Here is a 64,774-nt window from a genome sequence, read left to right as displayed (position 1 = left end):
TGTTTTTAAAGTGTGTTGAATAGCCTATGTTTGCAGCACTGATAGTATGCAGACATAATTTCAGTCCTACACAAGTCCTAAACAACTGAAACCATTTCAAAAAATGATCAACATTTGGTATATAAAAGGAATATGATATGTAGGCACATAGGCCCTATTTCTAAAATATGATGAAGCATTATCAAATGCCTTCAGTGGTACAAATTAAAAAGGGCTCAGAAATTCACCATTTGTTATGGGTAAATAGTAGGCTAGTTAAGTTCAATGTACTGAGAGAGAGAGAGAGAGAGAGAGAGAGAGAGAGAGAGAGAGAGAGAGAGAGAGAACTCATTGGATTGGTTAACACCCCTGTTAAGAGTGAGGTTTTTTTCAGCTCTCTGGGACAGTAGCACAGCAAAGGCTTTCTATTGTGAGTTTGTTTGGCCAATCGTTTTTTCCACAACTGGAGCAAGAAACCGCACAAATTGAAGTGAATTCCATATGTCAACTACTAACATTTCCCTTACACGCGGCACGCGATGTAAACGCAGTTAGCTATGATGTGGTTAGCGATTTGGACGAAGATCCTCGCGTCTCGCCGCGTCATAACGCATCGTTGCGCACATGTTCTCACCCGATGTTACATGTTTGCACACATGAACCAACGGCAATACCCCCACAGTCACTGCCTTATGCTTTCCACTCATTCTGCGTTACCCTGGGACTTATCTAACCAATACATACAGTAACCAGCAGCTTGCTACATAGCTCGTTCTGTCATTGCCATAATTCGTCAAGTCAAACTTATTTATAAAGCACATTTAACGACTCATGTAAATTGATCTCTGTCAGTCTTACTTTGTACTTGAGGCCTTTTGCTGGCATCTGCGGAAGTGGAAGCACTGGATGGTCTCTTCAAATATCTCCTAATATCCATGATGATTAACTTTGAACAGGTAGGCAGGCAGGCAACTACATAACGTGTATGTGTTTACATATTCCCTGGATCCTGATTGGTGTCGCCGCCGCAGCCGAAAGGCACTGATTGGAAGGTCACATACCCGAATACAGAGCAGATGAAAATGATTCCTACTAAAGCGTTAAGTATGTTCAACAATATTTTTTAAATGACACCAAATTTATTTTGGATTATTCCAACGGCAGATCACAAGGCGCAGGGAACTTTGACTGCGTAATTGCCATTAAGACCTGCGTAAACGCTATTTAGAGGTGGGTAAACGCTATTAGAGGTGGGTAAACGCTATTTCCTAAATTCCAGAGGTGCGTAAACGGCGTTTACGTGCGTTTACCCTCCACTACAGCCCTGGTAGCAATATTGGTGGTGGTAGTAGTAGTAGCAGCAGCAGTAGTAATAGTAATAGTAGCAGTAGTAGTAGCACTGTTAGTACTAGTAGTAGTAGTAGTATTGGAAGTGTTAGTAGTCATACTAGTTGGAGCGGTAGAAGTAGAAGTATGAGTTATAGTAATAACAGTGGTTCGTCATAGTAATGATATAGTAGTAGGCCTACGCGTAGTTGTAGAAGTTGAAGTAGCATTAGCAGGAGCATCATAAATAGCAATACATTAGCAGAAGCAGCTGCAGTAGTAGTAATAGTAATATATCAGCAACACAAAATATTCCTCTGGGTTAAGAATGGAAGGTTTCCAGCAGTATTTACATGTACTATTTTCATGTAAATATGCATATGCCCACATACATCTTCAACAGCATCTGTGACCTTGTGATTGTTTCAGAATACCAACTACAGCAGCAGCAGCTGTAACCTTGTGATTATTCTGCTACAGCAAAATAGAGGTGCGTTTTTTTGTTCTTTGGTTTTGTTTTCACATCAGCCTTTTGTGTAGGGGAGGAAGTACTGTCCGTGTGTGTGTGTGTGTGTGCGTGTGTGTGTGTGCATGCATGCGTGCGCATGTGTGTGTGTCTGTGTGTGTCTGCACATCTATGTACGTATCTGTGTGTCTGTGTGCCGATACAAACAGAGACACAAGCCCTGACGCGTCTTTCGGGGAAAAATCACCAGATGCGGATCACCCAAATCCACTGTTGCGTTTGTTGTTGTTCTTGTGGCTCTGGTTGCAGTTTGTTGCGTTTGTTTGTCCACTTTTGATTTTATTGTTGTTCTTGTGGCTCTGGTTGCAGTTTGTTATGTGTGAGGTGCTGCCAAGCCTTTCATCCATGGAGGGGACTCTGGGTGGAAACAAGAAAATTAATTTGTTTCTCAATGGTGACATTTCTCTCCTGCCCAATTGTTTTCCCTTTCACTCCTTTCGTTGGAATTTAACACATTACTGTAAATTGCCATACTTTTTATTTCTTTAGCTGCCAAGTCTGATGGCTGCGCAATTTAATTTCAGTTGATGGTCATATTGTCAATGCCGGCTGAAGCGCTCATAATTTTAGCCGCGTAACAAACATATATTGCACTTCCTGCATAGACGTCAAATAAATCCATTAAAGACTATGAATCTTAGATATATGGTCCTTCGCAATACAGCGGAAAAAAAATCTCAGCTGGCTAAAAACTGACAGATATTAAATGGCATTTTAACAATGCCTTTAGATTGGAAGCATGTGATTCTTCACAAAAGTGTTTTGTGAAAAGGAGAGCTTTTGAATGTTTGGGGGGGAAAGGAGGTTTGTACATTTTCCTGTGGCTCTTAATGACGTGTAAAAGAGGGTTTAGACTGGTTGTTTACTGCTGGGTTTCCATCCATGTAAGCCTGCGTGTTTGCCAGTGAATTTCTTTGTGTGAGTGAACACAAAGTGTGTGCGTGTGTGCGTACATGCATGTGTGCGTGCATGCGTGCGTGCGTGTGTGGTGTGGGTATGTACATGTGCGTGTGTGTGTGTGTGGTGTGGGTATGTGCATGTGCGTGTGTGTGTGCGTGTGTGCGTGTGTGTGTGTGTGTGTGTGTGTGTGTGTGTGTGTGTGTGTGTGTGTGTGCGTGCGTGCGTGCGTGCGTGTGTGTGTGTGTGTGTGTGTGTGTGTGTGTGTGTGTTGGCCTGCTGCCTTGCTGGGATGAGAGCATGTCGGGGGTCTGGTTTGCTCAGGTGGGACAAACACTTGCCTCATTGCCTCTCTGTCATTCACTGCACAGGAGGGAGCTCACACACACACACACAAACACACACACACAGATACACCCACACACACACACACTCACACACACACGTGTACATGCGTGTGTGTGCATGCACATGCATGTGTGTGCACGTACATGAGAAAGTGTATTATATTATATTTTCCAAGGCCTCGGGTGGATAGTTGGTGTGCTCCCACACACACACTAAAAGCCATTTGAAAGTTCTCTTCTCCCTGTATTCTGAGTATGCCTTTCTAAGGTAGTGACCTTGCACATACATCAGACAACAGAGGTGAGCTGAGGTTGTGTCAGGTCTGGTCTGGTACATTGGACATTGCCTGCGTCTCGCCCATTTGGACTGAATGCCTCCATGCAGGAAACTCATCCTTGTACATGGACAAGGTCCAGTATTACTTGCAGCATTTCACTCTCTTTAAAAAGAAATTTGCAGTGATCACACACACAAACACACGCACACACGCACACACACACACACGCACACACACATGCGCGCGCACGCACACATGTGGTGTTTGCACAATATTTGTAATGGGTGTTTGACAGTATGTGGGCATGGCAGATGGCAAATGGGTATTGAGTATCCATATTCACCCTTACCAAAACAGCGATGGAGTTGGAAAGCTGCACCCTTGTTTCTCTTTTCCCTTTAGTACCATTTCCACACAAATATGAGCCATTTGTTCAACCTTAATCTAATACACTGCTATGGAGAGAGTCTACACTGCAGCATTTTTTGTCAACACTTTATTTTAGCATGACATCTATTAATTTAGCACTAATACATACAATGGTAATGCTGAATTAGTAACTTGTGAGGCATGTACTAAGCAAAATCAAACATTTGTTAGGCATGTATTCACAAATGTCTTGTCCATGCACAATTAGGGATTTATTATCAATATAACCTTAGTAAGCACCTAACAAATGTTTGATTTTTCTTAGTACATGCTTTACAAGTTATACAGGCATTAAAGGACCAGTTCAGTCAATTTCAACATGCAGTTGTAATGCTCACACTACCCTGGACTTGTCAGTACCTGAGGGTTTTTTTCTTCTTCTTCAGCCTTTACAGAGATCTTGGTCATTGTAATGGGGGCAGCGCTTTGTTTACATTTCAAAAAAACATTTTTATTTATTCCCAAAAACATCCGAAAGGTTATACAACATCAGCAGACAACTAGCCAACAGCGGTACCTTTTGGGAAAATATTTGGAGTAGGCCTATGTTCATTTAAAAAAAAATGTAAACAAACGCTGCCCCCATTAGAATAGCTCATATCTCGGAAAGGGCTTAGCCGAAAAATGTGGCATCACCGGGTACTGACAAGTCAAGGGTAGCGTGAGCAATACAACAGCATATTGAAATTGACCAAACTGGTCCTTTAACATTTTATGTATTAGTGCTAATAGATGTAATGCTAAAATAAAGTGTCACACATTTTTTTTTTTTTTTGCTTTTCCTCTTCCCCACCCCCTAGCAGGCTACAAAAGTGAAGGACATTAAAAGTTAGGTGTCATGTTCTAATTTTAGGTAATGAGAATGTCCCGTCCCTCCTCCTCCTCCTCCTCCTCCTCCTCCTCCTCCTCCTCTCCGCTGCTGCTCGTTACCTGTCTTGTCAGGTTGGCCCAGAGCAGAGCTTTCATTAGAACTCGCTGAAGATGAGACACCAGATTAGTCAGGATAAGTCTACCTGAGGACACCGAGTTCTTAGCGAGACAGAACACCCTAGAATCAGAATTAGAAATACTAACTGTATATTCCTGTTTTTTGGGGGGGGGGGGGATACAACTTCAGTAGATGTCAACTCTTTTCGTACACAACACATACAACCTGTGCACTATATGCAGTTTACAGTACAGTCAATATAAAGATTGGCAGACAGGCATAGATGGATGCTTGGATGGATTTGTGGCTAAAACAATATAGGCTATATTGAGACAGATGAACAGGCAGACAATTGGGAAGACAGACGAACAGACAGACAGACAGATAGAAGCACATACAGTCTGTTGATTCATATGTAGGTGGCATAGCACAGAGTAGAGAAGTGTAAAGGAGATTACATAGAGCAAGAGATGAACTCAGCAAGAGAAAGATTTGGAAAGAGAAATGAAAGGATTTGCTGAAAAGAGACTTTTGAGCGGGAAAGGGAGCAATGGATGGCTTAGAGAGAGAGGTAGAGAGAGAGGGAGAGAGAGAGATAAAGAACGAGAGAGAGAGAGTGTGTGTGAGAGAGAAAGATAGTTTGTGTGTGTGTGTGTGTGTGAGAGAGAGAAAGCGACCGAGAGAGAGAGAGAGAGATAGAGATAGAGAGGGAGGAAGTGAGCGAGAAAAGAGAGAGAGAGAGAGAGAGAGATGAATAGAGCGATACACATGGGAAGCGGAGGAAAGATTAGAGAAACTCTGCTGATGGGAAGGGGAACGCGAGAGGAAAGTGCGCAGAAATCTAGTGATGGGGAAAGGTTGGAGGAGGAGAAAAAAAATCAATAAAGTCATCAAACATGAATTGCGTGCTGAAATGACTTCTCACCTCCACTCACTGCTCCAGGCAGCAGTAGCAGCAGTAGCAGCAGTGTGGCGGAAGAGGACTGAACTGTGTGTGTGTGTGTGTGTGTGTGTGTGTGTGTGTGTGTGTGTGTGTGTGTGTGTGTGTGTGTGTGTGTGTGTGTGTGTGTTTACAGTAGGTGCAGTAGGGCAGACGAGAGAGCACAGTGGGTGTGTCTGTTTTGTGTGTAGGAAGTAACAGTGGGGCGTGTGTGTGTGTGTGTGTGTGTGTGTGTGTGTGTGTGTGTGTGTGTGTGTGTGTGTGTGTGTGTGTGTGTGCGTGCGTGCGTGCGTGTGTGTGTGTGTGTGTGTGTACAGAAGTACCAGGGCAGTCGAGAGCACAGTGTGCTAACTTCAAATGCCCTTCAATGGCTGTGGCACTCAATCAGCCTGATCTAGCCTCCATTCACACACACACGCACACACACACACACACACACACACACACACACACACTCAATCAGACGCATCTAACCTCCATTCAGTCCCCAGAGCATGGGGCCAGACACTGGAAATGCCTGTGTCCCCTTTGAACTGACCTATGCACGCACGCACGCACACACACACACACAATCACAAACACACACACACAAATTTTATGCTGAGGTGGGCCGGATTAATGCACAGGCTAGATATGGCCAGGGGGCCCCTGATATGCCAAAAGTGAAAAATTGTGGAATTATGACAAGATGCAGTGATTGAAAAATGAATCTGTTGTGTTGAGTACAGTTGGTAGGTATGTTGTCTTAAATTCCTAGCTTGTAATCATGCCACTGTGTATTTGCATTTGTTACGAAATTTGCCTTTGGGGGGCCCCACAGCAACCTGTAGCCTAGGGGTCCCAGGCCATCTTAATCCGGCCCTGGGTCTACTGAAGGACTATCATGAGGACAAAGGTCTTCTAAACTCTTGAGTCTGGCAAAACTCATACAAATAGTTTCCTCAAGTTGAGCAGAGTCTATCAAGTGGGCAACACTTCAGAACTCAGTCTCTTAAAGGGGTATGCCACTATTTTGGGGCTCAATACAGTTAAAATCGTTGGCCGGGGTTTATAAAGGTGGTAAAGAGTCTTATTTTTCATGTTAAGACAAGTTAAAAGAGGGAGTATGTAGCTAAGCTAGTGAAAGTCAATGGATCACTGTAGCATGTAGCATGCTACACGGATGAAACGCTGAAAAGTCGCTAGATGACGTCATGACGTTACGCATGATGTCACAGCGTCACGCACGACACGCTGATCCCTAGACCACATGCCTTAGTTCACAGTATACATTGGCAGTTTTAGCTACTGTTTGATGATGTCTGATCTCACTTCCAAGAACTGCTTGCACTATGAGACTTGCACTTCCAACTATGCTGCTAAATGCTGCTACTTGACCACTGGACTAAAAAGGACCATGTTGGAAGATACAGTGTAGTACAGCACTGCTTGACTTTTTGTATTCCACTATTGGACTAGACCTGCACTACCCCACAAGAACACACACACACAGCCTTTCTGAAGAGGTCAGCGCATCTTCCACAAGAGGTCTATTTGTGACTGAACCGTTTAACCTATTAACTTCATTCAAAGACTGTTAAGAAAGATCACATGTATGACTCCAATCTGTGAACAGGACATGTGCCAATTCTTTTTAGTTTTTTAACAACAACAAGCTAAATACTTAGACCTAGAAACTAGAACCTAGAAACTGTTTTTGTTCTATCCTCTGCCTACCATACTAACTGCCATACAGTCAATCAGAACAGGTGCAGCCAATATAGGGTTCCATCTCAACTGTCACTTTCTCTCAACATTCTATTCTTAACGAGCACCTGCAACTACTGTTCTAGAAGTTGAAGCAGTGTACTCTCTACAGCTCTTACACACATACGAACATGGCTAGAGAAATCATGCCTTATTCTGAATGCAAAGAAAACGGTTTGTTTGTATTTTTCTAAGCAACCTTCCCCTGGACTGTCTCAGCCTGGGGTTACTCTTGGTAGTGAACAGCTAGAAGTGGTCACAGATTTTAAATATCTAGGAGTCATTCTAGACTCCAATCTTTCTTTTAAAAAACATATAAAAATGATTAAAAAAAATAAAAAAAAATTTAATCTCTACAACTTCAGGCACATAAGAGGTGCTATGTCAAATAGTGCTGCTCTGACATACTTGCATGCAATGATATTTTCTCACCTAAGCTATTGCATTACTAGCTGGACCATGGTGGGATCCACTACTCTCAAACCATTGGAGAGTTTATTTAAAAAAGCACTTAAAATTTTAGATAAAAAACCTCTTTCATACCACCATTGTAACATTTTAGATAAGTACAACCTATTGAGTTTTGACAATTTCTGTAAATTCTCCTATAGCTGTCTTCTTTATAAAACTTTGCATGGCCTGGCGCCACCTTGTTTACAGGATTTTATAAAATATCGTCAAACACGAGTAACTCGAGCAGTGGTCAATAAAGATGTAGAGATTCCTTTCAGGAAAACCTCTTTCAGTCAAAATGCATTATCTACTAAAGGCGGCATATTATGGAACTCTATTCCTCTGCATATAAGGGAATGTCCCTCTTTAGCCACCTTTAAGATGGAGTATAAAAAGTGGCTTCGAGCCCAACAAACATGTTCACACTGATGTTCTGAGCCTCTACACAGTGTACACGCACACACGCACACACACACTCACATAACACATGGCCCTATTTTGGGACCTTTTTCTTTTCTCTTTTCCTTTTATTTACATGCATGCCTTTTGCTTCTGTAGTGGGTTTTATTTCTTTTGTTACTAACAGTCTGTTGTATTTTAAAGTCTATTGCTTGTAAATATCTAGCCTGCCTATTGGACACCAGATGGAAATTAGCCCTTGGGCTACAATCTGGCATGTTTACATATATGTACATGTATGTATATGTTCATTAATGTGCAATGTCCTGAACAAATAAAGTAAAGTAAAGTGAAGTAAAGTAAAGAAGTCTATTGTTCAGCTCTTCAATGCAATCTGAACTGTTTATGACAGCTGAATGTGCTGGATTAGAGATATGGAGGTTGGGAGTTCGAATCCCACTAGGATCCATGTTGATTTTCAACATTGGCAAAAACATACTCCTCCTCAACTGTCACAGCTGATGCATAACACAATTGACAGTGACACAGCTTGACATTTCAGACAGTTTTAGGGATTTTTGCTAACTACAGACCTCAGAAGTTCCACCACAACACCTTAATCAATTCATGTATTTGTATGTTTTATCTGTGTTTTTCTACATGTGATTTCTAATTCAGGTTCTTATGAATAGTTGATAACACAGTTGACCGGCAATTTTCCCGCTATGAGAACATGAAAAAGAAGGGATTAAATTATGGAAGAATGGAGCTCAAAATTTACCAAAAAGTCTTCCCATTTCCTGCCAAAGAGGATATGACATCACGTGATGTTATTCATTTGGCCTAAGACCAAACCATTACTGATTTATGGAGGGGGTTTCAGACTGTGACACGGTTAACAGTTTTCGTGGACACACGCAAAATGGCAAATTTCATGTATAATGGAAAGCACAACTGTCTTTCTGACAGTTTTGTCATATTGTAATGATTACTGGGAATCAACATTTGCAATCGTCTTTGGCAAAACAAGTCTCTTTACATGCTAACTTGAAGACTGAATCTGACATTTGGAAAACAGGACGGCATGAAAACGCCCAAAACCAGTATTAAATATTAATTCTTGCTGAGGTAAATAATGTTACTTCTTGACTGTTTGTATTACAAGACAGATAAATGTGTGTAGATGTTCTAAACATCATTGGTTGCAGTTAATAGTTAGTGGAATTGGCAAATAAAGTCCATGGACCTAAAAGCACACTCGAAACGTAGAATCAGTCATATGTCTTGTCCTGGCATGGTATACTGTAGAGAGAAAATGTAATTTCATTTCCCTTGTATGTCTTGTGCATATGAAGAAAGTGACAATAAAAGCTGACTTGACTTGACTTGATGATCAGAGCTAATCTGCAGCCCTGCTTAACACTTCTGATGGCGCCGCAGAGTTACAAATATGTTGAAAAACAATGATTTTGACATTGTCATGCGCATTTTTAAAAAGTCGCCAGATGCACCAAAAAGTCGCTTAAGTCGCTAGATGAGGTTTTTAGTTGTCAGGAACATCAAAAAGTCGCTAAATTGGCAACACTGCTGGACACTTCTACAGTATATGCAATGCTTTCTTTTGCTCTTTGGAGGACACACTTTCAGGACTGCTGTCTCTGTGCTGTGTTAACCCTTTATAGGGCAAGAACACGAACCACAGGGACCTGGTTGAAAAGACTGATAGTATTTGACTGTTTATTTCTACTTGTGTGTGACATGTGGGGGGGTGGAGAGAGTCAATAAAAAGACTTTGTTGCACTGAATGAGACACTTTTTTAATATAAATCTGTGTGTGTGTGTGTGTGTGTGTGTGTGCAGGGGCGGTTTTAGGAAATCTGAGGCCCTGGGCAAGAAACAATTTTGAGGCCCCCTTTAAATGATTAATTAATAATCGATGATGTATGCAGGCAGTGGCGTAACAACGGAACCCATAAGCAAGATTATCTAGGTGGGCCCCACATTCAATCAATATTTATATAGCACATTATCATACACAGCTGTCATTCAGTGTGAGAAAGAGAAAAGAGAAAAATATATTGCTATAGATAGTAGATAACTATCACCAAAGGCAGATGAAAACAAAGCTGTTTTTGATTTCTTTTGAAATCATACTGTTGGGGCAGGTCTTATTTGGACATCTAGCTGGCCCCAGCAGGCAGCATATGACTATGCCATTTCACTTGATTTGACCCTAGACACTACCAGAGAAGACCTAAGGCATCTAAGGATGATATTGCTCAAGCACATCCACAATAGCCTATATTTAGGGTCCAAGGCATTTAGTGACTTTCAGACTATCAGGACTACTTTAAACTAAATTCTCAAAACAAAACAAAAAACCCTCACTGGTAGCCAGTGAAATGACCAAATACTGGAGTGTTGTGATCTCTTTTAGAATTCTAGCAGCAACATGTGGATAAGTTGCACCTGCCTGAGTGACTTTTACAATAGCCAACTCTGCATGTAATAAAAGCAGAGATTAATTTCTCCTTAAGGTGACAAATGATTTAGTTATGCTGTTGATGTGAGCATTCAGCCTGCAACACGTGAGAAATAGCCAGGATAGACCCACACTCGTTCCATAAATGGGAAAATAAGATAGAATGAGACAATTCGCGGTAGAGGGTTGATTACAAAAGAAAACTTAAAAAAAAATGGTGATACGCCCCTTCAACTAAAACATAGCCCATAGCACAACACACCGATGAAAACACAGTCACGAGTCGACACACCACGGTGCACCATAACGCACACTGCACTCTTGAGCCAGTGAACACCCAATACAGAGGAAACGGTGACTGAAGTAGACACTATTGTGTTTCAGAAACCGAAATTAGGCAACAAACGAGAATCAACAGGCACCTTGTGCCAACTGCGCATGCACACATCTGTTGAATAGTTAACAAGTCCCCTCTCTAGTTCTAACTAATAACTATATCGCTCACAACTCTGAAGTGACCCAGCTTGCTTCGTGACGTGATATAACAGCTAGACTACAATAGCAAAACTTCCGTCATGCTAACCAGAAATAAATGCAGCGAACCGACATTAGAGCTATCAACTTTTGACTATAGTTACACCGAATGACAACAATGCGTGAAGTATGTCATGATACGGTATCAAAATTGTGCTGCGGCGGACATCATGATTGAAAGGAATAAACCCCTACCGTGCCTTCTTTGTAGCTTCTGTACAACATATCTTCTGAATATCCATTATGTTCATGCTAGCACTGGCGATTGAAGGGACTTGGTCATTTTACAATTCTGTCTCTGAAGTAAAGGAGCGCGGAGCACAAGGTAACGCAGGGCAATTTGTAACACGGACTTTTTATCAAGATGCACAAATCATGTTCTGCCTACATCCATAAACAAGGTCAAGAAGGCATGCTACAACATAGGCAAACGACTGAGTTTTCACTGACAACCATGACTTAATGTGGCTTATTATCATGAAAGGACAAGCTCCCCGAATCAGCTCTCTAGGGCAGGCTGACATTAGAAATAACGGTAGAACATTGCCGATGCAACTGGCGCTCTCTCCAAACAGCCAGACAGGCTACTACCGGTAGGCTATAATGTATCCCACAATGCAAGGCCGCAATGTACAAAAATAAATAAAAGAAAATTCACATAAATATCGTTCTTTTATGGTCTTCATTTATATTTGAAACATTTATTTGTATAATTCTACCACCCATGTGACCTACAGTTGCTAAAAGTAGGTCTAGCCTACTATTCATTTTCTTGTGGCATAATGTTGAGTTCAAATTTAAGTCCCACCGTCGTGCTGAAGTGTGGTACTGGCTATAAATACACAACATGCCAATAGTAGAGTTTGACAGAACGTAGAAACGGCGCGATAGTCTTTAATTTGGACAGAGTCTTGTATTCAAATTCGCGCAGGAACCGTTACATTGATTAAAGGGGCCCCGTGCTAAAATGTAAGGCCCCGAGAGCCCGAATGCTCATTCCAGGTGGAATTGATGTGGGGGACGACGGGGCCCCTGAAAGTCTGGGGCCCCGGGCAATTGCCCGACCTTGCCCAATGGTAGAACCGCCCCTGTGTGTGTGTGTGTGTGTGTGTGTGTGTGTGTGTGTGTGTGTGTGTGTGTGTGTGTGTGTGTGTGTGTGTGTGTGTACATCCTCCTGCTTGTGTATGGGCCCAAGTAACTGGAAGCCATCAATTACTTTCCACACATCATGATCTCACATAGTGATAAACTGCAAGAAAAAAACCCCTGAAATTTGCTCTTTTACTTCACTGTCAGAAACAACACAGCCCACATCAAACATGTTGCACTGAGCGTTTGATTAGGAAAACATAGAGAGAGGGCGTAAATGCATAAAATACGAGCTACACTGTAAAAAATCACAGTGAATTTGACAGGAAAATGATGTTAAATGCATACAGAAAAGCCCAGTAAACCTATTAACATATACTACTTGTTCAAACTACAGTGACATTTTGTAAACTACAATTTGTAATGTTTATGTTATATTTACAACACCAATATGTCATTTTAATCAAATATATTTGTTAAAACCACAGAATACTGATAGAACAACAGGGTAATATTGTAACAACAGTAACACAGAACTTGTGTTACTTTAACATGCCTTTGGTGCAGAAATTAGAGTTTTTGTTTGTCTGATTATGCCATTTCACTTCCTGATGAAAGTTGTGATTTCTGTGGTAGGCCAGGCAGAGTCATGTTCCGTGACTGTCACTGTTATTGAGCATAAGCAGAAACTAGGCCCTATTAGATGAGGACATTTTACAGAAGAAAATGTAATTTAAAAAGGTAATACATTAAGGTAACATCCATCTATCCATTTTATCCATACAGCTTTAAACTCGTTCCTTTTTTTTTTCTTTGTTGCCAACTACCCACACTTGAGGAGATCCACCATACACACACAAACAGAGCATTACACATCCTTAAAGACCACACACACCCTGGCAGGTGCTTTAGGACTCTGTGTGCCCACACTACGAGAATGAAGGACATTTCTATCCTACCGCCATTAGACTTCTGAACACAATACGTCACCTGCCCGTGGATGACAGTGTTGGGGAGGGTTGTAACAAGTTCTTTCACACACTAACCAGCTCAGCCCTGCTGAAGTCTTCGTTTAAAATGTCTTTCACTCATTTAAATGTATTTATTTGTTTTATTGTAGCCCCTTAATGCACGCCGTACCTCCTGTGGCACGCTGTAATAGACATTGAAAGTTAACTACTATAGTACTACACTACTATGACGGTGCACGGGGCCTTTAGTAATACATTACGACTTGGTCATTGCCATTCTGGTAACAGCTAATTTATAATGCCGTGCCTTAAGGGATTAAAACAATTATTATCATAGTCTTTGTGTCAAGTGCCACTACTCGGTGTGGGTCTAAAGGTATTTGGGTTGCTCTGTCCTAGTGAGGCAGGGCAAGCCCCCCGCTGCCCTGGGCCTCATATGCTGGTTCCTGGGAAGGTGTGGGGCGTCTTCTCTGGCCTAGTCTGACAGGGCCAGTGGCCCTTGTGGCCGCCACGGAGGTGGCCAGCTCAGTCCTGCTGGAGCCTTAATTTAACATGTGTTTCACTAATTTATTAATTTAAATGTATTTATTTGTTTGTTTGTTTGTTTGTTTGTTTATTAATTATTATCATAATCCCTGTGTCAAGTGCCACTACTCCGTGTGGGTCTAACGGCATGTTGGGTGTATTTTTCTGGCCTAGTGAGGCAGGGCAAACCCCCCCACTGCCCTGGGCCTCATGTGCTGGTGCCTGGGGCAGTGTGGGGTCACTTCTCTGCCCTGGTCAGCCATAGCCAGTTGCCCTCGAGGCCGCCACATATATATATATATATATATATATATATAATATGCTATAATATATAATATATATATAATATATATTATATATATATATATAATATATATATAATATATATATAATTATTATCATAATCCTAGTCTTTGGAGGCTGCCATATATATATATATATATATATATATATAATATGCTATAATATATAATATATATATAATTATTATCATAATCCTAGTCTTTGTGTCAAGTGCCACTACTCTGTGTGGGTCTAACGGTGGGGTGTCTCTGGCCTAGTCAGCCGGGGCATGTGCCTCTTGATGCCGCCATGGAGGGTGCTCTGCATTAGCATTGCATATCCATACGGTTAAAGAAGTACAAATGTTGTGATTTTTGTAGTGTTGTGTTTCAAATCTTGTATGATATGCTGTTAATTGTCATTGTGAGGAATGGGTGAGATGCATAATGGTGAGTCTATTTTTAAAACTGTTAATATATCTTTTATTTTGTGGGTTGCTTCCAAACAGAATCTCACTTTATATAGTGACAATGAAAAGCACTCTACTCTATTTTATAATCATTTTGACCGTTTTCTTTTTTGGAGCCAGACTACTCATTATGATGCATTTGCAACTGTTGCGCGGATGTGCTGGTTGTCCAGCAGATGGCGGTATAATATCTACAATAGATGTCAACAGCCAAAATATCCAGCACAAAGAAGAAGAATGTTCGTCACTTCCTGTATTTGACTTTGCCTGGAAGAAGGTGAACTTGAGCAGGACACCATTTTCTTCAAACGAATTTGCCGACAACGTGATTGTACTTCAACTTGACACGACCATTTTCTTCAAACGATTTACCTGGAGAAAGTTACTGTACTGACAGATGGTAAATATGTGGTGTCTTTGATTCAGATTATGAGAACATGCGAGAAAGTTAGAAGTTGTTAGAAAATGATTACATGTGTGTTTTGCAAAACGAATTTGCATACATTGAAAGGTTATGTCCTGCATTGCAAAATACATAGAAATGAGCCGCGGTGCTTTTTCAAATGCCCTGGAAGCAACTGTAAGCGAACATTCACAACTTATGCCTCTTTTAAGGTGCATTTTTACCGAGAGCACAATGTGCAGCCAGCCCCTAAATCAGTTGTTGCAGATTTCAAATGTGCCATTTCGTTGTGTTCGCGCCAATTTCACTCGGTGAAAGATTTAGTGGCTCACTTGAAAGTTCATATAGGAGAAGGCAGGCATGTGCCCTGTCCAGGGAAAGGATGTAAGCACGTGTTTGCAAATAAATCGTCGCTTACTTCTCATATGTCTAGAAAGCACAAAAACTTTGCACCCGAAGGCATCAATGACCTGTACAAGGAACATTGTCCTCAGCCACCAAATGTCAGTAACGACACATTTGATGCAGAAAACACAGTCGAAGCCATGCCGGCCGCGGATGCAGCTACTGATGGCTCAGAGATCGATAGTCAGTCATACTTCAGAAACTTGTGTCTATTTTACCTTAAACTGCAAGGCCAGTTGCTTATCCCTGCCTCTACTATACAAACCATTGTGGAGGAAATGCAAACAGTGCACGAGTTGGGTCAAGTCTACACATTAAATAAATTGAGATCTGTTCTGCAAAGTATGACCCTATCAGATGAAGTAGTTACTAAAATCTGTGACTGCATCAAAGAGTCAGATTTGTTCTCAGCCTGCCACCGGGGTCCATTAAGAACCACTTACTCAAGAAATCAAACATTCTCGAAGAATTTTAAATACACATCAGCCAAAAAAGTGGCATTGGGGATGGATGCTAATATGACGCACAAATTTGCTTACTACATTCCATTGGCTGAAAGTCTTAAGAACTATTTACAGTCAGATATGTCGAAGACTGCACAGCCAGAACAGTGTGGCGATCCAGATCCAGAGATTTTCACTGATCTCTTTGATGGACAAAATTTCAAATGCCACCAATTCTTTAAGGAAAACCCGGAAAGCCTAAAATTTATTCTGTACCAGGACTCATTCGAAATTGTGAACCCTCTAGCATCTGCAAAAAGGACTCACAAAGTTCTGGCGGTGTATCTTTCTCTAGCAAATTTGCCAATTCATCTGCGTTCCAACACTGACAACATGTTTTTAGTCTTATTGTGCGCTGAGAATGATATGAAACATTTTGGACCAGCCAAAGTGTTTTCTGATTTATTGACTGATCTGAAGTCCTTGGAGACAGAGGGAATAGATCTTGATGGAAAAACTGTGAAGGGTAGTCTTTACTGCATTGCTGGGGATAACTTGGGTTCTCATTGCATTGGAGGTTTTACTGAGAATTTCAGCCGTTCTCAGTATTTCTGTAGATTCTGTGAACTCCCAAGGCATGAGTTTGAGGCTGATCCTCTTGCATGTGGTCCTCCACGCACTCCTGAAAAGTATGACAAAGCAGTTGGCGATCTTGCTGAAGGCATCCAAGACATCAAAGGAATAAAGCAGAACTCTGTCTTTAATTCTCTTGAGTCTTTTCATGTCGCACAGCCTGGCCTGCCACCTTGCTTAGGTCATGACCTATTTGAAGGAGTTGTGTCATATGATCTAGCACTGTGCCTGAAGAACATGATCAAAAAGAAAAAGTGGTTCACATACTCCCTCTTAAACCGTCGCATCAAACAATTTAAGTATAAAGGGTCAGAAGCACTTACAAAGCCTTCGACTGTTAATCCTAATGGTGCAAAATTATCTGGGCAAGCCATTCAGAATTGGAACCTTTTGAGGTTGCTTCCTGTTTTGATTGGGGACAAAGTTCAAAATCACGAAGATGAGGTTTGGCAATTGGCTCTTCACTTGAAAGACATTGTAGATCTTGTGTGTGCCCAGAAAATTTCCTTGTCCCAGGTTGCTTATCTGGATGTGTTGATCCAAGAATATCTGGAGTCAAGAAAACAGCTGTTTCCTGAAATTCAATTGAAACCAAAACATCACTTTCTGCGTCACTATTCTGCGCTGTTGCTGAAATTTGGCCCTCTGGTGAGGTTATGGACGCTTAGATTCGAAAGTAAACACAGCTATTTCAAGAGATGTGCCAGGCACTTAAAAAACTTTAAAAACATTTGCCAAACATTGTCAGAGCGTCATCAAATGTATCAGGCATATCTCTTAGCTGGGCAGGAATACAGCAAACTACTAGAAATAAATGACGGCTGTGCATTTTATTTGAACCTATACAGTGACTCCATCAAGGATGCAGTCCGAGAGTTGGGCTTTTCAGAAAGCAACACAACAGTTGCTACCGGCATTCAGTACAAGGGTACTGCATATAAAAAGGGGCAGTTCCTTGTGTGCAGAGATGATGAGTGCATGAAGTTTGGTGAACTCTTACTCATCTTAATTCAAAACGACATGTCCGTGTATCTTTTAATGGATATCCACAAAGGGACTTTGCTCTCAGAGTACCATCTGTATTCTTTGTCAAAAGACAGCCTCGGCTTAAAGTGCATAAGAATCGATGACCTGCCTGATTTTTATCCTTTGGTATCCTATATTCTGAACGGATACCAAGTAATTCCACTGAAACACAGTATTGTTGAGAAATGAGCTCGCCACTGTAAATAGCATAGTTTTATGTATGTATATATCTGTAAATAGCATTGTTTTATGTATGTATATCTGTGTATATATATATTACTGCATGTTAAATATGGCATTTCTTATTCATTTCAGATATGGGTGACCAGGAGCAAGTGTATCTAGACGGTGCCATCAGGGAAGTCCTGCCAGAGCTTTCCAGAGGAAACCAAGATATTCTTGAAGAGCATTTGCAGAGCATTGGAGTGGGGACTTGTAGTGATCTTCAATATGTCACAGCAGACGACCTCCTAACAGTTCTCAGACCTGTACAGGCCAGGAAGTTCATTTTGGTATGCAAGCAAAAATGTGAGTGCCAAACTTGTATTCATACACACAATACTGCATTTAATTACTTGAACACTATATGGTATTGTAGACTTCTGAATCATTGTTTCCTTATTTTTTATTGTTTCATAGACCAATCTTCTGAGGGCAGCGCGCTTCACCAGGCCAGTCACCACGCTTCACCGGACACTTCATCCCCGTCACCATCCCCTTCACCATTCCCTTCACCATCCCAAGGCGATTTCGAGTGGGATGGATTTCAAATTCCTTGGAGGAAATGCTCCGAAGAACTACTACAATGCTTGGAGCGAGGGAGAAGACCTAGTCCAACTCTGAGGAGGCAGTTGGTGAGGATTGTGGTGTCTGACATGATGGCAAAAAATAATAGAGTTGGGAAAAAGGGGGGCAACAACAGTTGCCCAAAAAATGGTGGCCAAGTATCCGGATTCCTTGCAAGACGTCATCGAGGGTGATGTGGTGGGCGCCGGCTACCATTCCCTAGTAAAGCAAATTCTGTATAGAATTGAAAATGCCAGACGTAGTGACACACCGAAGTTAAGAAAAAGATCCCTAACTGCTGACTCGGACACTACAGACGAATCCATGGAGGCAAGGGCAACCATCCAAGACACTTATGGATGCGTCAAATGGAGTGTTAAATTCCTACCCCTTGAGGAGACGGAGGAGAGTCAGGAGCAGAAGTGGGAGAGGTTGAAGCTGCTGTATGAAGAATCTGGTACCAACATGGATGAGGTGAAGGACCTGATGAAGTGCACCTACTACACGCAGCGCAAGCACATCAATGAGGGGAAAAGTGTGAAGTGGCTTAGGGAGGAGTGGCCATTTTTGTTCGAGATTCTCGGGATGGCTGTCCACTATAAGGAACTGACGGCAAATGACCTCCAAGGAAGTTTCCTAAGAAATTTGGATCTGAAGGGACAGAGGCTTCTGAACTTCATCACCACAATCTCCGTCAGGAGGAACAAGAAGTTGTTGGAGGCGTATGGAAGACTTCAGAGGGCCCGGGGACCGGACAGCGGCTGCTCCGACGACGTCAAGGAGATGATTCTGCTCCTACTCACTTACTTCGATGAGAGAGAGGAGACCTTGTTCTGCTACGTGGAGGACACCTGCCCGCCAGAGGAGGTCGAGCTGGAGAATTTGCCTCTAACACCAGCAGTTATTGTCTGTGGTAAGTAGCCTTCTGATTTCTTTTTTTAATCTCATTGTGTTTAATCTCATTGTGGTCATTCCGTCTGAAATCAAACCTAAAGGTGTACAGGGTAAGATGGTGACGCAGGGTGGCCAGAGTAGGTATTGCAACTATGCAGCTCATTGGAACTATGCTGCCTACTGCCAAATTTGATCCTTTCATTAATATTTTCTGAATAATAAACCAATAATAATTAGTTTGCAGCTTAAGTTTTTGCAGCTAATAATGTCCATGTCTGGAAATTCAAAATGGCGGACCATGGAGAAGATCCCCCTTTTCATGTACAGTATGTCACGTAAGTGAATACACTCCTCACATTTTTGCAGATTTGTGAGTATATCTTTTCATAGGTGAGCATTTAAGATAGTTCACTTTGACACAATGATTAGTGACCTTTTAACAACATATATGACCGGTTACATGTCTTGTTCACTCAGAAAAAAAGTACAGACATTCATGTTTGAACATTTCCCACAAAAGTGAGTACACTCCAGATAAAAATCCAGTGGAGAAGGGGCCGTGTTGGCTCAAATCGTCTCTAAATGAAAAGGTATTAAAAGGGAGGTTATCGGTGTGCCTTTCAACCTTTCTTACCATTTAACTTTTTACATTTTGAGTCTGCACCTGGCTTAAATAGATTGGTGTGGGATTTGAATCCAATCATATGGAGAGTATCATGATCTGCTTCAGTAGTCACAGTGCATGTTGACATGCATGTTTCTTTCAGGTGTAATTCAGATTTCCAATGTTGACAACATTTATGTATCCCCAAACCATGTCAGCCCCACTGACATGCTTGACTATTGAGAAGATGAACTTTTTTTGTAAAACTCACTTGTTTACCACCACACATGCTTGACACCATCTGCTCTATTCATTTCTCTCGAAACCAACAAAGATAAACACATTTGCTTTGGATGATGTCAAGCATGTGTGATGGTAAACAAGTGAGTTTTACAAAAAAAAAGTGTATCCTCTTAATAGTCAAGCATGGTAGTGGGACTGACGTGGTTTGGGGATGCATGATTGCTGTCAACATTGGAAATTTGAATTACACCTAAACGAAACATGCATGTCAACATGACATGCACTGTGACTACTGATGCAGATCATGATACTCTACATAGGATTGCATTCAAATCCCACACCAATCTATTTAAGCCAGATGCAGACTCAAAATGTAAAAGTCCAATGTTAAGAGGTTGAAACGCACACCGATGACCTCCCTTTTAATCCTGTTTAATTTCGAGACGATTTGAGCCAACAAGGCACCTTCTCTACCGGATTTTAATCTGGGGTGTACTCACTTTTGTTGGCAATGTCCAAACATTAATGGCTGTATTTTTTTCTGAATGAACAAGAAAATTAAGGGGTTATATATGTTAAAGGTCACTAATCATTGTGTCAAAGTGAAATTTCTTTAATTCTCTCCTATGAAAAGATATACTCACATCTGCAAAAAAAATGTGAGGGGTATACTCACTGACGTGACATACCGGTACTGTATGAAAAGTGCACTTTTCTCAGTCATATTGAATGCTAAGTATTTGTTAAAAAGGTAGAATTTATGAATGGGCAGCATGGATTCTGGAAATGAACTACTACGGGCCCCAAAGATTTCACATGGACTGCCAAGTGTCTTTTGTCATGTGACTTCACTTCAGTGATCACTTACTTTCATATTTATTTGTTCACAGGACAATCCTGCTTTACTGCTAAGAGGTACATGCTGGCCCTGGATCGCAGCGTCGTCAACGGGAACATCTCCTCCTTCATTTCCGCCGTGTGCCTCATGTTTGGGAGTTACTTCTGCCTGAACATCCACTACCCCTCCGAGCTGGCGTCCACATTGGAATTTCTTCAACGGTAAGTGCTATCACTTCAGTCCGACAGTTTTTACAACCCTCTATAGGTGTATCAGTGCACAGGTGGGATGGTTGGGGAACAGTGATGCACTGTACAGTATATCACGAAAGTGAATACACCCCTCACAGTTTTGCAGATGTTTGAGTATATCTTTTCATAGGAAAGCATTACAGAAATGTATCTTTGACACAATGATTAGTGACCTTTTAACAACATATTTAACCGCTTAAATTTCTTGTTCACTCAGAAAAAAACAAAATACAGCCATTAATGTTTGAACATGTACTCACAAAAGTGAGTACACCCCAGATTAAAATCCGGTAGAGAAGGGGCTATGTTGGCTCGAATCGTCTCGAAATGAAACGAAATGAAAAGGGATGACAAGGGAGGTCATCAGTGTGCATTTCAACCTTTCTTTGCATTGAACTTTTACATTTTGAGTCTGCATTTGGCTTAAATGGATTGGTGTGAGATTTGAATGCAATCCTATGGAGAATATCATGATCTGCTTCAGTAGTCACAGTGCATGTTGACATGTATGTTTCTTTTAGGTGTATTTCAGATTGCCAATGTTGACAGCATTCATGCATCCCCAAACCATGTCAGTCCCACTACCATGCTTGGCTTATGAGAGGATACAACTTTTTCGTACAACTCACTTGTTTACCACCACACATGCTTGACACCATCTAAAGCAAATTTGTTTATCTTGGTCTCAAGAGAGATGAACAGACCAAGGATATGGATCACTGGAACCATGTTGTGTGATCTGAAGAGACCAAGATAAACAAATTTGCTTTAGATGGTGTCAAGCATGTGTGGTGGTAAACAAGTGAGTTGTACAAAAAAGGTGTATCCTCTCATAAGCCAAGCATGGTAGTGGGACTGACATGGTTTGGGGATGCATGAATGCTGTCAACATTGGCAATCTGAAATACACCTAAAAGAAACATGCATGTCAACATGCACTGTGACTACTGAAGCAGATCATGATATTCTCCATAGGATTGCATTCAAATCTCACACCAATCTATTTAAGCCAGATGCAGACTCAAAATTTAAAAGTTCAATGCAAAGAAAGGTTGAAACCCACACTGATGGTCTCCCTTTTCATCCCTTTTCATTTCGTTTCATTTCGAGACGATTCGAGCAAACACAGCCCCTTCTCTACTGGATTTTCATCTGGGGTGTACTCACTTTTGTGAGTACATGTTCAAACATTAATGGCTGTATTTTGTTTTTTTCTGAGTGAACAGGAAATGTAAGCGGTTAAATATGTTGTTAAAAGGTCACTAATCATTGTGTCAAAGTGAAATTTCTGTAAGGCTTTCCTATGAAAAGATATACTCACAAATCTGCAAAAACTGAGGGGTGTATTCACTTTCGTGATATACTGTATGTCAGTGGTTCTTAACCTTTTTTACTTAACGCACCCCCTTTCCTGTGCCGAAGACAAGCCGTGCACCCCCAACACAAACATCCACACGTGTATATGCACTAAAAAATGTTTCAAGTGATTAATTACAATGATTCTTGCTTGAGACATTAATCAATACCTTAATGAATTCAAATGGGGACCACAACATGTTATAATTTGGTCTTACTTTGGCCTAACTATAAAGTTTGTAAGCATAATTTTGGTCACATCCTCAACACAAACAAAATTCTGCGCACCCCCTTGAATCTCTGGCGCACCCCCAGGGGGTGCCCGCACCCCAGGTTAAGAACCACTGCTGTATGTTGTGCGCAGGTTACTATTCATTGTGCCAAAGTGAAATTTATTTAATGTGGCACATTGTATAAGTAAGTATTCCTTAATTAAATAGGTCGGTAGCCGTGTTACTTGTGTTAACAAATGTATTTTATGTGAATTAGACATACTTAAGCAATATTTGTGTGTGTGCGTGCGAGCAGGGTGGGAAGGGGTCGGGTGTTGCAATAAACATTTTCTCTGTGAAAGGGGATCACAATCAGTGCTTTAGGTTAGATGATGCACTTTGTATTCATTCAGCTGGCGGCATTGACTGTACATGTCAAGTGCATGAACGTGAAGAACTGGGCAAATTGAAGAATGTCATCCAGGGAGATTCTGCGGAAACATGTGAATTGACCAGGAGTGACCTTTACACAAAAAAGACTGATCTAGAAGCTTGGCGTGTGTTCATTTTTCCTTTTTTGTTTTGTTTTACAGGTGCTTCTTCTCTATAAATCCAGAGAAAGGGACCAAAGTGGCAAAATCCAAGAGCAATCACAGTGTCAACCCTCGCGTCCTAACCCTGATTCAGGACATATCTGATCATGAGTGGCGTGCAGAGTAAACATAGACTGGTTTGTCTTTTCACATTCGTCGATATTTCAAGTTTGTTTTAAAGATGTTGAAGATGTTTTTTCAAGAAGTTGTATATTGTTTGATGTTCTGTCAGCTGTCAGCTGTCAAATCATTTTGTTCGTACTGTGTCGTACTGTGACACGGAAGTGACTCAAACGGACAGAAACTGTCACCCCCACTGTCAAACGTTTTTACATTTGCTAATGTAGCTCCACAGTATACAGTCAATCCATCACAGAAGTGAGTGCAAACCTCAGCTTTCTCCAGATTTGTGAGAATGTTGCCCCATGAAAAGATAAAGACATTTCACTTTGACGCACAATAAAAAGTAGCCTATTCACAGCTTATATCGCTGTTTTAAACCATTGTTCTCTCAAAACCGTTGTAAAATACCGCAATTAATGTCTCAAGAAAAGTGAATACACCTTCATGGCCTTGGTTCAGTCATCACAGTACATGTTGATGTTTTTCTTTTGGTGATACTCAGCTTTCCAAAGTTGGCGGCATTCATGAAGCTCCAAATCATGTCAGTCACAGTGCTAAACTTTTTCGTTTTACTATTCACTTGATCACCCATACACATGCTTGACACCATCTAAAGTACATTTTTTTCATCTGGCTCTATCGAGAGACAGACTAGCTATATGGATTTCTGAAAGCGTGTCCTATTTTCTGATGACACCAAGGTGAACAAATTTAGTTTAAATTATGTCAAGCATGTGTGGTGGTAATAAAGAGAATAGTATAGGAAAGTGTATAATGCTTACCCTCATGCATGGTATTGGGAGTGACGTGGTTTGGGGCTGCATGAATGCTGTCATTACTTCAACAAAAGAAACATGCATGTCAGCATGCACTGTGACCAGTGAATCCGTATGGAATTTTAACATGGGGTTGTACTGACATTTCTTTGAGTGAAATTACAATGGTTACACAAATTGTACAAAGGCTTCTTCTTATTCTAGCGAAGTGAAATTTCCTTAATGTTGTCCCATGAAAAGATATGCCTACTAGTTTACAGAAACGTGACACTGTAGGTAGAACTGACATGGAAACGTTTTAATTTTAGGCCTTTGTAGGGCTGAGTGCCTGATTGCAGGCTTGGTTTGTTTACAATAAGTATTAAAAGTGTTAAAGGTTCAGGCTACATGTTTTATTCTACGTACAGGCCTGCCTTTGTTATATGGTGGAAAATAAGGTTTTCAAAAACTAAGTTCAAACAATGCAAATGTACAGATATGAGCAAAATACATTGATGCCTTAACGCCTTAATGTTTTTTTAAAAGAGATTTCTTCATGTGTGTAAAAATAATGAAGACTTTTTTTCTTTGTATATGTTGGAAGAAGTTGCCTTGTGGGCATCATGTTTGTGGACAATAAAAAAACAAGTTTTGCAAATTACCATTTTCATCTTTCATTTTTTGTTAAGGTGTAAGAGAATTGTACGTAACATTGAAACAAAAATCAAGTATATCATAAAATATCATGTATATAATACAAAGAAAAACTGTTCTGTTAACAGTTTTAATATGGTTTTTGCGAAGACTTTTCCCTGTGTATTTTACTATTTGTCAGCGCAAAGAATACTGTTATTACCCGTAAGAAACACAGAAAATTATATACTAATACACAACGCCTTCATGCAAAATCAACTATTTCCTTTTGTACAATTAACAGGGTTTCAAGGTAAATTTAGCTGTGATTATCTTCACTGTATGTTCATCTACAGCTTTCATCAGTAAAGTGGAATACTGTGCAGCTGTATTTTTAACAGGGATCCCCTGGTACCCACAGCTGCCAGCGATTCCCTGTAAAAACAACAGTTTTTTTTTTACAGTGTACCACATAGCATAACAAGCAGGCTGTCTAGGAATAACTGATGATATCTTCATTATTCTGGAGGAGTCTTAATTTAGCATTCAGAGCATCACAACCCCCGAGGAAATGAACCTCCAACATCGCTGTGAATTTTTCCTTCAAAGATCATCAAACCAACCATATGACGTGGTGTGTGTGTGCGTGCGTGCGTGCATGCGTGCTCCTGGCTAACAACTACTAATAGAGGCTACATGACAGAACCCATTCATGGACCAGGGCCTCCAACTTCCAACCCTACAAGACACACACACACAAACACAAACACACACGCGCGCGCATACACATACACTCATGCACACACACTGGGGTTGCACACCAGTGTGCAACTTCACACATACACACACACACACACACACACACACACACACACACACACACACACACACACACACACACACACACACGCACTCGTGCACACACACACACCTCCAACAACCTGAAAGACTNTTTTGCAAGGGCGTAACTTTATGCTGACAATTGGGGGGGTCAAGATTTCCATCTAAATGAATTAAATGCAGTGCAATGCAGTCCACCAACGATTCTGCTTCTCAGTTTTTCTGTGCCGTTTTGCCATACATTGCATTTCCCAGCAAAAACCAATGGTGACGTGATTAAACTATCTATTTATTTATTGAATTTATTTATTTATTTTGTAAAAAGTGGAGTTTTGAATTTAAAGTATATTTCACACTTTTGCTGTGATTTTCTCATACAGTAGTTGCAGCTTTCTACTACACCATAAATGTAATGTCAGTTAATGTTATGCATCTCCTCTACACTGTGGGAGACCAAGAAACATACTTCACAAACATACAATTTCTCTGAAGCCTATGTCTTGTGTATGTGGACAAATAGACAATAAATCTGCCTTTGACTTCTGACCTTTTATTCCAATTTCAATGGAAAACACATGACATATTGGTAGGCATGCCACTTCAAATTAGTAAATCCAAACAAAAGCAGAAAAACAGGCCTATCTGTACAGTATATCAAAACAAAAAAGAATGTCCTTTACCTTGCCATGTGCACACCTCATGAATTTACTATCTGTATACCACATATTAAGACATGTTATCAGGGTAGACATGTCATATTAGGCTGCACTTAACCCTAGGTCTAAGGCCTTTCAGAGGCTTTTAGGCTGCTTGCACCACCCTGACATTTTCAAGTATTTTCAACTAACAGTAAGCATCTATGCAAAAGTGGAATATATGGTTGTATTCTGAAAAGCCTGACAAGAAATAATCTGAAAGAAAATTGGGTGTCATACAAACATGTTTTATTTAAATTGAGGATAAACACCACTGTACAAAAAACAGGTTTCAGTTACAGATTTGTTTTTGGAGACTCTGAAGGGCCTCTGAAGGGCATTCAGTCCTCTGTGTGTTAACATGTGTCATACCATGCTACATATTTGAGAAACACACACACACACACACACACACACACACACACACACACACACACACACACACACTGCCCAATTCAGTTGAAAGCACCAAATACCTGTTTGCGTCTCTGTGTAAAAGAAACAAACTGTGTGCACACTGACTTCTTGGTTAAGAGGTCCAATTTTTCCTGATGAACGTGACATATGGCAACATGATTCAGGCGCTGTTGTGACATGGTTGAGCGCAACCAAGACTTCAATCGTCTGAGAGCACTAAAGCTCCTCTCTGCCTCAGAGGAAGACACTGGCACCACAAGTTGCAACCTCACCAGAGTTTCAACTTCAGTGAATAGGCCCCGCACCTCTAATGGCAAATCTCTTAGAATGTTTGTAGCCTCACCACAGCAACTGTACATGTAATTGTGCTTGAACATAGGCAGCTGGATTTCCAGCAGTTGGGCATTAATTTCAGGATAGTCAAGAATGACTGGATCAATGATTCCAGACAGCAAGGTGTTCTCCAACTTTTGCAAGGTAAGAAGACCACTCTGCTGGAAACGCTCTGTGAACTGTGTATCAATTGCATCAAGCACTTTATAAAACTCAATCCTAAAGTGTTCCACAGGAGTTTGAGGAGTGAAACCACTTGCTACTCCACTATAGCGCTTGGGTGGCTGTCTGACTCTTGGCATTGTAATGGGCTCTAGGTGTAAAGATTTCACAACTGTAGACGCCTTCTCAAAAAGGCTTAAGAAAGCCTCATCACTTCTCTTGTCATTTAAAGTAGACTGTACTGTACGAACAGCAGCCTGCATTCCAGAAATGGTCTGTGTCCTTCTCTGAAGAGAACAGTTGAGACACTCTAGCTCTCCAATAACAGCTTGTGCAATCACAAGACCAAGTACAGTACTGCCTCGCAGAAACTGTTGAAGGAGACCATTCGCAGTGGCCGCAGTGGGTGAGTCAGTCCCTGCCATTTCCTCTAAGGCAGCGAGGATGGAGTCGTACTGTGTCAAAACAGAATGTATGGCACCGTGTCTAACGGTCCACCTTGTTGCGCACAGTGGTTTTAGGGCACTTGAGGTTCCATGCTCAGCTTTGGCAATCTGATGAAACATCTGCTTGAATTTGCCTGACTGTCCACACAAAACACCCAATTGGTAAACCCAGTCAAGCGCATCTCGCACAACTATTGATGCTACGCATGCCTTCTGGGTTATCAAATTTACACAGTGTGCTCCACAATGCACATATAACGCCAGTGGCTGTTTCTCTCGAATAAGTGCCTGTGTGCCACAATATTTCCCAGACATATTTCCTGCACCATCGTAGGTTTGCCCACGCAGTGCTGACACAGGTAAATTTAGTCGGCAAAGAACGTCTAATGCTACCTTTGATAGACATTCCCCAGTTGTCTCAGTCACAGAGTACATTCCAACAAATTCCTCGTGAGGATTCAAATCCTCATCCACATAGCGAAGACAAATGGATTCTTGCTCTTTTCCAGATATGTCTTGTGTCCCATCCACAATCAGTGCAAATTGTGTGATTGGGAGGCATCTAATAGCGTTAGCTATTCCCCTTACAATGTCGTTGCTCATTATGCTAAGTATTTCGTTTTGAATCAGAGGACTTGTGTAATCCTGCTTCTGCGTGTCTAGCCACTTTCGAAAAACAGGGTCATCATCTGCCTTTTCCTTAAGATGCTGTGATAGGTTCCCTCTATCTTCCACATGACCACGCAGAGCTAAACCCTGCCGAGCTAAGTATTTGATCGAACCTACAATCTTTGTCAATCCATTCCTCGCTTCCTCCTGTTGTCTGGCAACAGCGGAAGAAAGCTGTGAGCCTATAGTGTTCCCTTTCTGAGCATATACATTCATGGCATGGATGTGCATCTGACTTTTTGCATGTGCTGAGAACCTGTCAATAGCCTTTTTCCAATTACGGAATCCAGCTGTCACAAAAGCAGAGTCACACTTGCCTGCAAATGTTGGCTGATTCATGTAAACTTTTGCACAATGAAAGCATAGGACGCCTTGCAAAGTGGCACTATAGTGCAACCATGGAAAAGTTGTGAACCATTTTTGTTGGAAAGACAACACACATTTAGCTCGCTTCTGCACTACTATAAACTTAGGATCAGGTTGTACAGGGTTTGTGCAGGTGACAATGTCGGAAAGATCAAATCCTTGTCTATCCCTATCATCTGTGTTTGACTGGTTGCTGGCATGCTGCTCAAGTCCCTGTGGTAAACATGAAAAGAAAATGTGTCACTCCCTGAAATAAAAATCTATTGAATGACTGTACTCTATTTTAATAACATTATTTATATTGTTCAAATTAAAAAGTGATCAATCAATATTTCCTTTCATTCTCACCTCTTCACTTGCCTGACTGCTGCCCTCACCATGTGTTCCTCTATAAGGTTAAAAAAAAAAAAAATACAAGAAATCAGTTCAAGTGTTCTGATAGTATTTTTTTCTCTCTCAGTTTCCTTCAGTATTTGCATGTACAGTTATGCATGTTACCTGGTCATTTGTGCCTCCTCCTGCGCTGTCTCTCTCTGTACTCTCTCTCCCTGACCTGCACAATCAAGTTTTTGAACCTGATATAAAAAAACCTCAGTTAATGTTCAAATGGCTTGGCAGCAAACTCACATCAGAGTTTTAGAGAATGCATTTTCCCAATCAGGCTAAAGTCAAGCTGTCAGAAAATCTCCATTTGTAATGTGGCATATAGCAATAAAGCAAAGAGGAGTTAATTAATTAATTAATTAAAAAAAATCATTCCTACCCAATCTATTGAATGACTGTTGGATTTTAGCCATTTTGTTCCAAACGTTGTAAACCCATTTCCAAATCATTTTCCAAACTTACTATGTGTTGGCTAGAATCCAGCGTGTTCTTTTAAAGAGTCAGAGAGCATGGTGTCCAATTCTTGATTTCAGCGGGTTTATTTATCCAAAGCATCTGGCATGAAGTTACAAATAATTAAAGCATTTTTGAATTCTGTTCTTCTGTGACCTCACCCTAACAGCAACAGCCTAGGAGAATTCTGTCTTTCCCTAGTGTATCTGTCTTTTTGTAGTAGAGTGACCATCCCCCGTCTGTCTCCAAGCTGTTGGGGCTCCCATTGTGTCCAGGTAAACCTAGGCCCCTTGGCCAGACCTCCTGAGGTGTGTCTTGATCACACAGAGAAAGTGGGTTGGATGTGGCTGGTAACCCTTCGCAAAATATACAGCATATGATCATGACCCTTATTAAACATTCTCAATGTCAATTTTCAAAAATGTATGCCAATATATTTTCAATTCCCTCTCTTGATTCGATTCAACATCGAATCACAAAAAAAATATCTTAGCATGTCCATCTGCCATGTCTTTATCTGAAATGCAATCGAACGGCTATCACTTGGGTTATGGTTGGAGATTCATAGGCCTACCCATAGTAGCCTATAGGTATTGAAATGCAAAAAATCTGTTCAACCCAAAACAACAGTTCAAAAATAAACAACCAAACCTAAAAGGAGAATACAAAACAAGAACTAAAAATGCAGTCAATATATTGTCACCCCTTTTCTCTGGAGTCCCTCTCTTCAACTGAAAAAATATCGTGGCAACATCATAAAAATAGAAATGTTCTTTTTTGCCCCCGAGAGTGTCAGCTATGGTGAAGTGCTTCTCAATAGTTTGTTAAACTCTTTAATAGGAATGATAAGCCCAAAGAAAGAAAGAAAGAAAGAAAGAAAGAAGAATAAAAGAAAAATTCAAAATTGTTCCAAAATTGCATTTTCATCGCATCACCCAGAGAGCTATAAAGACAATCCACAACAAAAACCTGGAATAAAAGAAAATGTTTGCGCACCATTTATCATGTCAGACCCTGCCCAACTTTTATGTCACACTTTCCATGGGTTGAGAAACCATAAAAACGTAAAAACCATAAACCATAAATAAATAAAAATANAAAAAAACATGTGCATTTCTGGAACGACAGCAAAAAAAAAAATCAATTTCAGCCCTTTGCCTCTTTACTAATCTAAATTCATAAATCAACTTTCAACTTCCAAAATTATAGTAAGGAAAAAATCTGAATTCTTAGAAGGGGGAATATTACTTCTCTTTGAAAGAAGAAGGGGGGGGAATACTTCTCTTAGAAAGCTAAAGATACAGTCAATGACATGTCCCTTATTCATCCACCATTGACAATGAAAATAAACTCTCCCTCTCTTTAATCTGTATGGCACAGCCAAACAGATTAATCTTTAAAATAGTGGAGGTGTGTGCCAAAGTTTATGTAAGTTATCCCTTCAACAAGCAGAGTGCACCCCCTTGTTTCCAACTCTAGGACTTTGTCGTCCCATATCATAGATCGAACCAGCGTAGTTCTTTGTGTCCCGTCATGGACACCCTACAGTACTTTGCTCAATGCCCTGGCAGAGAACCACAGTTCTCCCATCTGACTCCGTATAAATCTCCTTGGATTTCTCAACGTTTGCAACTGCCAGACAATAGAGAGCACGTACTTTACTTCATGACACCTGGTTTCCTCCAAGTTGACCGCTGATTGATCACATGGTTGCACTCTGTTGTGATTCTGTATCAATTTAAACTATGGCACCTCACCGCCTCTGGGTTTTGAGCCCAAATTTTGGAAATAAAATTAGAACTGGGGGATGAACTTGGAAGACGGCAAAGTCTGTACAATAGCTGTTTAATTAAAGTTTCATGTTAAAATGACATTGTTTATGACTTATCGCTGAATATTACTTTTTATAACTTTTTAGTTTTCTTAAAAACCCATATCAATTACCCATATCATAACATACCTAACCAAAGTGAGTTTTCTTGTTTAATAAAAACAAAATGTATAAAGGGAAAATTGGTGAAGTCAACTAAAGAAATAAAGCACTGTTTAAAGTAACCCAAAACGATGAAAATATAGTCATGGAAACTATAAACTAGAAATCCTATGAAGCTTATTTTAATATAGTATCTCTAACTCCTGCATTTTGATGGAACATAACCAAATAAAGTCATATTTTCCTGAAAGAAGAACACGTTGTAACAAGAAAGCCACCTCTCTAAAAAGCTGAAAATGATTCTTTTGTAACCCAAATAGTAAATAAAATGTTGAAAAATATCCATTTGAAACCCAAATAGTAAATAAAAATGTTTCTTACTTCAAAACCAAACTCTTTGTTGACCAAAAAGAGAAAGAAAGACCCATCTGTTTTTTTTAAATAAAGGAAAACACCGCTTATTAAAAGAAAAATGCTCACAAAGAGGTTCAAATTGATTCATTTGAAAACCAAATCAAGACGTAAAATGAAAGCATTATCAAAACCAACTTGAAGAAACCGAATGAATAAACTCAAATCAATAAATGAAACAACCCAAAAAATGTGTAAAATAAATGTCATGACGTCACTGTAAGTAGGCCTCTGTTAAATTGCCATATTAACCATGTTCTTCTCATTTTTTTTTTAAATTCAACCTTTGCACGTGCACTCTCAATTTTTTACATGAACACACATAACACAGAGACAGACATAGGGCCCATTGACATACAATGACAGACACACAAGGAATACATATATGTTAGTCTCCTGTTCTTGGGGAAAAAAGGGAATGAAACCTGAAGTTAATCAACCATGGTTACTTCTTGATGATAACCTGTTATGACACACTGGTTCCTTCTTATCGTTAACCTGTAGATTAAATCAAATTCACATATAGCATACAAAACAAGAGATATGTTCACATTCCCCAATGTGTATCGGTCCCCTGGTTTCACTCCATGGTCATGTTCCTGAAAGGACTAAATGATTAAGGCAATTCAGAGTATATTCCTCTCTAGGTGTCGACTCCCAATCTCATTGTCTCCAGACATCCTGAAGGGATTAGGTCAACAACGAGCTTTGCACAACAGGCAACCGTATCCTGTTATCGTCTCCTAAGAAGAAAAAAAAATGGACAATTAGTTAATCTTCACTTAATTAAATCACACGAAACCAGGTCGATTAAATGCAACTTAATCCTTTTTCAAAACAAATTGTATGATTTTTCCAAACCTGAATGAATTAAAATTATTGCTAATTGATATCCAAAATTTGAAAACCTTGCCCATTTCATACAATTCTTTTATCACCCCAGTGTCAGTCAGGTTTCTGCTCCACCTCTAATGAATACGGCCAATTCCCCAGGGTGTCAAAGGACCCCAGGGTGTCGACGCCCCCCAAGGCATGCCCACACCCAAATTCTGAAACCCTGATCCATGGTGTGGCGAGGGTTGTGGTAATAGGTACGCTTGCTGTGGGGTATACCCATAACCCCTTCTATATTGATTTGGGATGTTTGGGAACCCTCTCCACTGCACTTTGGGGCACATTCTCTTCCAATGACCCAACTCACCACAGCCATGGCATTTGTCCCATGACCTACGCCAACCAGTCCTATGCCTCCTGCCCAATTCCCCTGGACCTCTTTTCGCTTGGTGGAGGGTCTGTTGAACCATTTGATACTCAGATTTATTTTTTGTGTCACCCACTCTGTTGCGAGCCTCCTCTAACTGCAGTTTCAATAGTTCCAGTCGTGCTGCGTCTGTCTCCTCTTTTGCCTCCTGCTCCTTAGCTCTTTGTATCTTCATGTGATGTTTCAAGTGCCTTTCCCATTGTTCAGTGGTACACCCTGCCAGGTCCGGATTGTCCTCCATGGCCTTTCGAATTGTTTTGGGTACGCTTCCCATGATGGCTTTTCTGAATTGCAATGTCTGCCACTGTCCAGAGCCAGGGTGACACCCTGCTCTATCAGTCCAAATGTCCTTGCACCTGATCAGAAATTCTGATATGTCTTCATTTTCTTTCATGGTGAATGAGTGTGTGTGTGTGGTCCCTGTAGGAACAGGAAACTTTGCTCGCATAGCTCCTCCTAACTGTGTAGCATGAGAAGTGAATGATTCTGAATCCGCCAAATTGGTTGTACCTGCAATGGTCTCTATCTGCATAACATCAAAGCTGGTCACTTGTCTCTCCAATATTGCTCTCCAATCTCCAATAGCAAGCTTGTGACCCAAAGTGAGTTGAAAAAACTTGCTCATCCATGCCCCTCCCCCTTCTGACGGAGGGGGCATTTTTTCAACGATGCAGTTCATGTCAGTGAAGGAGAATGGTTTGTACTTCTCTCCCCCCTGGGGGTCTTTGCATATCAATGGCAACATGTTCTGAGGCACAGGTAGTGGTGACTCCACTGTGTCTCTGCTTTCGTTTGTCTTTCTCGTTTCACAACATGCCCCTGTCTCCACTTTTGAGTGCAACTTGCTCCTTCCATTTCCTGTCTCTCTTTCCACTGTCTTTAGACACTGCTGTGATAATTTAGTAGGAGTTTGTTTCACTTCTTCCAAGACATTTGCAAAGTATGATGCTGGTGCGGGTGGCAGAGATACTGAGGTGGGTCTGTTTTGTATCAACAAAAGTTGATTCTCTGGGCATGTCTCCGATTTTGTCTGTGCAAATTTCAAAGCTGCGCTGGCTAATGACATATTATGGAGGCAACTCCTTTTGTACTCTAATTGTTCCTTCCCCCTTTTCCAGTTATCTCTGAAAGAGAACCTGGACTGCTTCCTGTTTTTTTCATGTTCCTCCAACTGAATTTGGGCATACTGTACTGCTTTGATGAGATGTGGCAACAGGTCACGCTTTTCAGTATCTCTTGGCACATGCTTTTGCCTCCTCAACTCTTCCCAAATTTTGTCATACTTTTCTCCCGTTCCTTTCCTTTCCTTTTCAATCGATGCAGCCATAAGCTGTTGTTTTATGGCTTCCCATTGACCCTTCACAGTGGATGTTAGCACTGGAGGTAATCCTCTGAAGTCACCCTTTCCTCCAAGGTCCATTATGTTTATGTCTTAACTCCTCCTTTACTGCTAAACTCCTTGAGCTTAGTTAGTTAAAATTAATTCTTTCAATGATTAACATACAAAGGAGACTGCTATTCAATTCACATAGAAATAGGCAACATTCACACTGTAACTACCAAATTCCACTCTTAACTAAACATCCGATTAAATCTCTCATGGTCAACCTACACCGATTCCCACAATGCAGTTGTAACAATCATACCAACACATTCAACGAGGCCCACACTTCAAGCACCATTTTCCCCAGCTATAAACACTCCAATAAATAACCAGCAATGCAATATTCCCAACAAATGCTACCACAATACTTCCCCAGCAACGTAACTCAGAGCAATGTAATCTCAACACAGTCCAGTATCCACACAACAATCAGCCAATAATACATGTGCCATCCATTATATCAACAAAATATGGGCCCCTCTGCCCAGCCATAATGATTGTTCGTATTTTTTTTTTTTTTTTTTTGCATGACCTTTGCCTTAAGCCAGTGTTCCATATGTATTTCTTGTGCACTTTAACCTTAATGCTTTAACCATTTGTTTAGACATGCCTACAGTAGGGTGACAACAATAAAACCTTGATCTGCCCAATAACAGTACTTAGATAAATCATTGGTCTGCTTACCATTTGATTACACATTGTAGCGGCTGTTAGTTGTTGTCACCCAACTGCCCCTTCGTCCATTTCTTGTCTTTTTGTCCACCAGCTCTCCTTCTTTATCACAAGTCGGGGTCACCAATTGTTGGATTTTAGCCATTTTGTTCCAAACGTTGTAAACCCATTTCCAAATCATTTTCCAAACTTACTATGTGTTGGCTAGAATCCAGCGTGTTCTTTTAAAGAGTCAGAGAGCATGGTGTCCAATTCTTGATTTCAGCGGGTTTATTTATCCAAAGCATCTGGCATGAAGTTACAAATACTTAACCCTATCCAGACCGGGCTTTTTTGGCATTCCTGGGACCGGGGGGGGGCTCTTTTGACCCCCCCCTCATAACTTAGGAACCGAATGACGTATGACCACCAAACTTGGAGGGGATGATCTTCAGCCAAAGATCTATGAATGACATCAGTTTGGTGTCATTATTGGATATTATGATGTCATTATGACGTCATTTCCTGATTTTATTGCCCAAAATGTCACCTTAATGTATTTTCCATTTAACTTGGGTAATGCACATCAATTTTGGTTATTATGTGCATCAGACCACTTCAAATGTTCACAAGGGTGTCTGATGCTAATGAAAATGTAAAAAAAATATGAAAAGTGATGATGATGAGGCTTAGATTAGTGATTTTTGGTCAGGCGTACCTGTCAGAAAACCGTTGCCATGGCAACAACACAAATGATAAACCTAATCTTTTGGTATCACACTGTAGCCAACTTCATTCTAGGAAAAGTCACAAAGTTTCGTAGTCATAGCTTTAGTCATTCAGGAGTTATACGACATCAAAGTTGGTGCGGGCACTTTTAGCCCCCCCCCGGTCTGGATAGGGTTAAAGGTACACTCTTTAAGAAAGTACCACTGTACACCCCAGGCTAAATGATATTTTTCTTATACACACATACACACCACTGTAGTAACAGATCACTGGTTTGATGCTCCTACGTTCCCCCTCCGGGACTACAAGAATTAAAAACAGAAGTTTAAGTTCCCCATAAGGGGGGTGGTGGTTGGGTTTATGTATTTATTTAAAAAAAAAACATATTGATGGTTTGGCCTCGAATGAAAACAGTGATCTATTGCACATTTATGCTGGTTTCATTACTAACACTCTTGGCTTCTAGACCAGTGTTTCCCAACCAGGGGTAAGTGTACCACTAGGGGTACGGGAGCATACTGCAGGGGGTACTTGGGAAAATTTAATTTGAACAAATGCATGGAGCAAAGTCACACTGGAATAGAAAAAGCAATGTAAAATATGAGTTAGGGGGTACTCATGGTACAATGAAATGGTTTGGGGGGTACATGAGACACAAAAGGTTGGGAATCACTGTTCTAGGCAGTTATAACGTTTGCTTAAGTTGTTGTCTCATATCTCGTGTCATCTTCCCAGATGTATGTGTGTAGAAGAACAATGACATTTTGGGTTGACACTCAAGTTTTCCCCTCCACACAGGAAGGGACTAAAATAATAAATCCAGAAGTTATAGTTCCCCATAAGGGGGGTGGTGGTTGGGTTTATATTAAATATATTTAAAAAAAAAATATATATATATATATATATATATATATATATATATATATATATATATATATATATATATATATTTTTTTTTAAATCCTTCCTGTGTCAGTTGGGCTTTGAATGAAAACTATTTTTTGTAGGTTTTTGTGAGTAATGGCTGTGATACACAGTATGCCTTCATTTAGCATGATAATTGGCCTTCATCTGGTAGGTGACTATTAACACATGATAAATTATGGTAACTTATTCTTTAGAGTTTCTATATTTTCAGTGGTACTTATCTCATGTAGGTTTGCATGCATGGTAATAATGCTAATTAAAAAATCGTAGTGTTATAAGTATATAAGTATTACAGCATTCTTTCTTAAACTATATAGCCACAAATACACTAACGCAAGTCTGCTTAGCTTTCCTCTGCAGTGTTCTGTAACCAGATGGCCAGTCCCCCATATGGTGATGTGAAGTCCACAGTTCTGAGACAACACCCATCAGCTCAACACTGCTCTACGCTTGAAATGAGACCAGAGAAGACTGCCCCCTCCTGTATCTCTGAAAAGCTAAGTGTTAAACATTCTCTCTTAAACAACACCCACTTCTCCAACTACAAATAAGCCAACATATAACGCTGCTTAACCTGCCTTCTTCTTCCTGCCCAGTTGATTACGACCAGTTTGCCAACCTGAACACCCAGACGGTGACAGAGTCCACAGTTCTGAGATGGCACTCACCAGTGAAACGCTGCTCGACTCTTCAACCAAGACCAGAGAAGACTGACCACTCATCGACCTCTTAAAAGCTAAGTGTTTCAACAGTCTTTAAGGTCCAGTATGACATTTTAGTAATTTATTTTCGCAATCTAAGCTGTATCTTTCTATGAATATTTACTAATTAATAAGGTTTGAAAGTATGGTAAGCTTTGCTGACAAAGATGTCTATGACGGTTTGCTCAAAATAGCATGAAGAAGCTGTGAGGTGTACATTTCCAAGTATTTATGAATAGTTGATGGTTGTGGTAAATGTTTAGTAAAACATGGACATTACTGATTGGACTGCATAAGTTCTGCTAACAAACCCAAGTAAACTAGATACTATACTTTTAAACAATACACACTTATCCAACAACATTTAAACCAACTCTGCTTAACCTGCCTTCTCCTTCCTGCCCTGTCGATTACAGCCAGTTTGCCAGCCAGCCCTCACCTGAACTCACACGGATGAAGAGCTCCTTCACTTTCCCAGATGCTAATGAAGTCCCAAGAAAGCACTCACTACTGAAATGCTGCTCCACGCTTCAACCAAGACCAGAGGAGACTGCCCACTCATGGATCTCTGAAAAGATAAGTCTTACAACATTATTCCGTAATAGTCCAGTATGTGGTTTTAGTTGTTTTTTCACGAAATGTATGCTGCTCAGTCACATATTTGATGTTTCACTAAAGTGACCTTTAGTTGATGAAAACATTAATTGCAATAATTATGGTTATTTAAAAAATTGTGGATAATTAGCAACATTTACAGTGTTAGTATTACGATTGTCAATATGCTTGCTAACTGAAGTACCTCATCTAACTGTGAACATTCTATTTCAGACAATATATGTCCTCAACCACAATAAGCTAATATTGCTCTTCTTATCCTTTGTAGTCAACTGCAAACAGCCCAGACCTCACACTACATGTGTTGGTGCAGATGTGGAGGGAAGGCCAATTCTGAGATGGCACTGAACACTTCAATGCTGCTCCAAGTCTCGTCTGACACCAGATAAGCCCCTTAACCCTATCCAGACCGGGCTTTTTTGGCATTCCTGGGACCGCCCCCTCATAACTTAGGAAACGAATGGCGTATGACCACCAAACTTGGAGGGGATGATCTTCAGCCAAAGATCTATGGATGACATAAGTTTGGTGTCATTATTGGATATTATGACATCATTATGACGTCATTTCCTGTTTTTATTGTCCAAAATGTCACCTTCATGTATTTTCCATCTAACTTGGGAAATGCACATCAATTTTGGTTATTATTTGCTTCAGACCACTTCAAATGTTCACAAGGGTGTCTGGTGCTGATGAAAATGTAAAAAAAATATGAAAAGTGATGATGATGAGACTTAGATCAGTAATTTTTGGTCAGGCATACCTGTCAGAAAACCGTTGCCATGGCAACAACAAAAATTATAAACCTAATCTTTTGGTATCACACTGTAGCCAACTTAATTTTGGGAAAAGTCACAAAGTTTCGTAGTCATAGCTTTAGTCATTCAGGAGTTATACGACATCAAAGTTGGTGCGGGCACTTTTAGCCCCCCCCCGGTCTGGATAGGGTTAAAGCATTTTTGAATTCTGTTCTTCTGTGACCTCACCCTAACAGCAACAGCCTAGGAGAATTCTGTCTTTCCCTAGTGTATCTGTCTTTTTGTAGTAGAGTGACCATCCCCCGTCTGTCTCCAAGCTGTGGGGGCTCCCATTGTGTCCAGGTAAACCTAGGCCCCTTGGCCAGACCTCCTGAGGTGTGTCTTGATCACACAGAGAAAGTGGGTTGGATGTGGCTGGTAACCCTTCGCAAAATATACAGCATATGATCATGACCCTTATTAAACATTCTCAATGTCAATTTTCAAAAATGTATGCCAATATATTTTCAATGACTGTACTCTATTTTAATAACATTATTTATATTGTTCAAATTAAAAAGTGATTAATCAATATTTCCTTTCATTCTCACCTGTTCACTTACCTGACTGCTGCCCTCTCCATGTGTTCCTCTATAAGGTTAAAAAAAAATACAAGAAATCAGTTCAAGTGTTCTGATAGTGTTTTTTTTTCTCTCAGTTTTCTTCAGTATTTGCATGTACAGTTATGCATGTTACCTGGTCATTTGTGCCTCCTCCTGCGCTGTCTCTCTCTGTACTCTCTCTCCCTGTACTCTCTCTCCCTGACCTGCACAATCAAGTTTTTGAACCTGATATAAAAAAAAAAGCCTCAGTTAATGTTCAAATGGCTTGGCAGCAAACTCACATCAGAGTTTTAGAGAATGCATTTTCCCAATCAGGCTAAAGTCAAGCTGTCAGAAAATCTCCATTTGTAATGTGGCATATAGCAATAAAGCAAAGATGAGTTAATTAATTAATTAAAAAAAAAAAACATTCCTACCCTTTGCTTAGTAATTCATATGATCAGAAGAAAGCTACAGTCAGAGATGGTTGATAAAATATTTGATGCAGTGCCAAATATGAATGACATATCCCAACCATCAATCACTAATCAGGATGCTGCACAAATAGGATCTCTTGTCTGTTGTTCGTCATGTTGTTATTCATATGATCAGAAGAAAGTTGCTGTGGTAGAAATTAAAGTAGCCTGCTGGCTACATAATATCCCATACCCATTATTTATACACTTGACTGTTGTTTTTTTCATAACTAAATATACAGTGGCGACAAAAATATTGAGAGGACCTACTCTGTCTCACTCCAAGCACAGTCACGCATAGTGTCATGCGAGGAAGGAACCCCCTGTCTCCCCCACCCTCTCTCGTGTCTCTCTCTTCAATACTTTACTGGCGAAACAAACTGTAATCGCTTGGCTGTTGTCAACAAATGCGATTTTGAAAAGAAAATATAATGCCACAATACATCTTATTTTAAAATGGATGTGTTTACTATTGGTGTCAAAAAAACATACAGGCAGTTTGGTTCAGCTGCATTGAACAAGCTTCTCATTTGAAGTGGATACTATCATAGGAAATCACGCAGGCAACTGGACAGGGGGTAACCAAAAACTACTTAAATGACGTGAAATAAAACAAACAGACGTCCGATTGCAAGGGTTTCACAAAATGTGTTGGTTTGAGGGAGTAAATATCCCAAGTGCTAGCCATCAACGAAGTCCAAAATAGCCAGCCACGTCCAGTGTTATTGAACTAGCTGTCTGTCGTAACCTAGCATAAAATAGCTAACTAACTGACAGGCAGAAAGGCAGTGGTACACTATAGGTTCTCAAAACACTCGGAAATAATGTCTCTTATGCTAAAGACACATCCACGCATGATCATGTGGCAATTGCAAGTTAAAAGTAGAAAAAAACAATTGCTCAATACTTGATAAAGCTGATCGCTAATCAGTTTGAATGTGGGATAGTGAAAAAGGGGATTATGTTCCATTCCAAGTCTAGTAGGAAGTCGGAGTCTTCCTACCTGCATGAGTCCATCACCCACCTCAAGGCATTACCCCAGCCAGTGCATTTTTTCTAGTTGGAGGTAGGATATCCCATTTCCCACTAGTTTTTTTTCATTGGATTTGGAATGCGCCATTAGAACCGAGAGGATCTTTGGGAACGTGCTGCCAAAATAAAGGGCATGACAAAATGCTAACACTACTCGTATGTTTACCGCGGTTTAATTCTTATTTTATCGCCACAGGCATGAATTATACAAACAACCTCAGCCTTATGATCATATGTTAAACAATGTAATCTAAAAGGAAAGATTGGATGTGTGAGACAGTATGTCAGACCATCATGTCACATCCTTTACATCCCCTGCACATTTTGGCTTTAACTCACAGGAGGCTGCCGCTGCAGAACTAGCCAACTCAACAAAATAAATACTCAAGCTAATTTAATAAAAATGTGTATTTATATTTACCTCATTTGGTTCATGGTTTTTTCTTTTTTTATTAGGGCCTGAAGTCCAACAATGAACAATTGTTCTCTGTCCGCCACCACCACGTTTCATGACGTTAGAAGCTGCTCTCTCTCGCAGCTCCTCTCAGCTCATCAACCATACCGGTAGCTTGGCGCCAAATAGGCTAATAAACTGAACGTACACAACTAACGCAGATTTGGGAAATACCAAGGGGGGTTGGGGGTTACATTACAACATGAAAGATTAAACATAACTGAACGAAACTATTTTTCACTATTTTACATAAATTGGGTAAAGTTGTTCATTCAAGACAATTACTGTAATTATATAGGGGGGGTTGTACAATTATATAAGGGGGGTTATATTGTCAGGGTCTGAAGTCTGGGGGGGCTATGACCCCCGTAACCCCCGTGGAAATTACGCCCATGCTTTTTTGTGTTTCCTCATGCGGGCTCTAATTGTCTTAGCTGGCCTTTTGCCTCGCTTTCACAGCACTCACGGCTCCAAAGAAACCTGTTCCAATAAGACACATACGCACACACACACGCACACACACACACCACACCACACACACACACACACACACACACATACAGTACACACACACACACACACACACACACACACACACACACACACACACACACACACACACACACACACACACACACACACACACACACACACACACACAACCTGCAGCAATTTATCAAAGAGCTGTGAGTGGAGAATTGGCAAACCACCTTGTGCGTACATGGATACCTTGTGCGTACGTGGTACCTGTACGCTTGACCTGGACACACACACACACTCTCTCTCTCTCTCTCTCTCTCTCTCTCTCTCTCTCTCTCTCTCTCTCTCTCTCTCTCTCTCACACACACACACACACACACACACACACACACACGTACACACAACTACCTCAGTGGTAGACCAGGCAACAGGAGGAAATTACGGTAAAGGCTTTTGGGGCAATTTAGTCACTTATGTGTATTGGGTTCGGAGGGTGACCCCGGCATGTCGGGGTCAAGAGGAACTAGCTATTAATTATGGACCACGCCAGCCCAACACTTCCTGTTCCCCCCTCTTCCTGCTTCTGAGACCCGCTGCCACTTTGACTAATGGAGAGAGGGTACGGCAGCCAGCCAATCAAAACGCCCCATAGAAGCACTGAGCACTGAAAACTGGAAAGGGCACAGCAAGGTAGGCGCTGTTTGGGGGGGGGGGGGGGGGGGGGGGGGGGGGGCGGGGGGGGGGGGGGGGGGGGGGGGGGGGGGGTCGCTGTTGCGTAACTTATGTTTCCAGTCCAAGTCTTGACAAATCTTATGGAAGACATGAGTCACTTTTACAGTATTGGCCATTTTAGTAAACACACTTACACATTCCATGTACTGTTGTTTGATACATCTTGTGATGCAGAATCTTGGAAACCGTGATAGTGCGTGGGGTCACAGGGGGTTTCAGGTCTTTCAACATCAGACACCCTCACCCAGGCGACCCGACCCGAGTGATAAGTTCCTGGCCTGTGTCCCAAGAAGCGCTCATCCACCCCTTGTCCCTCTGTATCCACAGCCAACGTGAAGCTTTCTCAGCGGCTTCTGCAGCTGAGCAGGGGTGAGTTTGTTAGCCTGTTAGCAACTTTGGTAGTTGCCAATGGGAAAATGCATTGAAAACAGCAAAGTAGCTAATGTAGTCAGCAACTTTGGTTTTGAGAAATTCACCCCAGATGGCTCTCCTCTTCCGTGCCCTTACCGGGGAACATAGGACCCTTTTTTCAAAAAAGGGTTTTATGTTCCCCACTGCTTCAAAATAGACTGCTGCCACATGGCAAAGTGTTGGTTGCTGTTGCAACTGTGGCAGGTTATGTTTAGGGATAGTTTTGGTCAGGGTACAAATTGAAAACTCAGAAACATTGCATTACAACCGGTTAGGTTTAGGGATGCACAATTTGAAAACTTGGAAACATACAATGTGGGGAACATAGAACCCTTTTTTAGAAAAAGGGTCCTATGTTCCCCACTCCCATACAAAGACAGGGGAACATAGGACCCGGGAAACATAGGACCCGGGGAACATATGTACACTCCCCTTCCCTGCAAAGCCCCCTCCCCTGACTCGTTGCGGCAGTCCTCCACCAGCTCAGTGTATTTTTCCCTCTTCCTCCCATTGGCTTCCTCCATCCTCTCCTCCCAAGACACTGTCAGCTCCAACATGATGACCTGCTTGGAAGACTCTGATTGCAGCAGGCTGGTTTCCAATATGTTCTCAGGAAACTTCAGCTGTTTTCCTAAGTCGACCCTCAACTTTAAGTCCTTTGCTGTTCCCAGCAGTCCTGTTTGGGCCTTTGGTTGGGGAGGAGGTTATTTCCACAGCCTTCACAACTACAAATACAATGTTTACATGTTACAGTATATGGTATGTGTGTGCCTGTCTTCCTTGTACATATGAATATGTGTAATGGGACAGTTTGATAGTAAGAATTGTCCATGCATGAATCATTTTGTAAGGTGGTGGAGGAACACAGAATTAGGTGAGTAAAACCCCTTCATAGAAGCCCAGCTCACATTCAAGACAGTTTACACTTTGAAAATGAAGAGAGAGAGAGAGAGAGAGAGAGAGAGAGAGAGAGAGAGAGAGGTTTGATGTGAAGGGAGGGAACTTTCAGTTGCCACTGTGGGGGAACCCATGAAAAAAGGCGAAAACTTCTGCCGGAAAGATTACCCAATTACATTTAATCAACTAATTACTGCTTTAGTTTTTAGGCACCCACTACGTCTCATTCTTATCCATTTGCCTGCTGCCAATTGGAGGGCTACAAATTCATTCAAAAACCTTGTGTCAATCTCTGCTTTGGCTGACTAGAGTACGTACACTGACGCTGATGCCCCCACCTCCTCCCCGTCATCCTCCATTGCTCATTGGTCCCTATCCAGTGAGTGGGTGATGCAGTGGGTCTCTGATTTCAGCTGTGGAAGTCCAGGGTCCAGTTTTTAGACACGGATCGTCACCCTCTATCCATTGCGAGTACTTCAGAGGGTGTGTGCTTCAGTCATCAAGGCCCTGGGTCGACGTTTCACTCAGTACTGTTAATATATAATTAACATCCAACTAATGTAGTGGTCACAGAACTGGAAAGGTACCAATTTGAAATGGGGGGTAGGGGTGAAATACAGTAAATGTAGAAACATATATTCAGTTATTCCCCAAAACTGCTCTCAAGTCAGGGTCAATTATGTCTTACGAGATACAACAGGAGGGTGTGTGTGCATGCGACGTGCATGCGTGCATGCCCTCAACAGCTATACTATCGACCATTGAGAGAGTGCTCTCCCTGACTTGACTTCAGTGTCTGTCAGCAACTTACTGATTCAAGACGAGTGGAAGAGAGAGGGAGGAGTGTGTGACGAGTGGAAGAGAGAGGGAGGAGTGTGTGATTGAAGGAGAGAATGAGAGAAGGATGGAGTGATGTGTCACACTAGGCTGCCTTCCACCGCACTAATGCTCTAGTCGGCTGCATTACAAGAGTCCTAAGTGGTGAAGGGACATGCCTGATTGGCCTTTACTGTGTGTGTGTGTGTGTGTGTGTGTGTGTGTGTGTGTGTGTGTGTGTGTGTGGGTGTGTGTGGGTGTGTGTGTGAGAGAGAGAGAGACAAAGAGAGACAGAGAAAGAGAGAGAAAGAGGGAGGTAGGGGGTGGCACACCCACAGAGGAGAGAGTCAATTAAATGGACTGAGTTACGTAGGAAGAGGGCAGTGAGAAGGAGGGTGAGACGAGACAGTGAGTGGCCTGATGTCTGATGAAGAGGAGGGAGAGGATGGTCTGATTAAGCAGATGGAGAGAAGAGAGAAGGGGGGGGGGGCGGTTGATGTGAAGGGAGGGATACTGAATGGTGATGCTGAGGGAAGGGAAGAGGGAGAGAATAGTCTGATGAGAGAGAAAGAGAGAGAGAGAGACTGCGAGAGGTTTGATTAGGGGGGATGGACAATGATTGGTCTGATGCATAAGGATACACAGAGGATAGCCCAATTAGGAGCGCATGAATGGTGTGACGGAGGAGGAGAGGAACAGCGGGATAGTGAGAGGAGGTATAATGAGACAAGGGGAAAGGAGAATCACCATGTCAGTCTTGGGATAGATGCAGGCCACAAGATCTCACCTCAGGAGAAAGATGTGCAGTGCATCACGGTCCAGGATGAAGTCTCATTGAGTGTTTTTTTTATTGTTTTATCCCATGGCTTCCAAGGATTTCAAGTGTGCAGACCTCTTACTTAGAAAAGATCTGAAAACAAGTGAAATGATACTGTAAATCGACATACGGGTATAGATATGGAAGGTGTGAAGGAGGAAAAGGGAGTCGCTCCAATTAAACAAGAAGATGGAGGGACAGTTGGGATATTGTGTGATGGTAAAGGCGTGAGGGACAGTGAATGGTATTATTGTGGTCGTATCATTATGGGGGTGTAGAGCTCCCGTTGAGAAACACTAGTCTTAATTGGACAGAGGGTGGGAGGGAATGTGAGGAGGAGAGGATAGTTACCATACTTGAAGGTTCAAGCATCTCAATATGTAGTAGAAGAATGGCTATACAAGTTAATTGGGTGATGTCGAAGGAGGACGGAGGACCAGTGAGGTGGTCTGATCAAGCAAAGATCCCAGTGCCAGCATAGTCTACATAATGACATAGAGCACCTACCGTATAAGAGGGCAGAGAAAAGTGACAGTTGTTAATTGAGTAATGGAACAAGGAGGGGTAGTGTGCATAGTCTAATTAAACAGACGGAAAAAAACAGGAAAGGTGCTGGCCCCGTACGGTATTCATAAGCACATTGAAGGGAGAAGAGAGGAAGGATATTTGAATAGTGTTGTTAAGAAGTGGAGGCGGGGAGGGTATGTGAACGGTCTCGTTAAGAAGGGGGAGGTGGCGAGCCGAGTGTTTGTCATGGGAAAGGTGCCAGTTTAGCCAGCCCATAACCGCCCCCTTTTCTTTCCCAGGGCTAAAGGAGCTGGCACAGTATGGTCAGGGGTTGTGACCTCACCACTGTGGAACAACATCTCCCACAAAGACACATACACACGCACGCGTACACACACGCGTGCACGCATGCACGCACACACACACACACACGCATACACACACACACATGCACGAACGCACACACGCACGCACACACACACGCACGCACACACACACGCACACACACTTTCTGTAGGCCTACTTTTTAAATTCTACATTACAAGTTAATATCACTAGAAATAGAAATCAAATTTGGTGAATAATCCAAATGTAATCAGGGGCAAAAGGCAATTTTCTGCTGATGTAGGATTCAAACAGGCATGCTTACCTAAAGACCAATGCCCCAATTAATAGGCCGCAGCCACAACCTGTCCTTTACAGTCTGTACTTGACTTACAGTCTTGTACATAAAATAACATCTGCTAGACAGGATAACAGCATCCGCTCAATGCCATGTAATTAAATGTAATACAGTCTAATGTTCACCGTACACCTTCTGTCTCATGTTTATCATCATCGCCTCTCAATTTCAGAGTCCTCTTTTCATCATCACCAAGCAACCAAAGCTACTCGCATCCCATAATCATTCAGCAACAGCAGCTCACCTGATTGGGATGCTTGAAGCCCTCACCTCGGTAACCTCACCTTGGTTACCACCACTGTCGACTCTGTGTACCTAAAATGGTAGGTGTCTTCAAATATCCCATAATATCCCACCTGTTCTGTTTTCAAGAGCCAATTATCTGCCAAGCTTTACAAGTGGTGTTCCAATTATCTTTCAGTTTCACACACGGCTGGGCCACTCTTGCCATGTACTGACGAATTGCATGTGTGCACTGTGTGGTTGAAAAGAACTCTTGAGAAACTGTTCTTTTAATGGTTCATGTGGACGCCAACTGAAATGCAATTCAGTCCCTGTTTTTCAACATGTGATGTAATTTTGACGACACAGATAGGATATTTTTGTAAACGCAGAGATATTCTTTGTACGTTTTGTCAGCCTCATTAACAATTTTTTAGCTCCCTGAAATAAATATTATTAAAACTGCACCTGCAAAACACAGTGAAGTTGTGTTCGCATGAAAGTTGGGAATTATAATATCATCATGTTGTGTAAAAAAGGAAAATATAAACAGGAAGGAAATGTCCTTCCCCCCCCCCACCCCAAAAAAAAAAACACCTATGTGTAAATGGGGGGTTCAACTTTTTTTTTAATGTCCCCTAATTCATCAACCACCTGACTTGGAAAGACTCCACTGGCATGCAATTCAACCCAATTTCCTCTAATAACACATACGGTCACAAGCCGCTTTGCAGGGGCTAAACATAAAATCCTAAGCCCTACTAAAAATGTAAGCAGGATACCACCTCCACAAAAAAACATTTAGAAGACTGAGGCAGAAAATCCCCAAATGGCCGGGGCCAATTACCGCAAGGTTAGCCCAGAGCAAAGCACCCTGTTGGCAGAGAGATGAAACCGCAGGTCTGCCTGTTCATTATTCACCAAAAGAGAAGAGAAGAAAAGTAAAGAAAAGAAAAGACAAAAGAAGGGGGAGGAGAAAGTCTCCCCTATGGCTTATTGCGGCATAGCATACAGGTGTGCATGCCAGCGTGCTTGCATATGTGCTCGCATGTGTGTGTGTGTGTGTGTGTGTGTGTGTGTGTGTGTGTGTGTGTGTGTGTGTGTGTGTGTGTGTGTGTGTGTGTGTGTGTGTGTGTGTGTGTGTGTGTGTGTGTGTGTGTGTGTGTGTGTGAGTGCATTTCTCTGTGTGTGTGTGTGTGTGTGTGTGTGTGTGTGTGTGTGTGTGTGTGTGTGTGTGTGTGTGTGTGTGTGTGTGTGTGTGTGTGTGTGTGTGTGTGTGAGAGAGAGAGTGCATTTCTGTGAGTGTGTGAGTGCATTTCTGTGTGTGTGTGTGTGTGTGCATGTGTGTGTGTGTGCATGTGAATGATTGTTAGGGAGAGGGCTGTTGTAAGAGAGATATCATTAAACCTGAGTGAGAAGAGAATAAGAGGATAACTCATGTGTCTCCTCGGACTGTGTCTGTTTCACATCAAGAGTTCAGAGTTGGCTGCAGGTACAAAGGTAAGGTTACCATGACAAGCTCTTAGAGGACACCAATCAAGAGCGTCTTCAAATGACTGTGGGACTGTTGTTACCAAGGTTATTGGTTACCAAGGTTACCAAGCTGAGGTTACCAAGGTTATTGAAAGGTTATGGAGGTAAGGTAAGGCTAATAGTTCTTGCATAATGATAGTACAGAATGCCAAACAGATGAGTCATTGAGTAATGCGTGCGTGCGTGCATGTGTGTTTGTTTAAATTGCACATTTGTTTTCTGGCAAAATGCAATTTCAATTTGTTGTGCGACACTCGATGCAAAGTGAATTGTCCGCTAAGAAAAAAGCAGCAACTTTGACTTGTCTGATGAACACATGACTTGTCTGATGAACACATGACTTGTCTGATGAACACATGAGTCATCTTCCATGGTGCTGCCTGGTGCTGATGATGACACTTCACCACCACTCACTTTTCAGATCTGTCACTTCCCTCCTTGCTACACGCTAGCTTCCTCTCTTCACCTCCCCTCTCTCTTCCCCTCTTCTCCACCCCCCTCTCCCTCTTTTCCACTCCACTCCTCTATTCTCTCTTCCGCTCTTCTCCTGTCACCTCAACTCCTCTCTTCTCTGTCTCCAACTCAGGGGCGGATCTAGCCATTTTGGGGCCCTAGGCAAAATATAAGAATGGGGCCCTAATAAGTCATTATATAGACATACAATTCTGTGTTTGGTGCTATTTAAGAGTCTTGTCTCATATACATCGTCCATTGCTTTACATATACGACTGGTGTGACAGTTGGGGCCCCTATGGAAAACAGATTTCGACGGGCCCTAGGCAATTGCCTAGGTTTGCCTAATGGAAAGTCCGCCTCTGCCTCCAACTGGCTCCTCCAGCCTGGCCTTGTCTCGCTGTGCATTCTTCACCCCGCTTGACAAAACAAAGGCACTCCGGTGCTTTTAGTTCATCGCATTTCACACCACAGTGCGCATCAGCGAGTGTTTTTGTAGCAGCAAAAGGCTTGATCAATACTTCCCGTAGCGGCCGCTTGTGTATGGATTTTACCTCTGTGACTCCTGAAGAGAACCTGTGGATGAAGAGCTGGCAAGGAAAGAAAAAACACTCGAAACCAAGTAATCACTGGAACACTAGTGACTTTTCTTTTATCACACTGTCCTCAGCTAGTGACAGTGTGTGTGTTTCTGTGTGTGTGTGTGTGTGTGTGTGTGTGTGTGTGTGTGTGTGTGTGTGTGTGTGTGTGTGTGTGTGTGTGTGTGTGTGTGTGTGTGTGTGTGTGTGTGTGTGTGCGTGTGCGTGTGTGCGTGCGTGTGTGTATGTGCGTGTGTTTGTGTGTTCAGGCTTGAGTGAGCTGAAAGCAAAGACCAAAGACGTCAGTGGGTCAGAGACACATGAATAGGATCGTTTGAGTCTCCTCCAGAAGCTTTCATTCAGTCAAGCGAAGGCTAGTCTCTCTCTCTCTCTCTCTCTCTCTCTCTCTCTCTCCCTTGCTCTTCACACTCACACACACACACACACACACACACACACACACACACACACACACACACACACACACACACACACACACACACACACACACAACACACACAACACACACACACACACACACAACACACACACACACACACACACACACTGGGCCAGAGACACCAGCACAGTGCCAGAGTGCAATTATTGATTGACCCGTCTCCATCCTCAATAATAAGTTATTGATTAGTCCTGCCGAGAGAGGGAGGGAAGATGGGGAGGTTTAAAACAATTTCAATGTGCCATTTAAAATAGATGTTTTCTTTCCATGAGGGAAAAAAAAACACAATAATATTGTTCCCAGGGCCGCTGGCAGCTTCTGCCGTTCCTGGAGCAAAGACTTATGAGAATGCCCTCTACCATCACACATACAATGTGTACCCAATTTTGGGCCCCCTCTCTTCCTGTGCCCAAGGCAACGAATCCTTTTGTCTCCCCTTTCAGCCTCCGTGTTTGCGAGACCAAACACATCACCGGTCCTGCAACGTCACGGCTATGATTCTGGTATCACACGGTTGGCTAGTTATGTGTATGTGTATGTCTGTATGGCTAGCTCTCTGTGAAAGGGCAAACTATGTGAACCGAATTCACTTATTTTTCCGAACCCTTACAACACTGTTGTTCATTCCAAGTTTATTTTTCATTTAGCACGGTAGGTGGGAGACACATGTGCACGCACACACACATGCACGTGTGCGCACACACACACGCACCCCTGTGACTGACCACCTGACCAATTAGGGGAGTAAGAACGAGTTGGAAGAGATGCAGAAAAATCTATATACTGTATAATACCAGTGGACTCATGATGCTCAGATGCAAAACCCATCTAAGTTTTTTTTTTTAATATATATTTTAGGGCTTTGTTTGCCTTTATTTCACAGGACAGTTGGAGATGGTGACAGTAAGTGAGTGGGACAGAGAGATGGAGCAGGATCGACAAATGATTCATGCAAGAATCGAACCCATGTCGCCATCATAGTAACCCAGTGCCCTACTGTTTGGCCACAGCAGGGGTCTAAGTTCATTTTTGATAAGCTACATGTCTAGGATTTTAGTAAAGCCTATTGTTGCTTCAGCCTGAATTGTTGTTCATTTAAATAGAATGTATTACATGAAAATCTCTTTTTTTTTCGACAGAGATTTCTATTTTTTAAATTAAATGTGTGTAGGGTGGTGAGTGATCTCGGATGCAGTCTGTGTGATTTTTGCCAGTTTGTTGTTCTATTGCTGATGGAGAGTATGTTGTTTGTAGAAGCAGAGTGAGTAGTACAATTTGACCAATCCAGGTTTGTTAGTATTTGACCGTAAGAGCAACCCCCACCTTACAGACCACTCACCGCTCTCATTACTCACGTTTACAACCAGACACTTGACTGCATTTTAATGTGGACAGACACACAAAGCAAATGGCAGCCGATTTCAAAACATATTTACTGCTTCAATTAGGTCATATGGCATACACAGGGTAAAGGAGCATCATATTTCACTCGGTCACTTTATCCTAAGGCACACTGTCCAAAAGCAAGCAAGCAATCACAAACTGTACTGTGCATCATCAACTGACAGCAATACAACTGTCTAATGTTAGAGCCTTTGATTTTGCAGAATTTTGAAGGAATCAATTGCAATTGTGAATTGCAGTTAAGGGTTACTAGTGGCAATTGACAAACGATTCCTTCAACTTCAACACAAAACCATCAAATGAGCAGCCAATGACACTTGTTTACTGTGTGTAGCACAGCTGTACGCCAGAGGCAGATGGGCAGTGAGCCTGGCCACTCACTGTTGGCCCACTAGCCGGAGTTGGCGGTGTTGTGGTTCAGGGCCGAAACACCGCAGAGAAGGCTGGACACCACCTGACGACATCTGCTTCTGGCGTAGGGCTACAGCTACCTGCGAAGGTGGTTGAGGAAGGCACCTCCTGTGCATGCATGATGAATGTGAATGTGTATTCCCTGTTTGTCTAGTAATTTATACAATAAAGATGTTTGTGTCACAAGTCTTATTTTCTCTCGCTGACCCATGGGCATCGGAGGAGGTGCGACAGGCAGCAATGCCCAGCAGGTATTAACAGCTACCTGTACAATCCTTTACTGTGTGTAGCACAGTTAGATGCACACACATAGATATAGATATATCTGTTTATTTATGTAGCAGGATACATAGCTAAGAAGCTAGGAACACAAAGACTCTCTCTCTCTCTCTCTCTCTCTCTCTCTCTCTCTCTCTCTCTCTCTCTCTCTCTCTCTCTCTCTCTCTCTCTCTCTCTCTCTCTCTCTCTCTCATCAGTAAGCAATCAGCTTAGGAGTCAGCCCAGATGGACAGAACCAGCAGACGGAAAGCGTCTGAGCTTCTTAGACGAGGTGCAAATCGCCTTCAAACTCAATGTAACTAATTTCTCTCTTCTCTTACAGCTAAACTCTTTGGATAACCTGAGAATCTTCACACGACACCAGAGAGGTTCATAAACTTATTTGAGTGCAGTACGTCAACTCTGAATCTAACTTATCTGAAACAGTGCCTCCTCACTCATTTTTTCGGTTAGTTTTGTTTTCTCACTTTTAACTGTTTTAGTTTGTTTTCTAAACACACATTACAGTTGTATTTATTTAGTCTTTTTTTTCAAATTTCATTATTGTTATTATTTGTTGCAGTTAACAAAAAAATCTTAATTTTACCTTTCGTTGTGTAGTTAGTTTCCATCAACAAGAATAACCTTTCCAGTGAGCTAGTATAAACATATGGCACAAGCGATGTGGTGAACTTTAATTTACTGCAGGCAAAAAATATATGTTTGCAGTTGAGTTGACATTTTAAGTTGTCCACAGTGGAGGCCTATTCAGCTATCCGTGTAGTTCTTTAGTGGCATAAAGTGCTGGCGAATCAACCACAAAAGCAAAACATGCTGTGGTCCAACACCATTTCCAATGTCTAACATTAAAAAGTTATTGAAAGTTATGAAAATCCAAATACAGCATAAAACAGCCCACCCCCAATGCCAGTGGATGTGTAAATTTGTACCTGCAGTTCATCATGACCTAGGTAGAATTTCTCTGTCAAGTTAAATGTCACAGACATATATAAAAATTGAAAAACAAACAAAGCAAAGCGCCTTAAACTCGATTCAGAACGGATGGCATCTCCACTCCGACCATGCGGCACTATGTAATTATTCTCTTCTTTTCCCCTCAGTGCCAGTGGGGCTGCCTGCCGTTATTATGTCTGTATGCAAAGTGGTGTCACAACAGCCCATAAAATGTATCTGTTGAGCTGTCACGACAATGCCAGAGAGCAAGAGAGAGAGAGAGACAGAGACAGAGAAAGAGACAAAAGGGGCAGAGAGACAGAGATACATGGGGGAGAGAGAGAGAGAGAGAGAGAGAGAGAGAGAGAGAGAGAGAGAGAGAGAGAGAGAGAGAGAAAGAAAGAGAGAGATGTCAACATGACAGTGGCAGGGGGACACCAGGACAGAATGGGAAGATTTGTTCAACTGATTATGTCCTGTTATGCTGTCATAAGGGACCCAATGATACACAATACATACCTAGTATACAGTAGATGTGTCCACGAAAGCCAACTAAGGGGTGCATGTGTGGCCGCTGAGGGGAATCGATACAATGCATTAGCAGAACATGACATCCCCCCAACTTTCAACATATTAGCCAGTTAGCCACTCATTAAGCTAACACCAATTTGTTCTTTTCCACTATGTTGCAGTTATAGTTATTGCATCTGTGGTTGATGATGACGCCGCAGTTGATGTGGTTTTGTGAGTGCTGTTTGGGTTGAGGTTTTTATTTAATGTGCAATGCTATTATGCTTTAAACCTTGCTTAACATCTGAGGATACACACAGACACACACACACACACACACGCACACACACACACACACACACACACACACACACACACACACACACACACACACACACACACACACACACACACACACACACACACACACAAACACAGAAATGATGGCAAACAGATCTCTCATTTTCTCACACGCAGAGTGAATGATATTTGCGAAAGAAGGGAATGAACTCGCCCATCTTCCGCCCATCAACATTCTCCCAGCAGCTGCCGCCCCCAAGTCGAGAGTCATTTCTAGCCCAAGCCTGACAGGCAGGGCTCTAAATTAACGCACGCCAACACGCCAAATGCGGGTGAAAATCAATTTTGGCTAGTAGAAAAAATCATCCACTAGCCAAATTGGCCGGTAGACTCTAGCGCGCGCCCGAACGTCAAACAGCTGCCAGCACAGATCTGTGGCTGACTGCCGTCTGATGCACGTAAAACGGCGCCTACATTACCCATGAACATTAGGCCTACCGTCATGATGTAGCCCACACCCATTGGCTGGCCGTTAATCACAATAACGCAGCTTCACATTCATTGGCTGCGTGTTAGATGCCCGCGCTGGAACTACTGTTGATCAAATATTTTCAATGAGCGGACTAGCGCGGATTACTTCGGTTTTGTAGGTTTTGGACGGGTGAAAAAGAATGTGGCAGTGGTTAGAGCAAGGTTATGTGTCGGTGAATGCAACTTGCAACTGTAGTGACGCTGGAATGGAGTGGTGGTGGTGGAGCGAAAACGGCATGAGTGGAGGAGCATGACAGCTGTCTGTCAAAACCGTGTAGCCCTGCTGTCAGAAGTCCTCTGATATTTGCGAGGTCCTCGCAACTACCTACGATGGGAGTTGTCGTTTCCTAATAATGCCCACGCCATCGGAAAGACCATGCACGAGTTTGACATGGATGAACTAGTAAGTGGAAAAAAACGGTAACAAAAAACTAGCGACGCTATGAAAGTAGCAAAGTAGGCTAAGCTGGTGGTCTCCGTGATGTTATTGGATGTTTACTAGTTATAGCGTAGCCTAATTATTGTCATTCCAAGCGCATGATATTAGAGTGAAGCAAGTATTAATCCTGCAGGAACCTAAAGGTGTGCAGCAGCAGCAGCATAAACACACAGTGCAGACATCATACACATCGCACTGAGTTGGCTGTGTGTGTGTGTGTGTGTGTGTGTGTGTGTGTGTGTGTGTGTGTGTGTGTGTGTGTGTGTGTGTGTGTGTGTGTGTGTGTGTGTGTGTGTGTGTCCTCCTCTTCTCCTCCCCACCCCTCTCTTCTGTGCATTGTCCATGGCGTTTGGCCTACTGTGTGTGAAGTTTAAGTGATACTGTGGGGGGGATATGAGGTTTTGTAGTGTTTGGTTGTGTGTGTTTGGCTAGTACATGTTGAAAGTCTGGTATGTGTGCAACATGTGTGTTGAAGGCATGTTGTTTTTGTGTGAGGTGTAGGCCTATATACTGCATGTGAGGTTTGGGTGATGGTGTAATAGGCTGTTTGGCTGTTTGTACAGTATACAGTCCCAGGAAAAAGTTTGTACACCCTTTGAAAATTTCTTACATTTCTGTCAAAATTGGTTATAAAACAGGGTCTGAACTTCCCGGAAATCGCAAGAAGGAACAACCAGAGTCTGCTTTAATTAATTCAACCCAAACATTTACAAGTTTTCATATTTTCATTGGCCATAAGATGTAAACATTCACAGGACAGCAAGGCATAAGTAAGTACACCCTTGCATTCAATAGGTTTTAACCCTAAGTTAGTCGCAATAAACCTCAACCAGATGTTTCCTGTAGTTGCAGATCAGATTAACAAAAACAATCTGCTGGATGTATCTGGTCTCCCTCTTCTTTAGAAAACTGCCTCTCGTCAGCAAGGTTTGTGGGATGTCTGGAGTGCATAGCTTTCTTGACTTCATGCCATATAATCTCAATTGTTTTTGTCAGGGCTTTGACTGGGCTATTCCACAATGTGTATTTCATTATTATGAAGCCATTCTAATGTTGATTTGCCTCTAAAGTATGAGTTATTGTCACATTTCAGCACCCATCCTCTTGTGTGCTTCAACTGTGTAACAGACTACCTCACTTTTTTTCTGTAAAATATGTTGATCAACTTCTGAGTTCATTGTTCCACTGATGATAGCAAACTCAAAAGGGCCTGAGGCAGCAAGGTAGCCGCATATAATGATGCTCCCGCCACCATACTCAAAGGCGGAGATGATGTTTTGGTGAAGGTGTGGTTCTCCAGTTCTCCTCCAAACATGACATTGTGTGTTCCCCTGAACAATTCAACGTTGGTTTCAACGTTGGTCTACAGAATATTTTGCAGTCATTTTATGAAGCATATAAATGCTTTTTCGCAAACCTCAAAGGTGCAGCAATATTTTTTTGGGACAGAAACCCCATTAATTTTAGATTGGCAGAATGAATCCCATTTTTAGCTATTCGTGGTTACATCTCCTCTTCTGAGTATGGTGGCAGGAGCATCATTATATGCGGCTACCTTGCTGCCTCAGGCCTTTGACAGTTTGCTATTATCAGTGGAACAATGTACTCAAGTTTATTGTGATATTTTACAGAAAAAACGTGAGGAAGTCTGTCACACAGTTGAAGCACACAAGAGTATGGGTCCTGAAATGTGACAACAACCCGTACTTTAGAAGCAAATCGACTTTAGAATGGCTTCATAATAATGAAATACACATTCTGAAATAGCCCAGTCAAAGCCCTGACAAAAAACAATTTAGATTAAATGGCATGAAGTCAAGAAAGCTATGCACTCCAGACATCCCACAAAACCTTGCTGACGAGAGGCAGTTCTCTAAAGAAGAGGGAGACAAGATACAAACAGATTGTTTTGTTAATCTGATCTGCAACTACAGGACAAGTCTGGTTGATGATATTGCAACTAACTGAGGGTTAAAACCTACTTAATGCAAGGGTGTATGTACTTACTTATGCCCTGCTCTCCTGTGAATATTATGGCTTTGTTACCAAAAAAAATATGATAACATGTAAATGTTTGGGTGGAATTAATTAAAGCAGACTCTGATTGTTCCTTCTTGAGATTTCCGGGAAGATCCGACCATGTTTTATGATCAATTTTGACAAAAATGTAAGAAATTTCAAAGGGTGTACAAACTTTTTCCTGGCACTGTATGGTCCAGCGTAGGTCTGGTATGTGAGAGGCATGTGTGATGCAATTCACTGTTTTCAGAGGAAATTGAATAAAAAATAATGAAAATGCAGGTAATAAAAATAATTAGTAATAAGTAGTACTATATAATTATAGAATAAACTGAACAGTGAAATATGTTGAGTATAATGTTTATATTGTTTATCTGTGTTGAGGATATAGTTTAATGGAATAATTAAAAGCAACATAATTAACGCATGGTTTATTTTGGTGAGATAAAAAAAATGGCTAGTTGACCTTCCATTTGGCTAGTAAGAAAAAATGTCTACTAGCCAAATTGGCTGGTGGTGGAAAAAGTTAATTTAGAGCCCTGCTGACAGGAATAAACAAACATGAAATTCAAAGACAAGCAGAGAAGTAATATGAAAAAAAGTTCATGTCCATAATATAAAAATGGTATACAAAGTTGTGTATCCTGTCTACCTCCAGTCCTTGGCTATTTCCTCTTCACATTTTTTAGATATATGATCCGTCCCAAATAGAGAGAGTAGGCCTAGTTTATTTGTCACATACAAAGCCATAACCAAGGTTACAGCTTGTAGTGAAATGACGGTTCTGGTACAACTCCACACCGTGCAGAGATCATAAGACTTAAAATGTGAACATAAATACACACATTAAATAAATAAGCAGTATAGAAAATGTCCATAGATGTCAGATTGTCCATAGATGTGTCGATCGAGGCGAGAGTTGGACGCGTCGCTTTACAAAGCAGACAGCTGTGCGGTGTCCGAGGCTCCGGGTGGATACGGTGCTAGATGAGATGAGACTAGGCTACATCGCGGGTGGCAAAACTGCATGCTCTCACCCCACGCTATAGGCAACACTGTGATGGTCCCCATTCATCTGGTGTCCGTGACCTCTTGTAGTCAGTAGTGCAAGGCTTGTCGGGATGACATTGTTTCTCTGCCAGGCCGGTTGGTAGGCTATGCGCATTCTGATCTCCATGGAGTTCCGTTGCGCTGCGGTGATCCGACAACATCGATTTGGATTAAGAAATAAAAACAAAAATGCAGACGGCAATAAATAGCACTAAAAAGTGCTTTCTATAAACACATCATCATATCTGTCCGAAATGTTGACTTCATATGGACTAAATAGATTTAAAAGATGAAAAAATTGCACGGTTTTGACGGAGTTACCAGAGAGGCAGCCAAACAATAGCCAGGCCATCAGCTGGGAAAATTAGGCCTTTCGTCCTACCGCACTTTTCTTTGTGGATTACTGACCAGAAGCCCTATTGGAAGAAATTAAAACATGGGGCCACGTCAATTTTTGCTCAGAATTCAGTATGGCCGCCATTTTCCAAAATGACTTGTTTTCATGCATTATTACATTTTATTATATGGTTGTGACGTCATCGGTCGAATGCTCCATTCATTTCAACGGTGCTCCCCAACGTTCGCACGTCTGTTATTTTTCGATAACGGACGGGTTGGTCTATAACAGACCGCTGTCAATGGCAACAAGACTTTCCACTGCTAAAGCGACTTTTCAACAAGACTCTAATCAGCTGCTGTGATAGACAACACCTGTTGTCCTGGCTACCTAGCTGTTGCCTAGCGGTGTTCCACAACGGCACTGTTTTGTTTTGCGCATCAACAATCTTAACATTAAATAGGCCTAAAGAAATGAACCCGCCATGTGTGAATCATTTAAGTATATCCATATAATAAGCGGGTTAACTTTCGGCGAGTCGGTCGCTTTGTGGAATAGCAGCACCTCCGCGTCGGGGTCTAAAGATTCTCTCTGTCGTGCTGCTATTCCACGGTAGCGACCTTCTCGCCGAACGTTAACCCTTACGATAAGGTGATATTCATGAACGATGAACTACTTTCAGCACTATTCTGTCCTATTTCCTTACATACATGTTTACAAAGGTTGACAAAACTAAAATAAATGAAAATAAAGTTGGCCACCTTGCAATATCCAAAGGAAAGTGCTGAAAATAATGATTGAAATGCACATACAGAGTCTATGGCTGCGAGTCTATGGCCTATTGTCCTGTCAGGGTTTTCACAGTGGATTACAGACCAGAAGGCCTATTGAAAAAACATCACCAGCTGCTTGCCATCTCAAATGTGCTCCAAAATTCAAAATGTTCTCTGTTTTTCAGAACAGCAGACTTTCACACATTTGTCTCAATACTGTAAGGCCATAATTACCAATAAAGATGACCTATTTTTTAGTTAAATTGTCCTATCTCCTTACAGACGTGAGTATAGAGGTTGTCTAGAAAAAGGCATGAATATATATACAAAATAACTGAGACACCTCTTGCATCCACAGTTAATCATGTTGGATGTGGTTCATCCCTCTTGGTGGTATGCACACATTACCTTGGATACCGTGGCTCTTGATATATCACAAATTACTTGCTGTCTCGGTCAAAGATCCAACAGTTACAGGCCCACTAAGAATTTCTCCTTTTTGAACTCTGACATGTCACCCATAATGTTGTGTGCATTGCAAAATTTTGAGCAAAACTGTGCTCTTACCCTGCTAATTGAACCTTCACACTTCACTTTACTGGTGCAATGTGCCATTAATGAAGATTTGCCAGCAGGCTGGTCCACTTGAGCCATTAAACTTCAGTTATTTTGTCCACCCCCTGTATCTTGCCACTTTGAAATATCCAAAGGAATGTTGTCAAATGATTGAATTTCACAAACACAGTGGACTGCTGAAAAAAGGCATATTGTCCTGCCAAACTGTGTGTGTGTGTGTGTGTGTGTGTGTGTGTGTGTGTGTGTGTGTGTGTGTGTGTGTGTGTGTGTGTGTGTGTGTGTGTGTGTGTGTGTGTGCGTGCGCTTGTGTGTGTGTGTGTGTGTGTGTGTGTGTGTGTGTGTGTGTGCGCGCTTGTGTGTGTGTGTGTGTGTGCGTGCGTGCGTTTGTATGTGTGTGTATGTGTGCCTGAGTGCGCTTTTCTCAAGTGTGTGTGGCCAGTGTGCTTCTTTACATACACTGACATAGACACAGTAGACCGGGTGTGTGTGTGTTTGGGGGTGGGGGGGGTGGTAAGGTGTGCAGGTAGGGGGGACCGAATGATGTGGAGGAGCGGGGGGATGAATGACGGGGTGAGTGGGGGTAGGGGGGCAGAGTGGGTTTGGGGGGAATGAGTCTGGGTTGAATTAGGAGTTGGGGGCAGAATAGTGTGTGGGGGGATGTGGGGGGTTCGGGGGGGCAGAATAATGTGTGTGTGGGGGGGGGGAGGGGTAAGTTGAGTCTGGGGGGGGTTGACCTGCCAAACTTTTCACATTGGGTGGGGGGTGGGCGAGTATTTTGTGGGGGGGTGGGGGAAGAATGAGTCTGGTGGGTTGAGCGTGGGGGGCAGAATAGTGGGGGGTGAGTGAGGGGTGGAGGGGCAGAGTAGCATGGGACGGATGAGTGAGGGGGTTGGGGGGCAGAATAGTGTGTGGGGGGGATGAGTGAGGGGGTGGAGGAGGCAGAATAGCGCGTGGGGGGAAAAACACTGTAGAGCAGGGGAAAGATGAGCGGGAGATACGCGTGCGCACACGCAGGCACACTCACCCTTGCTTTATACAAAAAAATGTAGGCCTGAAAAACTTTTGGTCAGAAATCTAATGTGAAAAGTTTGGCAGATCAATACCCTTTTTTCAGCAGTCAACTGTGTATGTGTAATTCAATCATTTTCTGACAACAATCATTAGGATATTGTCTATAGGAAATGTAAATCTTTCTGTTGCCAACCTTTGTACTCATGTCTGTAGATAGTAGATTTCACTGAAAATATGTTATCTTTATTGATAATTATGGTCTTACAGTATTGAGAATAATGTATGAAAGTCTGCCATTCTGAAAAACAGAGAACATTTTGAATTTTGGAGCACATTTGAGATGGCAAGCAGCTGGTGATGTTTTTTCAATAGGCCTTCTGGTCTGTAATCCACTGTGAAAACCCTGACAGGACAATAGACCTAATTTTCGCAGCCATAGACTCTATATGTGCATTTCAATCATTATTTTCAGCACTTTCCTTTGGATATTGCAAGGTGGCCAACTTTATTTTCATTTTTTTAGTTTAGTCAACCTTTGTTAACATGTACAGTATGTAAGGATATAGGACAGGATAGTGCTGAAAGTAGTTCATCGTTCATGAATATCACCTTGTAGTACAATGTAATAATGCATGAAAACAAGTCATTTTGGAAAATGGCGGCCATATTGAATTCTGAGCAAAAATTGGCGTGGCCCCATGATTTAATTTCTTCCAGTAGGGCTTCTGGTCAGTAATCCACAGAGAAAAGTGCGGTAGGACGAAAGGCCTAATTTTCCCAGCTGATGACCTGTCTAAAAGCGAGGACTGCTTTGTGTCATGTGCAGAGAAGAGCCAGTCATGTGTGTGTGTGTGTGTGTGTGTGTGTGTGTGTGTGTGTGTGTGTGTGTGTGTGTGTGTGTGTGTGTGTGTGTGTGTGTGTGTGTGTGTGTGTGTGTGTGTGTGTGTTCTATCGCCATTGGAAGACAAACCTCATCACCGATGTCTCTGAACTGTGGGGTCCCCCAGGGCTCCATTCTGGGACCACTACTGTTCAATGTGTGTGTGTGTGTGTGTGTGTGTGTGTGTGTGTGTGTGTGTGTGTGTGTGTGTGTGTGTGTGTGTGTGTGTGTGTTTGTGTGTGTGTGGTACTTTGTCTCACCTTGGAGGCTGTCTCATGATCACTCCTTTATCTGCTGCCAAAAAAGCAAGAACAACAAATACGACATAATATCTGAAAAACAAAAAAGGACAATTAAGGTCCTGCAGCGAAGTTTTAGGGGGAAGAGGAGACAGGAAGACAGGAGAGTGGAGGGTGTGTGTGTCTGTGTGTGAGAGAAAGAAAGAAACAAAGAGAGAGAGAGAGAGAGAGAGAGAGAGAGAGAGAGAGAGAGAGAGAGAGAGAGAGAGAGAGAGAGAGAGAGAGAGAGAGAGAATCAAAGAAACAAAGAAAGAGGCTAAGAGTGGGGAATTACAAAAAATGAAAGGATGGGGGGAAAATGAGAGAGACAACAGAAAACACAGCAGAGAAGGACAGACAGATAAAGAGAGCGCGAGACATTGGGAGATCGAGAGGAAGGGTGAGACAGTAAGAGAAACAGAGAAGCAAAGGGATGGAGAGAGAGAGAGAGTTGGCTTCATATCCAATGACTATGCTGAAACAGCTGAGAGGACATGATACCTTATCTCTTCTCCTTTATCTTGCCCCAAAACGCCGCTCACCCCAACTCCCCACCACCCTAAAACTCTAATACCCCCCCACCCACACACACACACACACACACACACACACACACACACACACACACACACACACACACACACACACACACACACACACACACACACACACACACACACACACACACACTATCCCCAAAATACTCTAATCATTGCCAGCAGAAACCCCCAGTAATACCCCTCAACACTGACACCCCAAACCCCCTCTGTTTTAAATTTACATAAGGACAATCATGAGTAAGCAGTTAGGACGTCAGACTTGTGGACCAAATGTTGCCGGCTCGACTCTCAACCCGCCAGGTTGGTGGGGGAAGTAATTAACCAGTGCTCTCCCCCATTCTCCTCCATGACTGTGGTACCCTGAGTATGGTACCGTCCGGCCGCACTGCTCCCTTTGGGGCGCCATTGGGGGCTGCCCCCTTGCACGAGTGAGGCATAAATGCAATTTCGTTGCAGTGCAGTGCTCATTTGTGTGCTATAGAGTACACAATTACAATGGGAGTTGGAGTTTCCCAGTTGGGCTTTCACTTCATTATATTACACTTCGCTGACGTTTTTTTAATCCAAAGCGACTTATTACAGGCTATTGGTTACAGTCCCTGGAGCAATGTGGGGTGAGGTGCCTTGCTCAAGGGCACTTATGGCATGGATGGAGGTGTACGTAGAGAGTGGTAAGGGCAGGATACGATCCTGTAACCCTGTAATCTACAGCCCAACTCCCTAACCATTACACTACGGCTGCCCAATAATAATACCTCTCAACACTGCCACCACACAACCACACAACCCCAAGAACTATCAACATATCAAGCTCCTTCTACCCCGGACACCAATATTCAAACCACCCCAGTCCGGAATACCCATCTTCCCACACCCCTAAACACTCTCAATGGGGCAACTAAGTCAAGCCCTCTACTTCATGACCATGGGGCAATAAGTGGCAAAAAAATTAAGGTAACACTTTATAATAATGTCTGCTTAGTAAAGACTTTAAGTAAGGGTTAACGTTCGGCGAGAAGGTCGCTACCGTGGAATAGCAGCACGACAGAGAGAATCTTTAGACCCCGACGCGGAGCGGAGGGGTCTTGTTCTCTCTGAAGTGCTGCTATTCCACAAAGCGACCGACTCGCCGAAAGTTAACCCGCTTATTATATGGATATACTTAAATGATTCACACATGCGGGGACATTTCTTTAGACATATTTAATGTTAAGATTGTTGCTGCGCAAAACAAAACATTGCCGTTGTGGAACACCGCTAGGCAACAGCTAGGTAGGCTAGCCAGGACAACAGGTGTTGTCTATCACAGCAGCTGATTAGAGTGACAAAAGACCGGACCCCCTGCGGAGTGATATGAAACATTCGCTTTAGCCACTGACTTGTATACAAGCCAGTGGCTTTAGCAGTGAACGTCTTGTTGCCATTGACAGCGGTAGCCAGGACAACGGGTGCTGTCTATCACAGCAGCTGATTAGAGTCTTGTTGAAAAGTCGCTTTAGCAGTGAAAAGTCTTGTTGCCATTGACAGCGGTCTGTTATAGACCAACCCGTCCGTTATCGAAAAATAACAGACGGTCGAACGTTGGGGAGNCCCGTTGAAATGAATGGAGCATTCGACAGACGACGTCACAACCATATAATAAAGACTAAATAATTAACTAATGATGAACAAAACATTACTGAATGTTTTTATTGTTAACTAATTTGTATTAATGCTATATAAAATATCTACAAATAATATAGTCAAGATTTTACATAGGCTACCTTAAAACAGAGCATTTTTATTCATTTACAAGCAATTGTTAAATGTTTGATGAATATAAAATATTAAAATAACATTTCCTAGTCATTTACAAACATTTGTTAATGCTTTATTCATCATTAGTTAATGATTTACTAAGTAAAACGACTCATTTCAAGCCCAGTAATTATTTTTTGACTCCCCATGCCCCATGAGGCAAAAGGAAGGGGTAGAGACATACATAGGTACCCCATATCAATTTCCCCACCATCCCCAAACACCCAACACTCATCAATACTAAGCATCACCATGCCAAACTCAAACCAAAAGCTCAGCACAGACCCCCCCCACCCCTACCCCGCAAACACACACACGCACGCACGCACGCATACACACACGCACACACACACACCACCACCACAGTCTCCTCTCCGCTCAGCAGAAGCCCCCAGGCCCCAGGTGGACTCCGAGTGTGTCTTCCCTGTGGGGCACCACATGCTGCTGCTGCTGCTGCTGCTGCTGCTGCTGCCTCCTCCTGCCTGCCTCCTGCTGGTTATCAGTTCAACACCACACATCCCCCCCCTGCATAGCACATGTACACAAAGACACACGTTCATAAACACACACAGTGTACATTTAGAGAAACACACACGTTCACAGACACAAACAGACACACACA

At 42.0% G+C, this 64,774-nt stretch overlaps 1 protein-coding gene across 1 annotated transcript; it reads left to right on the top strand.

Moving 5' to 3' along the window:
• Positions 1-18,759: 18,759 nt before the first annotated feature.
• Positions 18,760-23,966, top strand: LOC134448374 (uncharacterized). The gene is made up of 3 exons (XM_063198052.1): positions 18,760-19,209; positions 20,928-21,096; positions 23,288-23,966. The coding sequence occupies exons 1-3, from the start codon at positions 18,762-18,764 to the stop codon at positions 23,412-23,414; spliced, it is 744 nt and encodes a 247-aa protein (XP_063054122.1). The 5' UTR covers positions 18,760-18,761; the 3' UTR covers positions 23,415-23,966.
• The last annotated feature ends 40,808 nt before the right edge of the window (positions 23,967-64,774 follow it).

The sequence above is a fragment of the Engraulis encrasicolus genome, chromosome 5 (assembly GCF_034702125.1).
Source record: "Engraulis encrasicolus isolate BLACKSEA-1 chromosome 5, IST_EnEncr_1.0, whole genome shotgun sequence".
NCBI lineage: Eukaryota > Metazoa > Chordata > Actinopteri > Clupeiformes > Engraulidae > Engraulis > Engraulis encrasicolus.
Note: the sequence above shows the minus strand (reverse complement) of the source record. Positions and strands in the feature narration are given on the sequence as shown.

Coding starts and splice junctions, on each gene's coding strand:
- LOC134448374 (XM_063198052.1), top strand. CDS start 18,762: ATGGATGAGGTGAAGGACCTGATGAAGTGCACCTACTACACGCAGCGC. Junction 19,210..20,927: donor ACCAGCAGTTATTGTCTGTG/GTAAGTAGCCTT, acceptor ATTTGTTCACAG/GACAATCCTGCTTTACTGCT. Junction 21,097..23,287: donor ACATTGGAATTTCTTCAACG/GTAAGTGCTATC, acceptor TTTGTTTTACAG/GTGCTTCTTCTCTATAAATC.